General features: G+C 38.1%; 1 pseudogene; it reads right to left on the minus strand.

Moving 5' to 3' along the window:
* Positions 1-22,158: 22,158 nt before the first annotated feature.
* LOC102391614 lies at positions 22,159-31,260 on the minus strand (annotated as a pseudogene).
* Between the last annotated feature and the right edge of the window lie 40,829 nt (positions 31,261-72,089).

Here is a 72,089-nt window from a genome sequence, read left to right on the forward strand (position 1 = left end):
ACAAGCCCTTCCAAAGAATATTCAGGGTTGGTTTCTTTTAGAATTTACTGGTTTGATCTCCTTATAGTCCAAGGGACTCGCAAGAGTCTTACCCAATACCACAGTTCAAAAGCATCAATTCTTCAGCTCTCAGTTTTCATTATGGTCCAGCTCTCACATCCATAAATGACTACTGAAAAAACCATAGCTTTGACAAGATGGAAGGTTGTTGGCAAAGTAATGTCTCTGCTTTTTAATATGCTGTCTAGGTTTGGCATAATTTTTTTCCCAAGGAGCAAGTGTCTTTTAATTTCATGCTGCAGTCATGGAAAACTGGACAGTTACTCGCCAAAAAAAGAAAGAAACAAATTAGAACATATTCTCTCACCATAAAAATTAACTCAAAATGTATTAAAAAATTTACATGTAAGACCTAAAGATGTGAAACTCATAGAAGACAATATAGACAGTATGCTCTTTGGCAGTCTTAGCAATATTCTTTTGAATCTGTCTCCTCAGGCAAGGGAAACAATAATAAAAAGAAACAAATGGAACCTAATCAAACTAAAAAGCTTTTGTCCAGCAAAGAATACCATCGACAAATGAAAAGACCACCTGCTGAATGGGAGAAGATATTTGCCAATGATATATATCATAAGGACTTAATATTCAAAATATATAAGGAGTCATACAACTCTACATCAAAAGAAACTAAACAATCCAGTTAAAATGTGGGTAGAGGACTTGAATGGGCATTTTTCCAAGGAAGGTGTATGATGGCCAATAGACACATGAAATTATGCTCAACATAATCATCAGGGAAATGAAAATGAAAGACACAATAAGATACCATCTCACACCTATTAGAACATCTATTATCAAAAAGACAATAAATAACACGTGTTGGTAAGGGTGTGTATACAAAGGAACCCTAGTACACTGTTGCTGGAAATGCAGATTGGTGCAACCACTATGGAAAACAGTATGGAGTTTCCTCAAATAATTACAAATAAAACTACTATATGATCCAGCAATTAGACTCCTGGGTATTTATCTGAAGAAAATGAAAGCATCAATTAGAAAAGATATAGATACCATTGTGTTTGAAAGTGAAAGTGAAGTCGCTCAGTCGTGTCCGACTCTTTGTGACCCCGTGGACTGTAGCCCACCAGGCTCCTCCGTCCATGGGATTCTCCAGGCAAGAATAGTGGAGTGGGTTGCTATTTCCTTCTCCAACCATAGTGTTTACAGCAGCATATTTACATTAGCCAATATATAGATGCAATCAAAGTCCATCAAAAGATGAATTTATAAAGAAGATACGGTGTGTGTGTGTATACATATAAAACACACACACACACACACACACACACATGCATATAATCAGTTCAGTTCAGTCGCTCGGGAGTGTCTGACTTTTTTTGAAACCCCATGGACTGCAGCATGCCAGGTTTCCCTGTCCATCACCAACTCCCTGAGTTTACTCAAACTCTCATCCATTGAGTCGGTGATGCCATCCAACCATCTCATCCTCTGTCGTCCCCTTCACCTCCCACCTTCAATCTTTTCCAGCATCAGGATCTTTCCCAGTGAGTCAGTTCTTTACATCAGGTGACCAAAGTATTGGAGTTCCAGCTTTAGCATCAGTCCTTCCAATGAATATTCAAGACTGATTTCTTTTAGGATGGACTGGCTGGATCTGCTTGCAGTCCAAGGGACTTTCAAGAGTCTTCTCCAACACCACAGCTCAAAAGCATCAATTCTCTGGTGCTCAGCTTTCTTTATAGTTCAACTCTCACATCCACACATCCAACTACTGGAAAAACCATAGCTTTAGCAATGTCTTTTTTTTTTTTCCCTGATATTTTGTAAAATCTATTGTAATAGATTTATACATATATATCACATATATGTTTTATATATGTATGTGTGCTATATATATAATAATAATACCATAATATTTAAACAATATATTTAATATATATTATTATGTCAATATATTAACAATGCAATTAATAATTGTATCATTATAATGTATATAATAAAATTAATATATATATATAAACATGGCATTATTATTATACTATTATATATAATGAATATACATATATAAAACATATATACAAAATATATGTATAAAACTATTGCAATATTTCTCAACCATTAAAAAGAATGAAATAGTGCCATTGGTGGCAACATGAATGTCCACGGAGGGACACTTGGTGAAACAAGTCACCCTATGTTTACATTTGTATTTGGAATCTAAAAAACAAACAAAAACTGAACCAATATAACAAAACAGAACCAAACTCACAGGTACAGAGAAAAAACTAGTGGTTACCAGAGAGAAGAAGGGTGGAGAGAGTGGTGAAGTAGGTGAAAGGGATTTAGAAATACAAGTTACCAGTTATAAATCAATGCTACAAGGATGCAATGTGCAGCAGAGGGGATGTAGCCAACAAAATAACTTCTATGGTATTCAATCTTTACCAATTTCGAATTACTGTTATACACCTGGAAGTGTAAGTAAGTCGTGCGTGTGTGGTAAGTTGCTCCAGTCATGTATGACTCTTTGTAAACCCATGCACCATAGCTCTCAGGCTTCTCTGTCCATGGGACTCTCCAGACAAAAATACAGGAGTGGACTGCTATTTCCTTTTCCAGGAGAATCTTCCCAACCCAGAAATTGAAACAGCATCTTTTATGTCTCCTGCATTGGCAGGCAGGTTCTTTACCACTACCACCACAACTAAGATAAAAACATATGGTACAACTGAACAAAAGGTGGTGAGGGGGTGAGGAGTGGCTCATTTCTGCAAACCTAGCAGTATCAGAGTAATCAGAGGACTTAACTTTAAGTGCATCTACCCATCCCATGTCAATACCCTAACTCTTCCCTATCCAGGCCCTGACTTTAGCAAAGGAGGCTTACTGAGGCTGAACGTTCAGCCTTCTCTGACATTGTTACTCCTATAATGGAGTCCTGTGCCTAGTCCTTTTTTGCCTTTTCATACTGTTCATGGGGTTCTCAAGGCAAGAATACTGAAGTGGTTTGCCATCCCCTTCTCCACTTTTTGTCAGAACTCTGCACTATGACCCATCTGTCTTGGGAGGCCCTACATGGCATGGCTCATAGTTTCACTGACTTAGACAAGGCTGTGGTCCATGTGATCAGTTTGATTAGTTTTCTGTGATTGTAGTTTTCATTCTCTCTCCCTCTGACAGGTAAGGATAAGAGGCTTACAGAAGCTTCCTGGTGGGAGTGACTGACTGGGTCTTGTTCTGATGGGCAGGCCATTCTCAGTAAATCTTTAATCCAATTTTCTGTTGATGGATGGGGCTGTGTTCCCTTCCTGTTGCTTGACCTGAGACCAAACTATGATGGAGGTAATTAAGATAATGGCGACCTCCTTTAAAGGTCTTGTGCACACTGCCGCACTCAGTGCCCCTGACCTTGCAGCAGACCACTGCTGACCCATGCCTCTGCTGGAGACTCCTGGACACTTACAGGCAAGTCTGGGTCAGTCTCTTGTGGGGACAACAGAGGATGAGATGGTTGGATGGCATCACTGACTCAATGGACATGTTTGAGCAATCTCCGGGAGTTGGTGATGGACAGGGAAGCCTGGCATGCTACAGTCCATGAGGTTGCAAAGAGTTGGACATGACTGAGTGACTGAATTGAATTGTGCCTAATCTTTAGCCCTGATTGTCCACCAACCACAGATGGGAATGTCTATAATGAAGCCAAAGAGGCCCTTCTAAACTTCACAATGTACTTTATATTGCTGATTAGTATATCTAAGCTTATCATTTGCACTTTAAATGAATTAAAATACTTAACAACACACATCCATTACCATCATCCTTATATTCTTTTCTCTATACTTCTCAAATGCAAGAGACATTCCCCAGACAGTACATTCCCTCCACACTTTCCAGTCTCTTTTCACTAGCAATGACATCTTAAAAATTGTGAGCCACAATGCATCAATACCTCACCTATCACCAGTGACGGGGTTCCCATTACAAGAGATCCAAGCTCATCTTTAGAATCTACTCTTTAAGATTTGTTCTGGCACCAATGGTATTCTGTCAAATTCCTGAGTGTCTGAGACAGGGACTTTTGGACAATCAATTTATTGAGAGAGTGGTCTTAAGAGAAAGGTAAATGAACAAAGCAGAAAAGAACAAGATAAAAGCTAAGCAACTGTGTGGCTTTAGCTGGAAAGAAACTTCAGTCAGATTCTGCATGGAGTTCTGGAGTACTAATTACCCCACAGAGCTGATTCTACATGGAAGAAAGGAGGGGTTGAAATATATATATATATATGCTGCTTCAGTCAATGATTGTCTTTTGGTTCCCCCTGGGGGCACAGGCATAATTTCCTTAGTAAGGTGACTCTGTTTGGTCAAAGCTACAACAAAGCCAATGCTGTAGACAAGAGGCAATGTTTGCAACCAATATAACAACCGGGGGATGGACACACTATTTCAGTAAAGAGAATTCAGGAGGCATGCCTACAGGTTTCATTACTTAGACAGTCACATTCAATACACGGTAAGCAGGAGAAAGGCAACTGGGGACCAAATGACTTAATACTACTCCTACCATTCCATCTTCTATCAGTGCCTCCCATCAGCTGAAAGCAGTTGGTTGCAGAGGGAGACTGTGCCTGTTGATACCTTCCATAAATGACATCAGCAGGGAGATGCAGTGGAGAAAATTATTCTGGAGGGGAAATGAAAAATGTCTACTACTCAATGTTTCAATCACTAATCACTCAAATATATGCTTTTATCCTAGTAATCAAATATATAAAAACTAAAACAAAATTTAAGTACCTCTATTCAGCCTTCAAATTCAACAGGATAAATCCATGTTTGAGAATTCTTATACATTTTGATGGGAAGGTAAATAAGAAAAAAATTCTGAATGAAAGTTTGGCAATCCATTTCAAATATTTTAAAATTACATGTAACATTTAACTTGGAAATTATACAAACAAATTTACCATATGAAAATGTTATGGAATTTCATAAATATTTATAGGAATTCCATCTAAGAAAAATATCATAGAATTTGACAGAAATTTAAGTCTTAGAGGAGTCATTTCCTACGATTGTTTATAGTAGGAAAATACTTAACAGTAGATATTTAAGAGAAAAAACATGTTTCAAACAGTCAGTATAGAATTGTCAAATTTTATTAATTTTGAACTTTTGGAAGTAACAAGATTTTTAAAAAGCTAATGTTTGGCTTACCTTTACAAATGGGGAAGGTAAATTGGGTTTCAGTGTGCAAACTTAAGTTCAAATATTAGGAGGAAAAAAAGATAAATAACCCTGACAGAAAATAAATCAAAACACAATTTTTGAGGCAACCTGTGCTAAAAATCTGAACTCTTGATCAATTATTTCTCACAACCTGAGACTTAAAAAGAAGCCCCAATCCATACCAAGCTTCATATATAGGAGTATCCTCATCAAGATAAGTGCAAAAAATATTTTCTAATCTCAGAAGCCTGCAAAATGCCTTTAAATCTTTCAAGTTTTCAAGACATCACAAGAGCAGTGACATTTGTATTTTACCCAGGACTATTTTCCCAGCTTTGCTCAGAAAGCAGTTATACTTCTGTTCTGTGTCCCTGACCTCCTTGATTCTGCTATTTGTCTAGTGGAGCCTGCTTGACAACAGTGCTATGGCCTTTAACCAGAACTGTTTTTAACCAGTGATATCCCAGCCAACAATTTGTTGTGAAAACTTGAGATCCACACAGTCTCTATTTATCTAATTTCACATATATTTAATAAATTTCAGCTATTGATTTAATTATTTATTTAGTGACAGACTTGTCACTGTCAAAATATTATGAAAATTTGGAAGAAACAAAAGAGATTATTGGGTGTTCTTTTAATGCAGTGCTGAGTGTGTTCTTTTGATTGACTTTCTATTGACTGGTATATTTTTTAAATCCAAGCAAGCACAGATTAACTTGCAGATTTATGTAGGGTAGAGATGTAAGTGATTTCCCCACAAGAATAGATAGCCACAGAAGCAATGATTTAGTAACCCTTTGTTCATTAATCAGCTTTGTATCTCATCCAGCAATCTTATACTAACATTTGTTTATAAAAAATATCTTTAAATTCTTGACTAAGCCAGTTTTAACATTGTTTCATTAATGTGTTAAATGATATCTTTGATGTGTCCATTTTACATTTTTATGAGAGATATATTATTTCCTTTAGAAAATTATACTTTTGTAGGGCTATCTTAGGTGCCATGTCTCTGGTTCCTTATTGAAGCAGAACAAATTAGAAACTCTTAGTGATAATGAAAAAAACCCTATCATCATGTTGAAGATGATGATGGTAATGGTGGTGTTTGCATGCAAGAAGATAAAAGAGAGAAACCAACATGATAATTGATACAAGTTTAAAGAAAATATGCAGGTTGGAAAAAGTAGTGTATCTGTCTCATTATCATTTTTGATGATCATTATTTTTATACTGTACAAATGAACAGTTTTTTCAGTTACCATTGAACTTTTATAAATTCTCCCTTATGTTTAATATTTTCCTATTGCTGTTTTCCTCAAAAACTTTTTAAAAGATGTGGGAAGGGTAATTACATCTGAATGCTGCTAAGTTGCATCAGTCATGTCTGACTCTGTATGACCCCACAGATGGCATCCCACCAGGCTCTGCCATCCCTAGGATTCTCCAGGCAAGAATTACATCTGCATATGGAGGAGCAAATAATGCAGCGATATAAGGTAGTTCCCACTTGCATGGAGGAAAATGCTATAAAAGGATAATATTCTCTTTAAGTCACCACAATTCATGGTGACAACAAAAGTTTTCACAATGAAATTTCTGGATGGGAAGTTATTAAATTACTAGATATTTTTAAAGCAACAAAGTTCAAGCTCTAACCATTGAAATCAATTTTTTGAAATAAATGCATACATAGCCCTTTATCTAATGTAATATAAGAAAATTATGCACCAAAAACCAATGATGCTTGAATCTCCATCAGAGGTAACAGACTGAATTTAATGCAAAGGATTTTATTATGTCATCAGCCTGTCCTTTCTGTCAAGTGTTTAATACTAAAGAGTTTTCCACAGAATGATTACATCTGTGTTTCAAATTTAGATTTCTGTTTCTGGATAGTTAACTATCACAATTGCTTTTAATTTAATGATCTGCCAATGCCTGGATATTGCATTTGTTCTTCTCCTGGAGGAATAGGGTGCATCTATACTCACTCTTTTTTTTTTTTTTTTTCTCTTTTCATTTTAACAACTGTTTCAGCACAAGACTATATCTGCAAACATTGCCTGAAGATGTGCTCATTTAGACTATTTAAAAATTCTTATTTGGCAAAGGTCTTTTGGTTTTTTCTTCTTGCAACTGTTTCATCTCTTCCTATTGAACAAGTCTTTAAGTAATACCTTTTACATTTAAAGTATTACAAATGGGATATGATTAACCAGGATATTTTGACATAAACATTTAATAATTTTCTTTTGTGTATGTAGTTTAGGCTTCAGAGTTTAACAATTCAGTTTTATGACTAATATCACAAATAATAATATTATGCTTTTAAGAGAATATTGCCCTGTTTTGTGAGGCCTTTCCCCCTTACTTACCATTTCAGACATTTGATGAAGGTAGATATTGACTAACTGACAATTACATCGTGAAAAGAAAAATATCAATGATGAAGGCATGATGTCTTCGAGAAAACAAAGGGTGAATAAGCGACATCTGAGAGACATGAGTAATGATACACTTATCTGGTTATGAGAAAAGATGTTAGGGTAAAAACAAATGATTATTTACTTTTCCTTATTTAAACTTCGCATTTCAGAACAATCATGAGAAAATGTTTGCTATTTGCAGAACATCTGGAATTGGCTACTTCTGTCCTCTGGTCATGTTAAATAATTAAACTTGATAAGGTGGAAAAGAGGGATAAGTTATTGGAATTGTGTGTCTTTTTTAAAAAAAAGCATTTCTGGTAGTCACCCTCCAAATTGAAGTCTTTGATAATGTGCCATCATTTAAGCTTTTATGGAAGTTGAAAATATTCCAATGATTTTGGATAATTCTAATGTAATATCATATGTAAAAATCAAAATTTCAAAGTCAAACTTAAAGATCCCACCCTATTAGATGTTTGGATATCAAGTAAAACATCTCAAATAGTATTTTTTTCCGAAAGTCATTCTTTTGAACCAAAATACATTTTTTACTAATTCTATTATGCCTTTTCCATATCTGTACCAGAATAGAGGACAACAAAACTAGCTGATGGCAAAATAAGCATTAAGAAGATGCTGAAAGAGAACAAAAAATGTAGAGGGACTAATGATAGTAATAATAGTAAAGCACAGACTGAAGGGCAATGAAACCATGCTCCTGTTTCTGAATTTCTCTTCTTGGATGATTTTCTGTCTACAATACTGATTGTTGTAATAACCACCATCCATAATTTACTACAGTTAGTTTTACAAAGACTCTGTTCTTGTTAATAACAAAGGCCTAGCTAAAACAATCTGAGTGCTACTATAATGTTGGACACTAATTTTCATGTCTCCATGGGCTTTCTCTGCTGCTGCTGCTAAGTCGCTTCAGTCATGTCTGACTCTTTGCGACCCCATAGACAGCAGCCCACCAGGCTCCCCTGTCCCTGGGATTCTCAAGGCAAGAACACAGGAGTGGGTTGCCATTTCCTTCTCCAATGCATGAAAGTGAAAAGTGAAAGTGAAGTCGTTCAGTCCTGTCCGATTCTTCGCGACCTCATGGACTGCAGCCCACCAGGCTCCTCCTTCCATGGGATTTTCTAGGCAGGAGTACTGGAGTGGGGTGCCATTGCCTTCTCCATAGGCTTTCTCTACCTGATGCTAAATATTTCATGGTATTCTAAAGATTAAAGGCAAAAGGAGAAGCGGGCAGCAGAGGGTGAGATGGTTAAGTAGCATCACGGACTCAGTGACCAAGAATTTGAGCAAACTCTAGGAGATAGTGGAGGACAGAAGATCCTGGCATGCTGCAAAATCATGGGGTCACAAAGAATCAGACACAACAACTGAAAAGCAATTTGCTGTTCAGGAGCTCAGTCAGATCCGATTCTTTGTGACCTCATGGACTGCAGCATGCCAAGCTTCCCTGTCCTTCACCATCTCCCGGAGTTTGCTCAAACTCATGTCCAAGCTTTGGACCTTAGACTATAGAAAAGGAAACTTCATCTTCTCTTGGGCTGAGGCAATTGGAGGGCTGGACTTTATGCTGGGCAGATGTCTGGGGGGGCGGGGATGGGGCTGGACTTCCATGTGGAGAAAGCTGGGCTGAGATATTCAGATTGTGAGCCTCAAGAGCTGTTGCTCAGTTGCTCTGACTCTTTGCAACCGCATGACTGCAGCATGCCAGACTTCTCTAACTTCCTCCATTTCCCAGAGTTTACACAAACTCATGTCCATTGAGTCGGTGATGCCATCCAACCATCTCATCCTCTGTCATCCCCTTCTCCTCCTGCCTTCAATCTTTCCCAACATCAGGATCTTTTCCAATGATTCAGCTCTTTGCATCAAGTGAGCAATAACCAGTCCTTAAAGACAGTTTGATATTCATTGAAATGGTCCCTATGGATACTCTTTGAGAATGCCAATATGAATATCACAGCAAACTCATTAAAGCATGGCATTTCGTATGATACATCACAGACTTTCATGCTCCTTGATGACTAAATTATTTCATGCAGTTATAATACAAAAATAAAAGACATTCTTAAAAGTGAAAAAAAAAAAATTATTTTGAATGTATGGAATATGGAGTAAGGTGACCTGCTTACTAGACCGAGAAAACTCAATTGTAAAATTAATCAATTATCAAATATCATTATTTTGGGTTCAAGGTGGATAAATATAGACCAATTTATCCACCCACCTCAAACAATTAAAATATTGGACAAGATATGTAAAACATAGCTTTTCAGGCAACAAAGGACAGTGATAACTGACAGAGGGGAAATGAATAAGGTGAATTATATGATAGTCCCGGATTACTTCTTGAGAGACTTTCTAAGCAATAGCATGGGTTGGGGGGGTGGGGGTGGGGTGTGGGAATATGGGCAGAAATCAGGATCTCCCTGTGTTGAGAGCATTTGGAGTTCAGAGAGCCTGAGGCATTTCAAAGTCACAGAATACTGTTTTGAAGAGAAGAGAACTGCACAGAGAACTTCAGAGATCCATGTAGGGTCCCACTGGGGTCCTCACTAATGGAATTATCCAAGATTTTGAGAAGGAAGAGGGAAGAGTTCTCAGAGCTCACATAGCACCAGTGTTTGTACCTCATTACTCCAGATTCTCTGATGCCACCAAAACAGCTCAAAAGAGGCTCTGGAATAATCAAATTAACTCCTGTAACTTAACCATGTCCCAAAGATATTTATAGGACATATAAATGAGCACACAAAAGTTGAAAATCACAGTGTCTTTGTCATCCAGTCACAAATGTCTAGGCACAAAAAGAAGCAGGAAAATATGACACATAATGAGAAAACCCAATCAGTAGAAACAGGCAGAAATGACAGATGACAAAATTAGTAGATGAAGACATTTAAGTAGTTATCATAATTTTAGATATCAAAAAATTAAAAGAAAGATTGAACTTGTTAGAGGCATAGGAGATATAAGAAGATCCTACTAATAATTCTAGAAATGAAAACTACAAAATTGAAGTAAAAAAAATGCCTTGGAAGGTGTTAATAGTATTTTAAACATGTAGATGAAATCTTAATGAACTTGAAGAGACTATGTAAAATAAAACACATAAATAATTTTTAAAAATGCAAATATTAACTCTCCAATTAACGAAACATTATATACATTATTTTCAAGTGCACATGGAACTTTTACCAAGATAGGCCATATTCAGAATCATAAAATGAGTCTTATTCAATTTAAAAGAATTTAAATCATACAAAGCATGCTCAATGGTTGGAAAATCAACCAGATAATATAATTAGAAAATGCCCAAACATTTAGAAACTAAATAACACATATCTAAATAACTCATGAGTCAAAGAGAAATCAAAGGGAAAGTACAGAGCATGTTGAAATGAATGAAAATGAAAACAACACTTCAAATTTTGTGAGATAATGATAAAGTAATGTCTGCAAAGAAATGTATAGCATTAAGGACCTTTAATTAATTAATTAATTTTTTAAAGACGATTTTAAATGACTTGGATTTCACCTAAAGAAGGAGCTTCCCTGTGTGGCACAGATGGTAAAGAATCTGCCTTCAGTGCAGGAGACCCAGGTTTGATTCTGGTCAGGAAGATCCCTGAGAGAAGGGCATGGCAACCCACTTCAGTTTTCATGCCTGGAGAAGTCCATGTACAGAGGAGCCTGGAGGGCTACAGTCCATAGTGTCACAAAAGAGTTGGACACAACTGAACAACTAATACTTTCATCTTAAGAAACCAGAAAATACAGGAAAAATCCAAACTCAAAGTAAGTAGCAGAAAGTAAATTTGAATAGAAATCAATGCAGGCAAAAATAGGGAAGCAATAAAAAGCAAACAAACAAAAATCAATGAAATTTTAAAAGGATTTAAGAGAGCCAATAAAGTTTATAAATCCTAGTTAGACAGATAGGGGAAAAAATTAGAGAAAACATAAGTTACCAAATATTAGGAATGAGAAAGGTGCTATCACTTTAGATTCTATAAATATTAGAAGAATTCTAGGGAAATGTTATAGAAAACTTTATATTAATAAATTTGAACATCTTATATGTTAATGGGTAAATTCCCTGAAAGGTGAAAATAACCTGGAGGACTTTATAGTGAATGATATAAGCCAGATAAAGAGAAATAGTGTATGGTACCAACTAGCTTTACAAATAGCTGAAGAAAGAAGAGAAGCAAAAAGCAAGGGAGAAAGGAAAAGGTATACCCAACTAAGCACAGAGTTTCAGAGAATAGAAAGGAGAGACAACAAGGCTTTCTTCAATGAGCAATGCAAAGAAATAGAGGAAAACAACAGAAGAGGAAAGACTAGAGATATCTTCAAGAAAATTGGAAATGTTAAAGGGAAATTTCATCCAAATATGGACATAATAAAGGACAGTAATGGGAAAGACATAATAGAAGCAGAAGAGATCAAGAAGAGATGGAAAGAATACACAGAGGAACTATACAAAAAGAGATCTTAATGACCTGGATAACCATGATAGTGTGGTCACTCACCCATAGCCTGATATTCTGGAGTGTGAAATCAAGTGGGCCTTAGGAAGCACTTCTGTCAAAAAAGCTAGTGGAGGCAATGGAATTCCAGCAGAGCTATTTAAAATTCTAAAAAATGATGCTTTCAAAGTGCTGCACTCCATATGTCAGCAAATTTGGAAAACCCAACAGTGGCCACAGGACTGGAAAAGATCAATCCTCATCCCAGTTCCCGAGAAGGGCAGTACAAAAGAATGTTCAAACTACTAGGCAATTGCATTCATCTCCAATGCTAGTAAGATTATTCTCAAAATTCTGCATTCTTGGCTTTAGCATTATGTGAACTGAGAACTTCCAGTTTTTCAAGCTGGGTTCAGAAAAAGCAGAGGAACCAGAGATCAAATTGCAAACATTTACTGGATCATACAGAAAGCAAGAAAATTCCAGAAAATCATCTACTTTGTTTCATTGACTATGCTAATGCCTTTGACTGTATGGATCATAACAAACTGGAAAACTCTTAAGGAAATGGGAATATCAGCCTGTCTTACCTATCTCCTGAGAAATCTACATGCAGGTCAAGAAACAATAGCTAGAACCTTGTATGGAACAACTGATTGGTTCAGGATTGGTAAAGGAATACGACAAGGCTGTTTATTGTCACCCTACTTATTTAATTTATGCACAGAGTGCATCATGAGAAATGCCAGGCTGGGCGAGTTATAAGCTGGAATCAATACTGCTGGGAGAAATATCAACAACCTCAGATATGTGGGAGATACCATTCTAATGACATAAAGGGAAGAGGAACTAAAAAAACTATTGATGAGGGTGAAGGAGGAGAGTGGAAAAACCAGCTCTTTATATTAAAAAAAAAAAAAAAGAAAACAAAACTAAGATCATGACATCTGGTATGATGGCAAACAGAAGGGGAAAATGTGGAAGCAGTGACAGATTTCTTTTTCTTGGACTCTATAATCACTGCAGATGGCGACTGCAGCTAAGGAAATAGAAGATGATTGCTTCATGTAAGGAAAGCTTTGACAAAACTAGACAGTGTGTTAAAAAGCACAGACATCACTTTACTGACAAAGCTCCATGTAGTCAAGGCTATAATCTTTCCAGTAGTCACCTACAGTTGTGAGGTGGACCATAAAGAATGCTGAGCACCGAAGAATTGATGCTTTTGAACTGTGGTGCTGAGAAGACTCTTGAGAGTTCCCAGAACAGCAAGGCGATCAAATTAGTCAATCTTAAAGGAAATCAACCTTGAATATTCATTGGAAAAACTGATGCTGAAGCTGAAACTCCAATACTTGAGACACCTGATACAAACAGCCAACTCATTGGAAAAGACCCTGATGCTGGGAAAGATTGACTGAAGAAGGAGAAAGAGGGCAACAGAGGATGAGATGGTTGAAGGGCATCACTGATGCAATGGATATGAACTTGGGCAAACTCCAGGAGATGGTAAGGGACAGGGAAGTCTGGTGTGCTGCAGTCCATGGGGTCTCAAAGAAACATGACTTGGACACTGATAAACCACTTATATGTGGAACCTTTAAAAAAGCAAGGCAGTGGGGATAAAAAAAAAAAAAAAAGTGAAGTTGAATTCAGAAACAGTAGAATGATGGTTGCCAGAGGCTGAAGAATGGGGGAAATGAGTAGATGGTCAAAGAGTATAAGATGAATAAATTCTGATGATGTATTGTGCAGCATGGCCATAAAGTTAATAATACTCTTTTTGAAATTTGCTGAGAGTAAATCTTAAGCATTCTGACTAAAAAACAATAATAAATAAGTTGGACTTTTTTATTATTGGACTTTACAATCACTGCAGATGGTGACTGCAGCTAAGAAAATAGAAGACCACAGCTAAGAAAATAGAAGTAAAAGTTAACTGTGTATAGCAACGGATGTGTTTAATTAACTTGATTGTAGGAATCATTTCACAGTGTATATGTATATAAAATCATTACATTGTATGTTTAAAATATATTACAGTTTTGTCAATTGCACCTTAAGAAAAATGGGGAGAAAAATAGATAGCTTAAATATACATGTTTGAAGGGGAATTTGTACTTACAAACCTTGAGTACATGAGTATTCCAGATCCAGAGGCATCAGTAGTGAATTCTTGATTGTAATGTTTGTTTCAGGGAGATAGACATATGTCAAAACTTCTCATATCATATGCATTAAATTTATACAGATTTTATTTGCTAATTGTACTTCAGTAAAGTTGCAAAAAGAATCAACCATTTCTAAAAACAGAAAATTAAAGATTATACTCAGATTCATGTAATTATTTTTACTTTTGACACTTAAGAGAGTAGCTTTTCCTTTTTAGGTTTCTCAGTCTGGCTTTTCCCTGAGGTTATCCATTCTCACTTTTTGCAATGTACTTAAATCTTCAATACCACCATATTTTCTGTAGTAGCCACTCAATAAAATATTTGTTGAATGAATGGTTTTTTGAATGAATGCATGGTAAACTGAAGTCAAAAAATATTCATTATATATCTTTATTTCAAATATTGCCTTTTTTTCCTTCAGTATTCTCTCACTAAGATTTTAAAATTTTACTCTGTAACACCTTTTCTTATTTGTCAAGTCTGGACATATCTCCAGGGCTTACCCTTAATGCAAAATGTCCTGTTCCACTGGTTTTGGGTTACCAGACAATCTTGCATAGGGTTGTGTCTCAGCTGCTATAGAGAAGCAAATGCCCACTTGGATTTTTCTTGATAAATAATTTATGCCTCATTCTTGTGTAAACCCTAGAGAACTAAATGGATTTTAAATGCAGTTTTTTTTTTTTTTTTTTCTCTTGCTTTCTGGGTTGGCATAGGGAGCATGACTTTTAGAAGTTTCAGTCTGTCTGAAAATGACATGAATAGTGTTTGAGAAAAATGTGAAATATATTTAAGTGACAATGGAATAGCAAGAAATAGTTGTTTTTCCAATTTCAGATATAATGTTTCCATAAAAAGACTGTGGCTGTATAGGGAGACCCAAGATGAACAGGTCATGGTGGAGAGTTCTGACGAAACGTGGTCCACTGGAGAAGGGACTGGCAAACCACTCCAGTATTCTTGCCTTGAGAACCATTAACAGTAAGAAAAGGAAAAAAGATAAGACAGTAGAAGATGAACTCTCCAGGTCAGTAGGTGCTCAATATGCTACTGGAGAAGAGTGGAGAAATAACTCCAGAAAGAATGAAGAGATGTAGCCAAAGCAAAAACAACATGCTGTTGTGGATGTGACGGGTGATGGAAGTAAAGTCCAACAATGTAAAGAACAATATTGCATAGGAAACTGAAATGTTAGGTCCATGAATCAAGGCAAATAGCAAGTGGTCAAACAAGAGATAGCAAGAGTGAACACTGACATTTTAGGAATCAGTAAATTAAATTGAGAACTTCCCTTGTGGCTCAGATGATAAAGCCTCTGCCTACAATGTGGGAGACTTGGATTCAATCCCTGGGTGGGGAAGATCTCCTGGAGAAGGGAATGGCAACCCACTCCAGTATTCTTACCTGGAAAATACCATAGATGGAAGAATCTGGTAGGGTACAGTCCATAGGGCCGCAAAGAGTTGGACTTAGTGAAATTAAAATGGACTGGAATGGGCAAATTTAACTCAGATGACCATTATATCTACTACTGTGGGCAAGAATCCCTTAGAAGAAATGGAGAAGCCCTTGTAGTCAACAAAATTCAGTACTTGGGTGCAATCTCAAAAAATGACAGAATGATTTCTGTTTATTTCCAAGGCAAACCATTCAATTTCACAGTAATCCAAGTCTATGTCCCAACCAGTAATGCTGAAGAAGCTGAAGTTGAATGGTTCCATGAAGACCTATGACCCTGTAGAACTAACACCAAAAAAAAAAAAAAAAATCCTTTTCATTATAGGTGACTGGAATGCAAAAGTAGCAAGTTAAGAAATACCTGGAGTAACAAAAGTTTGGACTTGGAGTACAGAATGAAGCAGGGCAAAGGCTAACAGAGTTTTGCCAAGAGAATGCTCTGGTCATAGCAAACACCCTCTTCCAACAACACAAGAGGTGACTCTACACATGCACATCACCATATGGTCAATACTGAAAACATATTGACTATATTCTTTGCAGCCAAAGATGGAGAAGCTCTATACAGTCAGCAAAAACAAGACCTGGGGCTGACTGTAGCTCAGATCATTAACTCCTTATTGCCAAATTCAGACTTAAATTGAAGAAAGTACGGAAAACCAGGTATGATCTAAAGCAAATCCCTTGCAAATATACAGTGGAAGTGACAAATAGATTCAAGGGATTATATCTGATAGACAGAATACCTGAAGAACTATGGACAGAGGTTTGGGACCTTGTACAAGAGGCAGTCATCAAGACCATCCCCAGGAAAAAGAAATCCAAAAAGGCAAAATGCTTATCTGAGAAGGCCTTACAAATAGCTGAAAAAAGAAGAGAAGATAAAGGCAAAGGAAAAAAGGAAAGATATACCCATTTGAACACAGAGTTCCAAAGAATTGCAAGGAGATATAAGAAAGCCTTCCTCAGTGGTCAATGCAAAGAAATAGAGGAAAGTAATTGAATGGGAAAGCCTAGATTTCTCTTCAAGAAAATTAGAGACAACAGAGGAACAATTCATGCAAAGATGGGCTCAATAAAGGACAGAAATGGCATGGACCTAACAGAAGCAGAAGATATTAAGAAAAGGTGGCAAGAATACATAGAACAGCTATACAGAAAAGATCTTCACAACCTAGATAACCATGATGGTGTGATCACTCATCTAGAGCCAGACATCCTGGAGTCCAAAGTCAGGTAGGCATTAGGAAGCATCACTAAGAACAAAGCTAGTGGAGGTGATGGAATTCCAGCTGAAATTTGTCAAGCCCTAAAAGCTGATGCTATGAAAGTGCTGCACTGAGTATGTCAGCAAATTTGAAAAACTCAGCAGTGGCCACCAGACTGGGAAAGATCAGTTTCATTCCAATCCCAAATAAATGCAATGCCAAAGAATGTTCAAACTACTGCAAAATTGCAGTCATCTTACACACTAGCAAAGTAATGCTTACAATTCTCCAAGAGAGGCTTCAACAGTACATGAACTGTGAACTTCCAGATGTTCAAGCTGGATTTAGAAAAGGCACAGGAACCAGAGATCAAATTGCCAACATCTGCTGGATCACTGATAAAGCAAGGGAGTTCCAGAAAAATATCTACTTTTACTTTAGTGACTATGTCAAAGCCTTTGCCTGTGTGGATCAAAACAAACTGTGGAGAATTCTTCAAGAGAAGGGAATACCAGATCACCTTACCTGACTCCTGAGAAATCTCTATCCAGGTCAGAAAGCAACAGTTAGAACTGGACATGGAACAGACTAGTTTCAAATCGGGAAAGGAGTACTTCAAGGCTGCATATTGTCACCCTGCTTATTTAACTTATGTGCAGAGTACATCATGTGAAATGCCTGGCTGGATGAAGCACAAGATGAAATCAAAATTGCCAGAAGAAATATCGATAACCTCAGATGTGCAAATGACACCACCCTTGTGGCAGAAAGTGAAGAAGAACTAAAGAGCCTCTTAATGAAAGAGGAGTGAAAAAGTTGGCTTAAAACTCAGCATTCAACAAATTAAATCTTGGCAACCAGTCTCATCATTTCATGGCAAATAGATGAGAAAACAATGGAAACAGTGAGAATCTTTATTTTGGGGGGCTCCCAAATCACTGCAGATGGTGACTGCAGCCCTGAAATTAAAAGATATTTGCTCCTTGGGAGAAAAGCTATGACCAACGTAGACAGAATATTAAAAAGCAGAGATGTTACTATGCTGAGAAAGGTCCTTCTAGTCAAAGCTATGTTTTTTTTCCAGTAGTTGTGTATGGATGTGAGAAATGGACCATAAAGGAAGCTGTGTGCCAAAGAACTGATGGCTTTGAACTGAGGTTTGGAGAAGACTAATGAGAATCCCTTGGACTGCAGGGAGATCAAATCAGTCAATCATAAAGGAAATCAGTCCTGAATATTCATTGGAAGGACTGATGCTGAAGCTGAAACTCCAGTATTTTGTCCACCTGATGTGAAGAACTGACTCACTGGAAAAGACCCTGATGCTGGGAAAGATTGAAGGCAGGAGGAGAAGGGGATGACAGAGGATGGGATGGTTGGATGACATCACCGACTCGATAGACATGAGTTTGAGCAAGCTTTGGGAGTTGGTGGTGGACAGGGAAGCCTGGCATGCTGCAGTTCATGGGGTCGGGAAGGGTTGGATATGACTCAGCAAGTGAACTGAACTGAAGATGACAAATTTGTTTTCTATATCTTTCAAACTGTTTTTCTGTTTTATATATACATTTTACTATTTTGATTCCAAATATAAGTGATATCATACACTATTTTGATTATTTTTTATATGATACTAAGTAAGGTATTGTACAATGTAACATTCTAAGTCAACAAGTGTTGATACTCATGAATTGGCCGCTATTGTGTGGGTTTCTGATAAACATCATTTCAGCTATGATTAACATAGCTAAAAACTGTGCAACTCTTACAACTACCAATTAAACTGTAGCTCCAGATGTTCCATACCCAGAACTACAGCTCTACAAGGTGGTTGGTGCATGAAACTGATTACATCCAAGCCGTCAGTTTTGTCATATCTTATGCGTGTTTATACTAGGCTACCACTAGTTCTCACATACTTACAATGTGAGGTTCAATATAATTGTCATCATAGCTCACATAACCCAGGAAAAAAGCAAAATAAATATTTTAAAGGGATCTACCCTACACTGAGACTCACAAGGATTTTCAATAGAATGGGATACAGTTGGAAGGAGCCTTTCAAGTCACCTGATATGTTTCCTGCACATTGCACCTTCCTTCCTGGCCAGTTACTATCATGATTTCAGAAAATTAGCAAACTACTCATCAGAAAAAAGTTTGTCAGCATTCTGTTTTTATCTAAAAGAATATTCACCAGGATTGCCCTGGTGATCCAGGGGCTAAGCCTCCAAGCTCCCAGTGCAGGAGTTCAGTCCCTGCTGGAGGATTGAGATCCCACATACCTCAGCTAGAAGATCCTGTGTGCAGAAAGTAAGACCTGGTACAGCCAAATAAATACCTAAATATGAATATCAAAAAAAAGAACATTCACTTACAGAATTTTAGAGGATATGTACAACAATCTTACATATACCTTCCTTTAAAGTCAGATGAGTGTGGGGTTGTTGACCAGAAATTTATATGACCTAAGAAGAGAACAGTATTCATTGGCAAAGTTTTGATCAATATTTTTGTAAATATCAGTGGATACACATTCTGACACCAATAGGTCCCAGAGTTCAGCCTCAAATTAAAAAAATTAATAAAAAGATCTAGATAAGAAGGTGTGTGCTTGTTGGTGTTAGAAAAGCACAGAGGGTTCTCTGGCTCATACTGTAAATGATGATTTCTCTTGTAAACAGGAGTCTGAGTATGTATGGCATTTGTAAAGATCATTATTTTCCCCCATTCACATTGCACAATCACTATGAATTAATATTTGCTATATAAGAGCTATTTTTATGTTTCATGTTTTAATATTTATCTATTGGAAAAGCAAGAAGAATCCTCATCATGAATTTTGATGGTGTCAGAGTTTTGTTTGTTAACGCCCTGGGCTGTTCTGCTAAAGCCTTGGATCCCCTTCCCTCTCCTACCACATTCTGTGGTGTACCAACTGGCCAATAATTTAGGCTTCCTTCACTCTGGGCCTCATCCATGCTCTGTGGTGGGTGTGAGTGTTGGAGATATTGAGGGTGAGAGAGTAACTGAAGTACAGTAGATATTTATCCTGTGTTTGAAAAGGAAATGTGCTGCCCTTCTGGAGATAAGCAATATAAGGCTAAGAATTGGGGGTTGTTAATAAAGGGACTTAGAGAAAACAGTTTTCTTGTTTTTAGTTTTTTCTTATAACCCCAAGAAGGACATATTAAACAGGTTTAAATATGTCTTATGTTTCTACTTCACAGAGAAATCTGACATCCTGACATAGCCTTTGTGCTGTGGAAATAAAATATTTGAGCTATAAAAAAAGAAAGAGATGACTTCCCCCATACACCATGGTCCCTGTCCCACTGATGCCCATCTGGAGTAAGCAATAACTATCTAGGGGGCAGATTTATAGCAGATTGCGGGACTGACCAGAAGTAAAATGAGAAATGACCCTCAGTGGACCTGAGTCAATAGGAAGGTAAACTTGCTGTCTTGATTTCTGTGTCCAATGAAACCAGAAATACTTCTGCTTCTCCTTCTGCACCCTGGACCAACGTCATTACTGGGACACAGACACAGCCCTGGGTGGAGGCTGTGAGGTATTAGAAAAGCAGGGTGTTTCTAGAAATTAGAGTGTTGTTTCTGGAAAGGAGAAGGTTGAAATTTTCTGTTATTTTCTATCTCTGTTCTTTTAGTAGTTACTTAACTTAAAATGACTCCTGGTGGCTCAGACAGTAAAGAGTCTGCCTGCAATGTGGTTGACCCAGGTTCGGTCCCTGGGTTGGGAAGATCCTCTGGAGAAGGAAATGGCAACCCACTCCAGTAATCTTACCTGGAAAGTCCCGTGGACCGAGGAGCCTGGTAGTCTACAATCCAATCCATGGGGTTGCAAAGAGTCAGACACGGCTGAGCAACTAAACTTTAAATTTAACTTAAAATGATCAATTTCTCCTCCTCCCCAAGGTGGAATTCTTTATTTCACAGGTCCATGCAGATGACTTTGGGGAAGAAGGAGGATCTTGGAATGGATTAATACAATTCTGATGACTCATTTTTTGATGCAAATGAAGTAATTTTTATTCTCCTAAGTTTCCAATAACCAGTCATAAAATAAGAAATTTGCAGACTCATGCTAAGGGCTTTCCACTGTGCCTGCTTTCCTGACAGGCTGTAACCACATGTGTTTCACAGGTCACTTTCAGGAAGAACTCACACCATTTCTGGCCATTTTCTCCATCCTGAGTTTTCCAAAATCACTTTGTATCAGTTCTCTGTTGCCACTGTAAAAGGTACCACAAGCTTACTGGTATAGAAAACACACGTTTATCACCTTACAATTTCTGTAGATTAGGGATCTGATCTGGGCCTTATTGTTGTTGGCACCCATGTTCCTTTCTGAAGGCACTAAAGGATAGGTCCTTTTCTTTGCCCTTTCCAGTGTCTAAAAAGCCCACATTCCTCGGCTTGAGATCCCCTTTCTTGTCTTCAGAGCCTGCAATGGCTAGTTGAGATCCTTTCACATCATGTAACTCCAACAATCTCTTCTGTCTTCCTTTATCATTGTGATTATATGGAACCTACCCAGGTAATCCAGGATAATCTCCCTATTTAAAATTCAGCTGATTATCAAGCTTGATTACATCTCCTTCCAAATTTAATTTCTTTTTGCTGCATAATCTAACATATTCACTGGTTTGGGGCATTACGATATGAATATCACTAAGAGTTCACTATTCTGTCTGCCATATACCCTATCGTCCTTACCTCTTTCCTTGGCTACAAATGTACATATTCAATGCTTGCAGGATAACTTAACCAAGAGTTCTCACCAGTTCCTTGAACGTAACTCATGTTCTTTCTCAAGAAAAACTTTTCTTCATCAAGATTTTCTTTTGTTGATAATTACTCTCTTACTTGGCACTTTCCTGGTGGCTCAGATAGTAAAGAATGTGCCTGCAGTGCAGGAGACCTGGGTTTAATCCCTGAGTCAAGAAGATCCCCTGGAGAAGGGTAATGGCTCAGTTCATTTCAGTCACTCAGTTGTGTCTGACTCTTTGCGACCCCATGGACCACAGCACTCCATGCCTCCCTGTCCATCACCAACTCCCTGAGTTTACTCAAACTCATGTCCATTGAGTCGGTGATGCTATCCAACCATCTCATCCTCTGTTGTCCCCTTCTCCTCCTGCCCTCAATCTTTCCCAGCATCAGGGTCTTTTTCAATGAGTCAGCTCTTCGCATCAGGTGGCCAAAGTATTGGAGTTTCAGCTTCAACATAAATCTTTCCAATGAACACTCAGGACTGATTTCTTTTAGGATGGACTGGTTGGACCTCTGTGCAGTCCAAGGGACTCTCAAGAGTCTTCTCCAACACCACAGTTCAAAAGCATCAATTCTTTGGAACTCAGCTTTCTTTATGGTTCAACTCTCACATCCATACATGACTACTGGGAAAACCATAGCCTTGACAAGATGGACCTTTGTTGGAAGAGTAATGTCTCTGCTTTTTAATATGCTGTCTAGATTGGTCATAACTTTCCTTCCAAGGAGTATGTGTCTTTTAATTGCATGGCTGCAATCACCATCTGTAGTGATTTTGGAGCCCCCAAAATAAAGTCAGCCACTGTTTCCACTGTTTCCCCATCTATTTGCCATGAAGTGATTGGACCGGATGCCATGATCTTAGTTTTCTGAATGTTGAGCTTTAATCCCACTTTTTCACTCTCCTGTTTCACTTTCATCAAGAGGCTCTTGATGATCTCCAGGAAGATCCCCTTGAGAAGGGTGATGGCTAGCCACTCCAATATTCTTGTCTAGAGAATTCCATGGACAGAGGAGCCTGATGGCTACAGTCTATGGGGTCTCAAAGATTCAGACATGGCTGAGCAACTAACACATTCTCTTACTCACTTGGTCTTAAGTTTCAGAATTATGGTAGAGTACTCTTTTTTTTCCCCTCCATTTCCATCAAAATCAAGCATGAAATCAGTTTTGTATAATTCTGTAATGTTTCTGAAGTCTCTGTTTATTTCAAGCCCAATTGTTAGTACTGAGTTTGGATCCTCATTATATCTCAACCAAATTTAATAAACTATTAACACATTTCCCAGTCTTTAACCCTGCTCTTCACATTCCAGTTTAACCTATACCTACTCTGGACTGGGCTCTAGGCAATTCTGGTCATACCACTCTCTAATTCACCTTCTTAGAAGTCTTTAGTGACATCCCTTCCATATGATAGTCACATGTTTCCACAATATGGTCACAGATCACAATCAACATTCTACAACATTTGGATTCTCATTTAATCCTCAAAACAACAGTGTTAGGTGGGACTTTGCAAAACCACTTGAAGCCAAGAGAGATTACTGATCTTGATCAAGGTCATCCAGTATGTAAATAGCATAATTGAGGCTTGACCGTCTTCTCCCAGGTTCATTGCTGTTTGCATAACCATCTTGGTAACTTTATTTCCTGCTACTCCTCTAACATGCAGACCATGATGGGCTTTCAGTCTTCCCCAATCTTTAACAACTTCTTAGTTTTTTGTTTTTGCTTAAGATACCTATTCTTTGTAATTTCATTTGTCCTCAAACCGTCCCTGCTTACAAAAATTAAATCCATCCTTAAGGCCTATTTTAAAAGTTGTGATCTTCATTAAGCCTTTGGCATCATTCATTACTTTGATCTTTCTTGCCAAATTGTTTTGCCAAAACTTATTGAGACTTGTATTAAAGTTATTTGGCCCCTTGACTTAAACCATAATCTGCTTGTTGGCATGCAGTCTAAAGGTTAATACATGTGTTACCAAGCCCAAGCTTGCATTGCTCACTGCATGCAGGCCAATATACAGAGAGAAGAAGCGATGGGGCAACGAATAGAGACTATTCAGAAGGCCAGCAGAAATAGATGATGGATTAGTGTCCCAAAGAACCATCTTACCAGAGTTAGAAACCAAGCTTCTTTTGTACCAAAAGGAAAGGGGATGCAGTTGGTTGTTGCAGAACTCCTGGTGCTGACCAGATCCCAGAGGGAATGTGATAATTCTTTGTTTTTGCAGCTGTCCAGTTAGGTCTGGTCACTGTGTTCCTGCAAACTCTCACCAAGGCAAGTGTTATTTTCTGTTCTCCAGCCTTTTATCTGTAAGTGAATGAAAAGTATTATGGCTTAAAGGTCAAGCCTGGGAGGCAGAGCCTTGAGAAAAGGCTATTATGTATATTTTAAGCTATAGGGAATGTTCTTTTACTGTTTGACTAGACAAAGTTGCAGACCCAGCATGACTAAGCACAGGCAAAGGAGCACTAAGGTTAGAGCTAGTCAAGTTTGTTCTTCTCTGTTAAACATGGACTTTGGAGCCAAACTTCCTGGATTTAAATCCTGACTTTGCTCTTATTGATTGTGTGGCCTTCAGAAAATTAATCAGTATTTCTGTACCTATCAGTAAAATGGGGTCAATTGCTGGTGCTTATTCGATAGACTTGTATGAGGATCGAGTGAATTGATATTCTTAAGGCACTTCGAACTATATGTCTCAAAGTAAGTACTTAATAATTTTAGCTTATGATTCTGGTTATTACCTTCTTAAGTTTTGCATTATATACTTCCTCAACACATAGATGCAGATACAATGTAAATAAAAATTGCATAATTAGATCCTTTATCTTGATTTCTCTACAGCAAGCTATTTTATTCCAATAGTCTCAACACAATCATTGTCTGCCTTTCAGATCAGCTCCCTTTTTATGTTACGGAGGCCTGGCGTGCTGCGATTCATGGGGTCACAAAGAGAAGGACACCACTGAGCGACTGAACTGAACTGAACTACAACTGAGTTTTATGATGCTGATAGAGATACAAAAGCATCTGCCATTTTTTCATATGATACCAAGGTAGAAAGAGTTACCAATACAATAGAAAAATCAATCAAGGTTCAAAATTATCATTAAATAAGAATGCTGATCAGAATCCAATAAGATTTTTTATGACGTAATTAAACTCTTACACTTTTTATTCCATAAAATTTTATTCAATTTCTATCCCAAATTATATATACATTTATTTTTTCTTGGGGATGGCTTTGATAATGGCCTCCTGTACCATGTCACAAACCTCCATCCATAGTTCTTCAGGTACTCTATCAGATCTAATCCTTTGAATCTATTTGTCAATTTTACTGTATAATTGTAAGAGGTTTGATTTAGTTTATACCTGAATGGTCCACTGTTTTTTTTCTACCTTCTTCAATTCAAGTTTGAATTTTGCAACAAGGAATTCATGATCTGCATCACAGTCAGCTCCAAGTCTTGTCTTTGCTGACTGTATAGAATTTCTCCATCTTCAATTGCAAAGAACATAATCAATCTGATTTCAGTATTGGCCATCTGGCTATGCCCATGTGTAGAGTCATTTCTTGTGTTGTTGGAAGAGGGTGTTTGCTATGACCAGTGTGTCTTCTTGGCAAGACTCTTAGCCTTTGTGCTTCTTCATTTTGTACTCCCAGGCCAAACTTGCCTGTTACTGCAGGTATCTATTAACTTCCTACTTCTGCATTCCAGTCCCGTATGATAAAAAGGACATATTTGGGGGTGTCAGTTATAGAAGGTCTTGGAGGTCATCATAGAACTGTTCAGCTTATTCAGCATTAGTGATCAGGGCATAGACTTGGATTACTGTGATACTGAATGGTTTGCCTTGGAAATGAACATAGACCATTCTGTCATTTTTGAGAGTGCAACAAAGAACTGCATTTCAGATTCTTTTGTTGACTATGAGGACTACTCCATTTCCTCTAGGGGATTTTGTCTACAGTAGCAGATACAAGAAAAAGAAATGCAAAAAGGCTAAATGATTGTCTGAAGAGAATAGTTGAGAAAAGAAGAGAAGCAGAAAGTAAAGGAGAAAAGGAAAGATATACACATGTTATTACAAAGTTCCAAGGAATAGCAAGGAGAGGTAAGAAAGCCTTCCTCCATGGTCAATGCAAAGAAATAGAGGAAACAGTAAAATGGGAAAGACTAGAGATCTCTTCAAGAAAATTAGAGATACAAAGGGAACATTTCATGCAAATATGGGCTCAGTAAAGAATAGAAATGGCATGGACCTAACAGAAGCAGAAGATATTAAGAAGAGGTGGCAAGAATACACAGTAAACTATACAAAAAAGATCTTCATGACCCAGATAAGTATGATGGTGTGATCACTCACCTAGAGCCAGACATCCTGGAGTCCAAAGTCAGGTGGGCCTTAGAAAGAATCACTATGAACAAAGGTAGTGGAGATGATGGAATTCCAGCTGAACTCTATCAAGTCCTAAAAGATGATGCTGTGCAATGTGCCAGCAAATTTGGAAAACTCAGCAGTGGCCGCAGGACTAGAAAAAGGTCAGTTTTCATTCCAATCCCAAAGAAAGGCAATGCCAAAGAATGTTCAAACTACTGCACAATTGCACTTATCTCACACAGTAGCAAAGTAATGCTTACAATTCTCCAAGAGAGGCTTCAACAGTACATGAACTGTGAAATTTCAGGTGTTCAAGTTGGATTTAGAAGAGGCACAGGAACCAGAGATTAAATTGTGAACATCTGTGGATCATCAAAAAAGCAAGAGAGTTCCAGAAAAACCTCTACCTCTGATTTATTGACTATGCCAAAGACTTTGCTGGTGTTGATCACCACAAACTGTGGAAAATTCTTCAAGACATGGGAGTGCCAAACCACCTTACCTGCCTCCTGAGAAATCTGTATGCAGGTCAAGAAGCAACAGTTAGGACTGGATATGGGATAATGGACTGGTTCCAAATTAGGAAAGAGTATGTCAAGACTGTATATTGTCACCCTGCTTATTTAACTTCTATGCAGAGTACATCATGAGAAATGCCAGGCAGGATGAAACACAAGCTGTAATGAAGATTGCTCAGAGAAATATAAATAACCTCAGATATGCAGATGACTGGAGAAGGCAATGGCACCCCACTCCAGTACTCTTGCCTGGAAAATCCCATGGATGGAGGAGCCCGGTAGGCTGCAGTCCATGGGGTCGCGAAGAGTCGGACACGACTGAGCGACTTCACTATGCAGATGACACCACTTTTACAGTAGAGAGTGAAGAGGAACTAAAGAGCCCCTTGATGAAAGTGAAAGAGGAGATTGAAAATGTTGGCTTAAAACTCAGGATTCAAGAAATGAAGATCATAGCATCCAGTCCCATCCCTTCATGGCAAAGAGATGGGGAAACAATGGAAACAGTGAGTCTATTTTTGGGGGCTCCAAAATCACTGCAGATGGTGACTGCAGCCCTGAAACACAAAGATGCTTACTCCTTGGAAGGAACGTTATGACCAACCTAGACAGCATATTAAAAAACAGAGACATTACTTTGCCAACAAAGTTCCCTCTGGTCAAAGTTATGGTTTTTCCACTAGTCATGTACGGATGTTAAAGTTTGACCATAAAAAATGCTGAGCACTGAAGAACTGATGCTTTTGAACTGTGGTTTTGGAGAAGACTATTGAAAGTCCCTTGGACTTCTAGGAGGTCAAGCTAGTCTATTCTAAAGAAATCAGTACTGAATATTCATTGGAAGGACTGATGCTGAAGCTGAAACTACCATATTTTGGCCACCTGATATGAAGAACTGACTCATTGGAAAAGACCCTGATGCTGGGAAAGATTGAAGGCAGGAGGAGAAGGGGACAACAGAGGATGAGACGATTGTTGGCATCACCTACTCGATAGATATGAGTTTGAGCAAGCTTCCGGAGTTTGTGATGGACAGGGACGCCTGGCATGTTATAGTCGATGGGTTCATAAAGAGTCAAACATGACTGATCAACTGAACTGACCTTAGTTTTCTCATCTGTGAAACAGAGAAATTTCAAGACTATAGTCAAATGCTCTTTATTAGTATCTGAAGGAGTTTTGGCTCTAGAGGAAGGATGGAAAAATCAGCAATATGTAGAGGATAAGGGTCCTAGCTTTGAATTAGACTTGAATCACATGCTAGTTTTAGCTCTACTGGCTTTGCATAAATTTTTCAATCTAAATCTCTTTCTATATGTATAAGTATCTCATTTTCACTAAGGGGTAAATTAATGATTTTATGTGTGAAATACCAAACATGGTGATTGTCACATAGAAATAACTAGAACTTCTAAATATAATTTAATGTTACCATCAAGGTATAAAAAATGAGAAACAAACACATGTTTGCATTAATGTTTTTAATGTAGAGAAAATGGACTTGACCCTTTCAGTCACAGGACCCATAATATATTTGGTGCCAAGGAAGGAAGTAATGACTTTTCCTGCTAAATGGATGGTGAGGGAGGTGGGTGGGGGGTTCAGGGTGGGGAACACATGTACACCCATGGCTGATTCATGTCAATGTATGGAAAAAAAACACTACAGTACTGTAAAGTAGTTAGCCTCCAATTAAAATAAATAAATTTTAAAAATTGGAAGCTGTGAAGAAAAACAAGATAACTCCATTTGGGCAACATAAATCTGAAAACAGCATATAATGGTTCAGCTTTTCAATGTTTGACACAAAAGCCATTCATTCAGACTGGAAATGTCTGGTTATTTCACCCAGAACTCACTGTTACAATCATGCTATTCCAATTAGTTGTCTTTGGAGAGGAAATCTCACCAGATGATACAATTAGACCCAATTTGTACAAATACCAAACACTTGGAACATATTAAAAATGACATTTCCACTTATTTTATAGCATAAATGTTTGTCTTCTGGCATTTGTCAAAAGTGAGCATTTGAAGGAAGTATTTGAAACAACTTTTCAGGATGGAAGGTTAATGATATAGAAATGATACAGGTTACATAGTATAAGAAAACCATGTTTTAGCAATTACTTTTTGATATTTCAACAGTGACTTGCACCTTACTGCAAAGTCATTTCCAAATACCAATCATTCTACCTGAATGAGGCAGAAAGGAAGAAAGCAAAGTCTACAGTATCTTGACTAATCTTTAAAGGTATGTAGTTACTGCTACCAAACTTAAAATACCCATTCAACAAAGGAGATTTCAGTCAAAAGGTACAGGAAGTATCTACTCAGGGCCAGGTTTTAGGGAAACCATGTTGAACTAGACACATGGCTATAGTGACTTACTGTTTAACTGTAATTTCTCACACTAAGATGTGCTAATTAACAAGAGAAAAGTAATAAAGAACTTAAAGTTACACAGGAGAGAAATATTAAAGGAGTATCAGTGACTAGATTTGGTTTCCTATATGTGCTCCCAGTGCATGCTGATGGTCTTCTACTTCTAACAGCTGCCATGCTCTACTTTAGAGGTTTCTCAAGTCCACCTTGTCTGTCCATGGTCAGGTTGGAGAAATGATCCCTCAGGAAATGTTCTCAGTTAAAGAGGGAGAAAACATGGAAAATGGGTAGCCCGGCTAATTTGCTTTGTGTGTGTGTGTGTGTGTGCACGTACACATTTAGTTTTATTGTAACAAAGCAACTTGTACACTTTTAACATTTAAAACTGAGCATTATCTTTCTTTTCTAGTGAAACAAAAAGAAAATTTTAAAAATAAACAGGAACAAAATTACAGTAGAGAATGTCAACTGCAAATAAGATCCTACAGGCTCTGCTGATTCTCCCATTGAGTAGGAGGGCTCGAGTCATCATTAGGAAATAATTTTATTTTAAAAGTGTCATCTTAAGTGCAAGGATGTCCATTAAACATCACAATTAAACATGCCAAAGGAGAAGCCATGTTGTCAAAATGCCCACATAACCCATTCAAACATCTCAAACTGACCATTTGTTGACCTTCTATAACCCCAGTTTTTAAAGCTTTTTTTTTTCTTTTTCTCTTTTTAAACAAGAGAAATTAGACAGATACATGTTGGTAAATGCTAACTGTCCATATTCACACAGAGACACAATGTTATATCTGAGCCCAATATATGGAGAAAGGAGGAAAAAAGCTAGAATTCCATGCACTACTGCACAGGGCCTAGCACCCTCCAGTTTCCAGCAGAGCTAAGGGAGCTGGAGGGTTTCTTCCCCCTACTCCCCGCAAAGCATGGTGGTATTGATCCCATAAAGTTCTTATTGAGACAGGAAGGGATAAAAATGAATTTGGAAAAGGAAGGGGTAGAGACTCTTTTCCCACTGAATTCTGCTGAAGATATTTCCCCCCAAAATAAGTTGTGAACCATGGTATAAAGGAGAAAAGAGACCTCAAAAAGAGGGCAACTGAGCACAAGAGGAGAAGGAAAAAAAAAAAAAAAAAAAAGACTGCAACTTGCTCCCAGGGACTGGAGGGAATTTTAAAAGGCTGGAATCCATCAGTGTTCCATCAGTCATCTTCTTCACCTTTCCTCATCCTCATCTCCTTCATCATCAATATCTCCCAATCTTCTTCCTCTACATCATCGTCATCATCTTCTTCTCCTTCCCCTTTCTCATCCATGTCAGGGACCAAACAGTACTGTAACGGATTTGGCCAAATATCATCATTGACGACCTCTCCTAACTCACCTGCACCTGCATCAGAATGATCAGTAAACCAGGTGAAGAAGCTTTCTGGTTCCTCATGCTGTCTCTTCCTGCTGGCTTGATTCTGTGTTTGACTTGATCATTTCATCAAATCCTTTCCAAGTTTCCATTTAATTTCAGTGGACTTTGAAGATGGATCTCCACTCTTATTCAGATGAAATTCTTTGGAGAGAAGTTTATTTTATTTTATTTTTTTAAATTTTATTTTATTTTTAAACTTTACATAATTGTATTAGTTTTGCCAAACATCAAAATGAATCTGCCACAGGTATACATGTGTTTATTTTTGAAGTAAGGGTTTTCATCAAAATAAAAATTTATTCTGTAACCTGATTTAATGTCTTCAAATTCTGTCACTTCAACTGTTGTCCAATAATGCAGCACCTTTTCATCCTCCTCTCCAAGCAGTGCAGACACTTGTGGATGGCTAACACATGTTGTTACCCCCAAATCTGGGATTTTGACAGTCAGTTTTGACCTCTTCTGAAAAAAACAGTAGGCAAAGTTTATTATATTTCTGTTCTACTTTCAAAATCTCTTCACTGGCTTGTTCATTAAGTCTGTCTATTTCATTTTGTACTTTATTAATATGTTCGATTGCTTCTTGCTGTTCTTTTTTTTCCTTCAGCAAGTTTGAAGAAGCAGATGCCTCATCTGGCCTGAAGGCAAGAGTCAGCCTCACTGTTTTCAGTTTCTTAGCTTGGAGTGGAAGTGAAAACTGGTGTTTGGGAGCCATGCTGGGGAAAAAAGCCAAGAACCCTCCAAGGGGAAGAGAAAGGTACTGCAAGCTCAGAGAACTCTTAATTTGTTTTTTATGTGGGACTGTTCTGAGATGTACTCTATGTTATATCCCAAAAGTTCCCAGTGTAATTGAGTTCCCACTGCCTATACTGGTAACATGATCACTAAGATACTCTGTTTCACCTTCCTTTCCTTCTGTTTCACCCACTCTTCTATCATTTCTTTTGAGATTATCTCCTACATAAACCTCTTGAAATCATGTTCTTGTCTAGAGTCTGCATTATGGAAGATTAAACTAAGCCTTCCTAGGGAAAAGAATAAGTAGATTATTCCAAGGAGAGTGAAAAGCATGACTAGAAGCCTAGAGGTAAGAGAATGCATAGCATGGTTCAGAAACGTGCGGTACAACTTGATTGTTGAGTACTAAGAAAGAGTAGCTAGAGTTGAAGCCAGAGTGGTAAAATAAGACAGTACCTGAAAATTCTAAATTGTGTGAAGTTTGGGCTTCATATTAAAAGAATCAGGAGATGTCTAGGAGGAGGAGTTGCACTGGAAATTGGGAGGAGGATGGGACTACAAGAGAATTAGAAATTGGAGTTGACAGTGCTTGACAGGGTGTCATGGAGAGCAGAATCCAACATAACATATGGGATTTTAACTCAGATATAGGATAGATGACCATATTATACAAATCCGGAGGGGCACAGCTTTAAGTTGAATTTTATATTAACTGTCCTCCCTTGCTTACTGCAAAATGAATAATGGCCTCTGGAGTTCTTCATTGGCCATGCTATGTAAGTTTGAACTAAAGAATATACAATCAGCTTAGGGAGGCGAATATGAGTTAATTTTTATATGTGCTGAATATAAGATTCCTGTGGAGATTTTAGTAGCTGAATTGATCTGGTACTCAGGAGACAGGCTTCAGCTGAAGACCAAGATTCATAAATAATCAGCAAATGTATTGGGGGCATACAGATAGCGAGATCAGAGAGACTTAAAGGAGAATCCTGGAGAACCTGACATTTAAGATTTTTTAAAACACTGAAATTTTCAAAAGAAAATGCAAAAGATAGTAAGAAGGAATATCCAGAAGAAAACCCAGAGTGTGACTTCACTGAAAGAAAAAGACTGGAATGCTATCAGATCATATCATTTGCTCAGTCGTGTCCAACTCTTTGTGACCCCATGAATCGCAGTACTCCAGGCCTCCCGGTCCATCATGATCTCCCAGAGTTCACAATGACTCATATCCATTGAGTCAATGATGTCATCCAGCCATCTCATCCTGTGTCGTCCCCTTCTCCTCCTGCCCCCAATCCCTCCCAGCATCAGAGTCTTTTCCAATGAGTCAACTCTTCACATGAGGTGGCCAAAGTACTGGAGTTTGAACTTTAGCATCATTCCTTCCAAAGAAATCCCAGGGCTGATCTCCTTCACAATGGACTGGTTGGATCTCCTTGCAGTCCAAGGGACTCTCAAGAGTCTTCTCCAACACCACAGTTTTAAAGCATCAGTTCTTCGGTGCTCAGCCTTCTTCACAGTCCAACTTTCACATCCATACATGACCACAGGAAAAACCATAGCCTTGACTAGACGAACCTTTGTTGGCAAAGTAATGTCTCTGTTTTTGAATATGCTATCTAGGTTGGTCATAGCTTTCCTTCCAAGGAGTAAGCGTCTTTTAATTTTATGGCTGCAGTCACCATCTGCAGTGATTTTGGAGCCCAGAAAAATAAAGTCTGACACTGTTTCCCCATCTATTTCCCATGAAGTGATGGGACCAGATGCCATAATCTTCGTTTTCTGAATGTTGAGCTTTAAGCCAACTTTTTCACTCTCCACTTTCACTTTCATCAAGAGGCTTTTGAGTTCCTCTTCACCTTCTGGCATAAGGGTGGTGTCATCTGCATATCTGAGGTTATTGATATTTCTCCCGGCAATCTTGACTCCAGCTTGTGCTTCCTCCAGTCCAGCGTTTCTCATGATGTACTCTGCATATAAGTTAAATAAACAGGGTGACAATATACACCCTTGACGAACTCCTTTTCCTATTTGGAACCAGTCTGTTGTTCCACGTCCAGTTCTAACTATTGCTTCCTGACCCTCATACAAATGCTATAGGAGGTACAAATGATCAGCAATTTCAAATACTGCCCAAAGTCAGGAAAGATACAGACAGAAATACCTGTTCAATCAAGTAAATGGCTCATCAAGAACATTTTACCAAACATTTGACATGGCTGCTTGATTGCTGAGTCCTGAGTGCTGAGACAGAGATAAGAAAGTAAGTGCAACTTGTATTCAGTCTTCTCAGGGAGTTTGGCTTAACTAATAACACTTACAATTATTATATCCAAGACTTATTAAGCACTTTATCTTCCACACATTTACAAATGCTATACATATATATATATATATATATATTTTGTTTTTTTTCAGTCTATCTTATAAGGTATTACAGAGGAGGAAATCACAGTCAGATTAAATGAGTTGCTAAAAACATTACATTAATTGTAAGTAACTAATAAGTGGCAGATCTGGGATACACACAGAGATAATCTGTCTCTAGAGTCTCTCTATGAGCAAGAGGAAAGAAATAATATAGTATCACTGACTCAATGGACATAAATTGAGCAAACTCTGGAAGATAGCAGAGGACAGAGAAGCTTGGCATCCTACAGTCCATGAGGTCTCAAAGAGTTGGACACAACTTAAGACTGAACAAAAACAGCAAAGAGGGACCTGGGATTAAAAGGGACTTCTGGGAAGAGAGACTTGAATATATTTAGATTCTAACAAAAAGAAGCCACTAGAGGCAGAATCTTTGAAGAGACAGAGACAGTGAGAATGCATTTCACAAACTTGGGCAGAAGGGACACATTTCATTGTTGCAGGAGAGATGGGCAGGATGAGTGCTATTATTGGTCTGTTTGATGGTAGGAATTGAAAAACTTATCAGTTGATGACTGCCATTCAGAGAAGGACATTGATTAAGAATGAGATAATGAGTGAAAGAGTCAGTTATAAGAAGAAAGTAAATATATTTGACATAGTTTCTGTAGTAAATGGGAAAGGAACAAAACATAAGAAACACTGGTGTGTTGTGGCAAATTGAAGTCTCTTGGGAAGCTGTGAATCATAAATTTCAGCATCACTAATCTGAGTAAGGTGCTATTTTTGTTCAACGCTTAGCAGCCTACAACAGAGAAGATGAATAGATGGAAGCCAAGTGTCATGTTTTGTTTTGGTACAGTAGGGTGCAAGGAGTCAAGTAAATGTGATTGCTGAGGGTTTTGGCGAGAATATTGTTGAAATGGAATCTGATGCACAGCAAAAGAAATTAAGTCAGAAGGAAGTGATAGGGAGACAGTTGATATAAATATGTACACGGAAGTCAAATGACTGAAGATCTTGGAGCAACTGAGTAAAAGAATAGAAGTCTGTTTTGAAGACATAGTTGTCTGAATTTATCATTGAAAAGGTAAAATATATTTCAAGTGATGACAAAATCCAGAGGGTAACTATAAAAAAGAATCATAGACCTGAAGAAGAATAAAAAGCCTTTGAAGAGAAACATATCAAAGAACTGAGGATGTTTTATGTCACTAGATGGACTTTGATATTTTTTAAGATATTGATAACACAGGAGGTAAACCAGAAGTCTATAAACTAGGAGTTACATCTTTCAATAAGTGAACATTTAAGACCAGGAAAACATTTATTGACTATTATAAGGATGTGTTGCTGCTGCTGCTGCTGCTAAGTCACTTCAGTCATGTCCGACTCGGTGCGACCCCATAGACGGCAGCTCACCAGGCTCCCCTGTCCCTGGGATTCTCCAGGCAAGAACACGGAGTGGGTTGCCATTTCCTTCTCCAACGCATGAAAGTGAAAAGAGAAAGTGAAGTCGCTCAGTCGTGTCCGACTCTTCACGATCCCATAGACTGCAGCCTACCAGGCTCCTCTGTCCATGGGATTTTCCAGGCAAGAGTACTGGAGTGGGGTGCCATTGCCTTCTCCAAGGAGGTGTTATGTATAACAAAATGGCTGAAACATAAACGTAACAGGGGATTTTACACTTTACAAAGATCCTAAGATAAATAAGGTGAAAGAGTAGCTTCAGAACTTCTCTAATCCATGATTAAGTTCCTAGTTTCAGATAAGTTCTTCCACTATAAAAAAAAAAAAAAGAAATCTGAGAAAACTGTATGAAGCAACTGGTTTCAGACACTGAGCAATAGACAGTATACATCTGTGATTCCAGACACAAGAAAAATCCATGCGATTAGGCCTGCAACTGCATTGATTTTCTGCTTGGAGGAGCTTCTGACTCAGTGCAGGGAAGTGGAGCCTATATTAAGCAGAACATTTTGCTGAGCTAAGAAGACAGAGATGAGAATTTGGAGTTATTGAGAAGATATCTAACTTTCGGGCAGACCAGGAAGGAGGAAGCTGCACAGAGAAGGGGATCCAGAAATCTTCATAGGAATTGTCTTGATTATTCCATGAAATGTTAAGCAATTAATGTTCAGGATGATTCTCTATCTATAGATTTTTCAAATAATAGATAAGGGGGAGCTATGAGATGAACTAAGATTCTAAGTTGAACTGAGAATCCAACTAGGACATTGGAGTTCTAAGAAACCCAAAAAATAAAACCAAAACAATGGAGTTGATGTACTAATAAAGTAATTCTCTAACAAATCAAAACAAGGTAACAATATATATATATATAAAATCAATAATATAGTGTATGCAATGTGCATTATATGATACAATATTACTAGACAAGTGAAGAAGCAAGGAGATATGATTCAAAACCAGGATAAAAATTTATGGAAACATACAGCAAGGTGACAGAGATCTTGCAATTATGACAAAGATTTTAGATAGATCATACATATGTTCTTAAATTTTATAGAAATATATAAACATAGTACATAGATAGGAGGATATCAGTAAAGAATTGGAAACCTTTGACCTGAAAAACATGAAAGCTAAAATGAAACGTTTAGTGGGTGAGTTTAGCAACAGGTAGAAAACCCAAGAAGTAAAGAGTATTAAGCTTCAAGAACTTGAAGACAGAATAATATTAATAGAAACTATCCAAACTGAAGCATAGAAAGAGAAAAGGCTGAAAAATCTTTAGTGAACTATGAGATGATATCAGGTAATATAATATAATATATACACAATATAATTGGGATTACAGGATAAAAGAGAGAGGTTGGAAGAGAAAACTATTTGAGGAAATAATGGCAAAAAATTTTCCAATTATTATGAAAAATGTCAACTCTCAAAACTGTGAAGCACAGCAACATCAGTCAGAATAAACACAAAGAAAACCAAACTTATGGAAATCATTGTTCTTTTGCTGAAAACTGTGTTGCTGATCTTGTTCGTGATGCCAGTTGTCTTGCTGTTCACATTGTTCGCTGAACCTGAGGTAGACAGGGTGAAAGCGGGGAAGCTGGAGGAAAACTCAAGGAATTATTGGAACTGAGGCTCGTTCTCTCCCAGCTGGCATAGCAGCCATAGCAGCAGGCATGCTATATTCACTCCTCTCACGACCGACCCAACGGACACAGCCTTGACACCGCTTTCTAGGTGGAACTCACGTATGCATGCAGCACAAAATAGCCGGTGACCTAGCTACTACCTCGTGACGTGCAAGTGCGATGCTATAAATGATCTCAGCTGTTACACAGTCATTACCTACAAAACCTGGGGCGAGAGAGTCTGATCATGCCATCTTAGCTAATTTTCTCTCTCCCCACAAGAACCAAAAACAAAGATTTGAAAGTAACAGAGCAAAAAAGATTATTAGGATTCCTGGGGGAGTGGTTTCTCATCAAAATATAAGCCATAAGATAATGGGCCATGGTTTTTTTTTAACATTGAAAGAAAAACAAAAAACAAAAAACAAAAAACAAAAAAACCTCAGACTAGAATTTTAAACACAGGATTGTTTTTGTTTAAGAATAGAAGTCAAATAGAGGCATTTTCAGATGAAAGTTATGAGATTTCATCACCAGCACACTTGTTCTGTGTGTGTGTGTATGTGTGTGTTAGTTTCTCAGTTATGTCCAAATCTTTGTAACCCCATGAACTGTAGCCTGTCAGGCTCCTCTGTCCATGAAATTCTCCAGGCAAGAATACTGGAGTGGGTTACCATTCCCTTCTCTGGGGATCTTGCAAACCCAGGGATCAAACCTGGGTCTCCAGAATTGCAGGCAGATTCTTTACCATTTGAGCCACTTGGGAAGCCCACCTGTACCATAAGAAATGGTAAAGGGTGTCCTTGATATGGGTGAAACATGATTTGCACAAAGGAATGAAAAAAGATAGAACTGGTAAATATGTAATTGATTATAAAAGACTTTTTTTTTTTACTTTTTAAATTACTTAAATAAGGGATACTTATTTAAAGTGAAAATAATAATGTACAGTCTGATTTAAAACACATGTGTAAATTGAATGCATTTCAAAGTAGCACAAAAGATGATGTGGGAGTATTAAATTTAACAATCAATATATTGCTGCAGAATTCAAAAATTGTAAGTGAAATGCCATTAGTTTGTAGTAGACAGTATAATTTAAAGTAACATATTGTCATCTTCAGAGCAAACAGGAATAAAAACATAAGCCAGGGAGATAAAATGGAACCTGAATAAAGGTATACATTCAAAGAGAAGGCAGGAAAAGAGGAAGCATGGAACAAAGAATAGAAATAGCTCAAACATAAAACAGTTGGCAAAACAGTAGTCTTATAGTCAACCACAAACTATATTCATTGTAATTAGATAAAGCTGCCTAATTAAAACACAGAGATTATCAGATTGTATAACAAAGCAAGATCCAACTAATTACATGCTGTTTACAAAAGATGGTCATTACAGACAATATCACAGATAGTTTAAAAAGATAGGAAAATATCATAAAAATGCTAATCATAAACATAGTGTCTATTGATATTGAGAAAATATACTTCAAACATGAAGTATTGTCAGAAGTAAACATAAGCATTTCATAATGCTGAAACTTTATGCTGTCAATTCACCAGGAAGACAAAATAATTCTAAATGTGTATATATCTAAAAATACATCTTCACTATATATGAAGTAAAAACTAACATGAGTAAAGGGAGAAACATTTATAAATATATAGTTGGAAACATTAGCACTCCCAATAAATGATCAAACAGATGATCATTAAAAAAATCTGATAAGGATATTCAAACATTTTCAGCCAGCTTAATCTATTTGACATTTATAGAATACAATGATAACCAACAGCTGCAGAATCCCAGCATACATGGTACATGAAGCAAAATAAGACCATATGTTGAACTGGAAAGGGCAGCTTTGGCTTGAGAGGTTTCAGTCTAAGTGACAAGCTTTAGGGAGCGCCAAGTTTCACATACAACAGTGTGAATGTGCTAATATTTTGGGAATACATTGTTTTGTTGTGCCTTTTTGCTGTAATATGAGGTTTCCAGATACCACCAGATGTATTAATATGAAGCAGAATAGTATGGGATTGGATCTTGGAAGGAGAAACTCAAAATAATACCATAACAGAGGGTATCAGATCAGATCAGATCAGTGGCTCAGTCGTGTCCAACTCTTTGCAACCCCATGAATCACAGCACACCAGGCCTCCCTGTCCATCACCAACTCCAGGAGTTCACTCAGACTCACGTCCATCGAGTCAGTGATGCCATCCAGCCATCTCATCCTCTGTCGTCCCCTTCTCCTCCTGCCCCCAATCCCTCCCAGCATCAGAGTCTTTTCCAATGAATCAACTCTTTGCATGAGGTGGCCAAAGTACTGGAGTTTCAGCTTTAGCATCATTCCTTTCAAAGAAATCCCAGGGCTGATCTCCTTCAGAATGGACTGGTTGGATCTCCAAATGAGAATAAAGTATCAGAGGAGATGCTGCGTTAAGTACTGACCAAGGATATCTGGGATGCAGAGTATGATAAAATATACGCCATAGCAGGCACTTGAAGCAGGCTGACTAATTCATGCATTGTGGCCTTAAAACCCAGACTCTAGCACTTTCACCTCGCCAGAAGCCTGGAAAAGTGCAGAAAGAGGTCCTCTCTTCTACCTCTCCCTCTGCTTTCAGACGCCTGTGCAAAGTCCAGGCAGTGAATCATGGTGCATGCTGGTGGGCCACCCCTTTTGCGGGAGGGCAGCGCAGTGGGGCAGTGTGCCTGCCTCCGGGCAGTCTACTCTCCAGACCCTGGGGGGCAGCACCGCAGGGTCTCCCTTGCAGTAACAGCTTGAGAGCAGAGTATGAACTGTGACAGCGGTGTCCTGGAGGACAGGCATTTAAAAAGTTTCTTCCCTCTTTGATGTAGTATTAGTTGAAACAAGTGCCACCAAAACTGTAAACAAAGGAGGCGTTATGCTTCCAGAAAAATCAAAAGGGAAAGTATTGCAAGACCTCAGCACTTTGTGAATGTAGAACTTCCAAACATGCAAGCTGGGTTTAGAAAAGGCAAACCAACCAGACCTCAAATTGGCTGCTTATGCTGGATCATGGAGAAAGCAAGGGAGTTCCAGAAAAACATTTACTTCTGCTTCATTGACTACACTAAAGCCTTGACTGTGTGGATCACAACAAACTGTGGAAAATTCTTAAAGAGACAGATGTACCAGAACACCTTAACCTATCTTCTGAAAAACCTGTATGCAGGTCAGGAATCAACAGTTAGAACCAGACAAGGAACAATGGACTGATTTTAGATTGAGAAGGGAGTATAACAAAGCTGTATATTGTCATCCTGTTTCTTTAACTTTCATGTAGAGTACATTATGTGAAATGTCAGGCTGGATAAATCAAAAGCTGGAATCAACATTGCCAGGAGAAATATTAACAACCTCAGATATGCAGGTGATACCACTCATGGCAGAAAATGAAGAGGAACTAAAGAGTCTCTTGATGAGGGTCAGAGAAGAGAGTAAAAATCTGGCTTGAAACTCAACATTCAAAAAACTAAGATCATGGCACCTGGTCCCATCACTCATGGCAAATAGAAGGGGGAAAAGTGGAAACAGTGACAAATTTTCTTTTCTTGGGCTCCAAAATAATTGCCAACAGTGATGGCAGCCATGAAATTAAAAGATGCTTAATTGATGCTTTTGAGTTGTGGTGCTGGAGAAGACTCTTGAGAGTCCCTTGGACTGTAAGGAGATCAACCCAGTCAACCCAAAAGAAAATCAACCCTAAATATTCATTAGACGCACTGCTTCTGAAGCTCCAATACTTTGGCCACTTGATGCAGAGGGCTGACTCATTGGAAAAGACTCTGACCCAAAGTGTGAAAGCAAAAAGAGAAGGGTTGAGTCAATCAGAGATCATCACGGATTCAGTGGGCATGAATGTGAGCAAACTTTGGGAGATGGCGGAGGATAGAGGAGCCTGGCGTGCTGCAGCCCATGTTGCAGAGTCAGACATGACTTAGCTTCTGAACAACAAATGATATCCAAATGACATTCAGTGTCTCTAAAATTTAGTTTCACTGTAGTCATATACACATTTCAAAGTAAAAATATAAGAATGAAAAAAAAAAAAAAGTCCAGACTCAGAAGTATCAGGTGACCACCGCCCCTCTAGTGCCACCAGCTGACCTCATCTTGGTGCCGAAGCTTCTGCAGCATTCTCTGATTTTCATCAGCCCTATGGCAACCCCTAGGTTTACTCAGAACTCAAACTTTCTTTCTGACACCCGAATCTTTGTTCTGATGCCTGCTTGTTTTAAAAGTTATTGTACACATCAAGCTTTTGTGAATATATTGCATATAATGTTGCTTGTTTTCAACACTATGTCAATCTTAACCCAGTCCTGGGAGATTAGCCCACATTTCTCACTAGGGTGAGGATGAATGGTTTCCAAAAAAATAAATCTATGTAGTTACTGGAAGTGTTGACTTCTTGGATCAGAATATTTTTTTTTACTTCCTACACATCAGGGCTGAGGAGTAGTGTATATCATTCAGTAATATAAAATATATATATATATAAATACCTCCCAATTCAAGATGGTATCTTGAGCATACAAGCTTAATCTGTTTTCCTATTATCCTTAGGAAGAAAATGCCAAAATTGAAATGTCAGAAAAAAAATAGCTGGGAAAGAATAATTTCATACCAGTGCTGAAACACAGGGAAGGGAAAATAAGAAAGGAAAATTTGAAACAAACCTGAAAAATAGAGGGCAGTTTTGATCTGACTAAAGTAATACTAATAATAATGATAATAATATATTTTTAACATTAATAGATGCTAACACTAATGTAGCAGATACTATATATCAAGAAACATTCTAAATCCCCATTATACAATAATATGAAATTAGTAACAACTTCATGAAGTAAGAAAAATTTCCTCATTTTAAAGCTGAAACAAAGGCACTGAGGAGTTATACTACTTTAGAAACAGCAATAATAGAGATCAAGGAGCAGGTTATAGTTCAGTGATGTTTGACTTTTTCTTTTCCTTTTCACTGACATTTAATCTGTCAGGAAGTCCTGTTTGTTGTATTCAAATAATATATCTAAGTGTGCTCTATTTCTTGCCCTCTGCCATGCCTCTCTTCTTGACTTACATTGCTTGAATAAGCCAATGGAAAGGCATCCTACCTTATCGGCCTGCTTCATTCTTATTCCCCTAAAACTTAACCCCCATAAAGCAACAAAGATATATTTTTAAAAACAGAATTCAGGTTATAATGTACTCCCTCTCCTTTTAAAAATCCCTTAATAGCTTCTCGCAGGTAGAATAAAATTAGCTCATTATCATAGCTTGATGGATTTGATCTCTGTAGACCTTTGCCATCTTACCTAATGCCATTTTTCTTCTTTTCCTTTGAGCTTTTATTTCATAAGCCTTCTATGCTTTCAAGAACATGTCAAGTGTTTGTGATTTTGTAGGGACTTATATCTGCTGTACCCTAGTTATGAAAAGGCTCTCTCCTCAACTAGTCCCATAGTTGATTCCATCCTATTTTCAGATCTCAATCCAAAAGTTACCTCCTCTTCTGACAACCCTATCTAGAGTATGCTCTCCTGATGTCTTTATCACAATCTCTGATTGTTCACATAATTAATAAAAATCTGTTAGTATTTTGTTTACTTGATTCTAATCTGTTTCCTCTACAATAATGTAATCTCTCCAGGGACAAGGACTTGATCTCATTTTCTCTTTCCAGCCTTTTGCACAATATTGTGTGTTTAGCAAATATACAATAAATATTTATTAAATGGAAAAATACATTGGGAGAGGGGAGAAATACTCTCCTCAGAAACATTCTGGAGAAATTAACATATTAAAAAGGGCCATCTCTCATACTGTGGTGGGGAGCTTTGTAATTAGAAGTAGTAATGGTAAAGTGACATTCATTAGCAGGTAATATAAGATGTTTTGTAAAGTAATTTCATTACTAGGAGGAGGGAAAAATTTTCTCTTATTATAAAAAAAGGCCAAGGAAATTAGTACATGGGAAAAAGGATCAAAATAACTTTAATTAGAGGGGTAGAAATTTTTGTTGTAGAGCAGATGTGAATTTTTGAAGGACATTTGTCTTCCTGTTGGCAAGACACCTGCTTTTAGAAACTCTCAGAGAGACTGGCCACAGAGCTGTGTGAAGCTTCTCCCCCAAGGTCCCTAGTAATGAGCTCCCTCTTTTGCTGCACACTCTAATGTGTGTGCTTACATGTGTGAGGGGATAGTTGTGTGAGTCACAAACAGGAAGAGTACATTCACTGTTTTCCATTACAATGAACAAACGCCCTCCTCCATGTAGAATACCTTGTTCTCCAAGAACTAGGGGAGAGAAAGTCATTGGTATTCATGACATTCAGTGGACCCTTTGATCTGTAAAGTCTTTAAGAATCAACAAGAGATTAGATGAGGAGTAAAAAACAAAACACACAGAAAGTAAAGAGAAAAGAGTTGAAAAAACTGAGGTAGGAATGAACAGCAAATAGGAGCGTGTCCCATGAGATGCCCTCACAGGTCAGAGGGATTCCGAGAGCTGCGCCACCTGGGGCTTCTACCCTGGTCTTAGGCACTGAGTCTTGTGCTGCCTTGGGCACGGAGCAGGCAGACCAGTCACAGGACCTGGTTCCTTCTTGTTCCAGCTCTCACACATCCCTTGTACTTTGAAATATGTATCAAGATCTCCAGAGACGAGCTAATTAAACTATTACAGACATCCAGACAGCATTCAGTCTGGAGAGAGGCAGCCCAGAAAGAGCCAGAATAGTTAAGGATTTGCTCCTGAGCCTTTAAAGAACCTCGTCAAAGACAACTGACCTCAGACAATGCTCAGCTTTAAAAGCAAGGGGATGGACCCCTCCTGCCCATGTATTTTCTTCTTCCTCGAGCTATTAGTGATACACATAAGGCAGTGACAATATACAATATACAGCCTTGATGTACTCCTTTTCCTATTTGGAACCAGTCTGTTGTTCCATGTCCAGTTCTAACTGTTGCTTCCTGACCTGCATATAGGTTTCTCAAGAGGCAGGTCAAGTGGTTTGGTATTCCCATCTCTTTCAGAATTTTCCACAGTTTATTGTGATCCACACAGTCAAAGGCTTTGGCATAGTCAATAAAGCAGAAATAGATGTTTTTTCTGGAACTCTCTTCCTTTTTCAATGATCCAGGAGATGCTGGCAATTTGATTTCTGGTTCCTCTGCCTTTTCTAAAACCAGTTTGAACATCTGGAAGTTCACGGTTCACATATTGCTGAAGCCTGGCTTGGAGAATTTTGAGCATTACTTTACTAGCATGTGAGATGAGTGCCATTGTGCAGTAGTTTGAGCATTCTTTGGCATTGCCTTTCTTTGGGATTGGAATGAAAACTGACCTTTTCCAGTCTCATGGCCACTGCTGCATTTTCCAAATTTCCTGGCATATTGAGTGTAGCACTTTCACAGCATCATCTTTCAGGATTTGAAATAGGTCAACTGGAATTCCATCACTTCCACTAACTTTGTTCGTAGTGATGCTTTCTAATGCCCACTTGACTTCACATTCCAGGATGTCTGCCTCTAGGTGAGTAATCACACCATCATGATTATCTTGGTCATGAAGATATGTTTTGTACAGTTCTTCTACGTATTCCTGCCACCTCTTCTTAATATCTTCTGCTTCTGTTAGGTCCATACCATTTCCGTCTTTTATTGAGCCCATCTTTGCATGAAATAATCCCTTGGTATCTCTAATTTTCTTGAAGAGATCTCTAGTCTTTCTCATTCTGTTGTTTTCCTCTATTTTTTTGCATTGATTGCTGAGGAAGGCTTTCTTATCTCTTCTTGCTATTCTTTGGAACTCTGCATTCAGATGTTTATATCTTTCCTTTTCTCCTTTGCTTTTCACTTCTCTTCTTTTCACAGCTATTTGTAAGGCCTCCTCAGAGAGCCATTTTGCTTTTTTGCATTTCTTTGTACATCATGAGAAATGCTGGGCTGGAAGAAGCACAAGCTGGAATCAAGATTTCTGGGAGAAATATCAATAACCTCAGATATACAGATGATACCACCCTTATGGCAGAAAGTGAAAAGGAACTAAAAAGCCTCTTGGTGAAAGTGGAGAGTGAAAAAGTTGACTTAAAGCTCAGCATTCAGAAAACAAAGATCATGGCATCTGGTCCCATCACTTCATGGGAAATAGATGGGGAAACAATGGAAACAGTGTCAGACTTTGTTTTTCTGGGCTCCAAAATCACTGCAGATGGTGACTGCATCCATGAAATTAAAAGATGCTTATTCCTTGGAAGGAAAGTTATGACCAACCTAGATAGCATATTGAAAAGCAGAGACTTTACTTTGCCAAGAAAGGTCCGTCTAGTCAAGGCTATGGTTTTTCCAGTAGTCATGTATGGATGTGAGAGTTGGACTGTGAAGAAAGCTGAGCACCGAAAAATTGATGCTTTTGAATTGTGGTGTTGGAAAAGACTCTTGAGAGTCCCTTGGACTTCAAGGAGATCCAACCGGTCCATTCTGAAGGAGATCAGCCCTGGGATTTCTTTGGAAGGAATGATGCTAAAGCTGAAACTCCAGTACTTTGACCGCCTCATGCGAAGAGTTGACTCATTGGAAAAGACTCTGATGCTGGGAGGGATTGGGGGCAGGAGGAGAAGGGGACGACAGAGGATGTGATGGCTGGATGGCATCACTGACTCAGTGGACGTGAGTCTGTGTGAAGTCCGGGAGATGGTGATAGACAGGGAGGCCTGGCGTGCTGCGATTCATGGGGTCGCAAAGAGTCGGACATGACTGAGTGACTGAACTGAACTGAACTGAGGCATTGAGGAGAAACATACATTCAGATTTCAAGGACCACCAGCTACATAGCCAGTGAACCATGCCCCACACCTTCCTGGGTACATAGAATACAAATTGTGCCCCAAGACTAAGGCAATGAGAGTTTCCTAAATAAATAAAAAAAAACTCTCTGGAAGAGTCTGTAGCATGATGCTTAAAGACTAAACAAAAAACAAGCAAATACCAAAATACACATTAGAATTTGACAAAGTTAACTCTGCTGAGTAAATACCTTAGAGTAATTTTACCCCCAAATTTGTTGTTTAGTTGCTGAGTCATGTTCAACTTATTTGCAACCCCTTGGATTGTAGCCCACCAATGGGATTTCCCAGGTAAGGGTTTCCATTCCAAGGGTTACCTTTCCATTACTGGGTTTCCATTCCAAGGGTTACCTTTCCCAGGTAAGGTAACCATTTCCCAGGAATGGGTTGCCATTTCCTTCTCCAGGGGATCTTCCTGACCCAGGAATTGAACCTGCATCTTCTGCATTGGCAAGTGGATTCTTTGCCACTGAGCCACCAGGGAAGCCCTAGTCGCCTTTGTGCGTGCGTGCTCTGTTGCTTCTGTTATGTCTGACTCTTTGTGACCCTATGGGCTTTAGCCTGTCATGTTCCTCTGTCCGTGGGATTCTCCAGCAAGAATACTGGAGTGGGTTGCCATGACCTCCTCCAGGGGATCTTCCTAACCCAGGGATGAAACCTGCATCTCCTATATCCCCTGCATTGCAGTAAGATTCTGTACTGCTGAGCCCAAGTCACCTTTAGGACTGGATAATTTCCGTCCAGTTTTTAGACCTTGCTTCCTTTGACAACTTGGTATGGCATTTCCTACAATTCTGCCTGAGCCATGGCTCAATCCACAGATTGAAATATAGCTTTTCTAAAGGTGTAATTGACACTTGAGATTACAAATTATTCATTGTGAAACTTCACAGCATCTTATTTGAACCATGATGTAGAATTGTTCTGTTCAGGAAAAACAGATCTTTGAACATATACCAAAAAGTAATGCTTGAGAAAAAAAAATAGCTTTTAAACTTGTATCCATAGTAGAAAGCTCCAAAACTGACAAGGCCTCAGCAGCAAAGTATCTGCCTGCCAATACAGGAGACATGGGTTCTATCCCTGGGTTGAGATGATCCCCTGGAGAAGAAAACGGTAGTTCACTCCAGTATTCTTGCCCGTGAAATCTCATGGACAGAGGAGCCTGACAGGCTACAGTTTATGGGGTTGCAAAGAGTCAGACCCAAATTGGCACCTAAACAGCAACAACCCCAAAAATTGACAATAAAATTGAACTCCGTGTTGCCTATTTACTCTCCACCAATGCTGCTTAGAAGAACTGCCTGCCTGAAAATGTCTGGGTCATTTACAAACAGTTCACAACACTTCAATTTAAGGAGGCCTGCTGTGGAAACCAATGTTATAACTGTTAAGGCAACACAGACTTATAATAATGAATCTGACACTTCATTTACAAATATGATGAAAGAAATTCAGGACCATGATACAACTTAGAGAAAACAACTTGAATGAACAAAAGAAGAGAAAAGAAATATTAAAGAATATTTCTAGCATCACCTTTAAAAGTGTGTGTGTGTTAGTCACTTAGTCATGTCTGACTCTTTGTGACCCCATAAACGATAGCCCTGCCAGCTGCCTCTGTCCATGGGTTTCACCAGGCAAGAATACTGCAGTGGGTTGCCGTTCCCTTCTCCAGGGGATCTTCCTGACCCAGAGATCAAATCCAGCTCTCCCACATTGATGGCAGATTCTTTACCATCTGAGCCACCAGGGAAGCCCTAAAAGTAAATATCTTAATTACAAATCATCTTTACTATTTTTAGTAGTAACAATGATGATTAACTTAGAAATGAACAACGGATTCAAGCCAGGCCAGGGGAAAAACCCTCTTGACACTTTTCCTGGAACTGTTGGGAAAAAAATGTCATGTATGCATTAACAAGTTGTAAGGTTATGCCAGAATCTGAAAAAAATAAAGATAAAAGAACTAGCCTGTGAGTGAGGAAAAATCAGGAGAAAGTGAAGTCTAGCAATGGGGAGAGAGAGCGGGAGGATCTCGATGTCATGGTTTGAACAGATGAGTATAATGCTTCTAAGCAACAGGCCCACATTCCTGGGAATTTTCCCACTTTTATCACAGGTGACAATGGCGCTTGAAAACTAGTTGTAATCAGTTTTCTGCAATTAAAAAAAAAAAATAGACTTTAGTGTCCAGACATCCCTTACTGCAGAGGCTGTTCCCAATCATCCTTGATAATCAAACTTCCTTACTCCCACGTCTCTCCATGCCCCTTAATCTGTGATGTTTCTTGGTAGAAGAAATCTCCACTGGATGTATTCTGATTGTTATTGACTGTGTTCACTCACTAGAATGTGAGCCCCATAAGGGAGCTAATCACATCTGCTCCGTCCCCGCTGTGTCCCTCATGCCTACAGCAGTGCTTTTAGTTCATGCAGGAAGTATGAAGAATACCTATTGAAAGGACTATCTATTTGATTTACAGAACTGTCTTATTCTGTATGAATTAGTACAGATTTTACAGGACAAAAAGCAGATTTTAGAAAAGTCTCATAATGTGTGCAAGGTTACACATTAGCTCATTGTACTTTTAAAATTAGAATCTAGATTTGCATGTGCCAAGTGTAACATATTTCCATTATTTGATACCCATGCAATATGGACAAAATAGACTTCTGAGTGGAGACAAAATTATGAATTAAAGAAATGAGTTTCTTGAGTGAGAAGATTTCTAATGTTCAAGTCTTCATGCAATTTTGCTTTAGATTCAATTACATTTTAGCTGAAGATAAAAATTATTTCTGAATGAGTGATGACCCAGCTCATCCCTTTCTATGTTGCTCCACAACCTGCAGTATTGCCCTTATATCTATAGTCCTTACTAAGCCTCCCAAATCAAAAAGAAATAGATTAATTTAAATTGCTTTTATTGGTGATGAATGAGTACAGAATAAGGTTATATGGCTTTTAAATCAGCACTAAAAGTTGAAAATGAAATGTGAAATTAAAAATAGGAGGAGACAGAAAATAACCTGTATTACAAGGTTAAGCCTGACTGCTTGTGCTATTTTTGAGGCAGTGGCTGCATGCCTCATTGTTAGGCAACCCATAAACTGGTGCTTGCCCCTCCAAATTGCATTTTGAAATAAACAAAAATAGAATTTATATTTTGAAAATATAGGATTATTTTCTCACTTTTTCCCGAACTCTGGCAGAATTTCAAATTTTACCTTAACATACTTCCTTCCACCTCAAATATTAACTACCATCACTTTTTAATTCTCAAAAAAAGAGTATTCATATTTTAATCTTACCATCTAAATTCTGTGTGCTTGTTATTTTCATGAGCAATGATATCTATTAAGCATATAATGCAGCATATATAATTTTAAAAAGATTTGAAAACCATTAATCTGGTCGCATTTCCTCAACTTAAACATGAGGACAAGTGTGTGTGTTCTCAGTTGCTTGGTCACGTGACTATTTTCGACTCCATGGAGCCCACCAGGCTCCTCTGTCCATGGAATTTTCAAAACAAGAATACTGGAGTGGGAAATGGCAATTTCCTACTCCAAGGCATCTTCCCGAACCAGGGGTCTAACCTATGTCTCTTGCATCTCCTGCATTGGCAGGCAGGTTCTTTAGCACTGAGCCACCTGGAAAGCCCCAGCTGGGACCAGGACAGTGAGCACCAGGAACTGTGGCCTGTCCCCAGTCACACATCTGGTTAGCGCAGGAGGCTCTCCACCTGTGCTCCCCAGCCTCAGGCACAGTTGCATTCTCACCCAGTCACACGATATTCCTAGTCTCTCACTTCTGGAGGTTGAAAGAAAATACTTGCATCATGACCACTGGGTAAGGTTCAGAGAAATGAATACCCATTCATGTTCTCAAGAATATCTCTTACTGTTGAGTTGAAAAGTACTCCCTTGAACTGAGAAAGAAAGTAGTAAGCAGGCACAATCTGAGAACCAAAGGTCTTCATAGAGTCACCTTGTCTTTTAAAATTAAGTGAAAGTGATTTGAATCTGAATATCCTCTATGGTAGAAACTTGACATTATTCCAAATAAATCGAGGGACAAATGGAAGACTTCTTACTTCAAAAACTTACATTCTGATTATTTCACTTGTGCTTCTACTACATTTTTGTTTTTTCTCAAGACTCTCCTTTCAATGGATCACTGTTCTCTGGCTCAGCACACATCTCACCTGAACCCACTCTAGCAATAAAGTGCCCTGGGCTCCTTCAGGGTGTGACGCATCTCTCTCCCTCTGTCCTCCTCCTCTGTTTTTCACCAATCAGCTGTTCCAAGCCTCCCAAATCATTTGCAAAAATTAATCCAACATAAATCATCAATCCATTTCCTTGAACATTATGCTATCAACCTTATATTAATATATTATTTTCCTAGCAGATAGTTTTTCCACAGTCAATTTAACAGTTATTTTATCCCTTCTCCACATTAATACATTTTTCAAGGTTCCATTTCTTCTGTCTGATTTTTGCCACCATCTTTCTATTTTGACCCTTCTGCACTTGAAAGTGTTCTTCTACCATGAGATGTTTATTTTGCAATTTGGATTCAGGGTTTTACTTTCAAAGGATAAAACTCGATGAGTAGAGTTCCAGACAATAGCACAGAGAGATAAGAAAGCCTTCCTCAGTGATCAATGCAAAGAAATAGAGGGAAATAATAGAATGGGAAAGACTAGAGATCTCTTCAAGAAAATCGAAGATACCAAGGGAACATTTCATGAAAAGATAGGCACAATAAAAAACAGAAATGGTATGGACCCAACAGAAATAGAAGATATTAAGAAGAGGTGGCAAGAATACACAGAAGAACTATACAAAAACATCTTCATGACCCAGATAACCACAATGGTGTGATCATTCAACTAGAGCCAGACATCCTGGAATGAGAAGTCAGGTGGGCCTTAGGAAGTATTGCTACAAACAAAGCCAGTGGAGGTGATGGAATTCCAGTTGAGCTATTTCAAATCCTGAAAGATGATGCTGTGAAAGTGCTGCACTTAATATGTCAGTAAATTTAAACACTCAGCAGTGGTCACAGGACTGGAAAAGGTCAGTTTTCATTCCAATCCCAAAGAAAGGCAATGCCAAAGAATGCTCAAACTACTGCACAATTGCACTCATCCCACACACTAGTGAAGTAATGTCAAAATTCTCCAAGCCAGGCTTCAATAATATATGAACCATGAAATTCCAGATGTTCAAGCTGGTTTTAACAAAGGCAGAGGTACCAGAGATCAAATTGCCAACATCCCTTGGATCATTGAAAAAGCAAGAAAGTTCCAGAAAAGCATCTACCTCTGCTTTATCAGCTATGCCAAAGGTTTTGACTGTGTGGATCACAACAAACTGTGGAAAATTCTAAAGGAGATGGGAATACCAAACCACCTGATCTGCCTCCTGAGAAATTTGCATGCAGGTCAAGAAGCAACAGTTAGAACTGGACATGGAACAGGAAAGCGAAAAGAGTATGTCAAGGTTGTATATTTTCACACTGTTTATTTAACTTGTATGCAGAGTATATCATGGAAAATGCCCGGCAGGATGAAGCACAAGCTGGAATCAAGATTGCTGGGAGAAATATCAATAACCTCAGATATGCAGATCGCACCACCCTTATGGCAGAAAGTGAAAAAGAACTAAAGAGCCTCTTAATGAAAGTGAAAGAGGAAAGTGAAAAAGTTAGCTTAAAACTCAACATTCAGAAAACTAAGATTGCAGCATCAGGTCCCATCACTTTATGGAAAATAGATGGGGAAACAATGGAAACAGTGACAGACTATTTTCTTGGGCTCCAGAATCACTGCAGATGGTGACTGCAGCCATGAAATTAAAAGACACTTGCTCCTTGGAAGGAAAGCTATGACCAACCTAGACCGCATATTAAAAAGCAGAGATATTATCTTGCCATCAAAGCTACAGTTTTTCCAATAGTCATGTACAGATGTAAGAATTGGACCATAAAGAAAGCTGAGCACCAGAGAATTGATGCTTTTGAACTGTGTTTTTAGAGAAGACTCTTGAGAGTTGCTTGGACTACAAGGATATCCAACCAGTCCATCTTAAAGGAAATCAGTCCTGAATATCCATTGGAAGGACTGATACTGATGCCGAAACTCCCATACTTTGGCCACCTGATGAGAAAAACTGACTCATTTGAAAAGACCCTGATTCTGGGAAAGATTGAAGGCAGGAGGAGAAGGGGATGATAGAGGATGAGATGGCTGGATGGCATCATCGACTCGATGCACACGAGTTTGAGCAAGCTTCTGGAGTTGGTGATGGATAGGGAAGCCTGGCAATGCTGCAGTCCCTGGGGTCTCAAAGAATTGGACACGACTGAGTGACAGCACTGAACTGAGAGGTAGATGGGGTGGTAGTAGGGGCTATTTACTATTTCCTTTAATGATTTGAGCTCTTCTATGATCCAGCACTCATAATAGATATATAAAACTTTATATGTATAGCTTCACAATACAGGACTCCTAAACGGCAGCTTCCCTGTCTCAGTGGTCTGTCTGCTTTATGAGGAAGGGCTCCCGTACAAGTTCAATCATGTCCACGGTCACATTAATAAAAACATGAAATAATTTTTTTCTCAGAATTGAATCTTCTCTGAAAAGTAAATCTGCCTTTAAAATTGTAAAGAAACCAGACAATTAAAATTTTTAATCTTGATTTTCAGGATTTATCCCATTTTGTTTAACATAATCTCTTTTAACTGTTTCCTTTGGCATGCTAAATCCTGCTTTTAATGCAGCTAAGTCCTGTGACATTATGCAGCCCTTTTAAACCAATTATTTCCACAGTTTCCTCATCTGTAAAATTAAATAGCTGAATGAAATTACCTCTATGGGGTTTTTCCAGCTTTAGAAAGTTTATAATTTATCCTTTTTTTTTTTCTCTTTTTTGGATGGGACTTACACTGTTAATAATGATAATCTTAAGATTTTATTCTTGAAAGTCCATTGGATATATTTCACATGCTTGCCACTTTATTACTTATAAATCTACAGACATCATTAAAACCTGCAGTAACTGTAAAGCATAAAACAATACTGTAAAGTTTCAAATGAAAATTTGTTTCTGAAACTTTGATTAACTTACAAGAGCTTACACAACAAGTTAGTAAGTTGTAAATCTGAAACTCAAAGTCTGATCTGCTGATACATCCAGTACCCCTTCTAAAACCTCATGCTTCATTCTCCAACCTAAGGAGACTACCATAAAACATGCACTATAAAACACCTCTGACACAACCCAGTGAGGAGAGAGATGAGCAAACAAGTCACACTGCAAGGTATTGGGGTGGGTATTATTTCAGGTATACCTGGTAGATACTATGGGGTAGAGAGGAGAGAGGCTATTTTTGGAACCAACAAAGACTTCAGGGACACCATGAGGTTTGAATAAGAAATCAAAATAGAGAAGGGCATGCTTGGCCCAGAGAGCCACAGACACCAGGGGAATAAGGGCTACATCCTGGGAAGTCGTGTGCTTTATTATGTCTACATGTGGCACAGTTGTTTGGTATAAATCGGGAGGCACCTTTTGGAATTTCATGATAAGTGTCCACTGATGTCATGCTAAGAATTTAAACTTCACTGAATGCATTCTGAAAACGTTCAGCATAAAGGTGACAGTGATAAGTTTACACTTCAGAAAGATCATCTTCCATGGTGAAGGTTCACTCCATGGTGGAGTGAATGAAGGCTCGTACTGGGTCAAACACTCTCACACGGGTATACTAGTTAGACAATCATCATAGCAACTTAGAACCATATAACATGCCACACAAAGATCGGCATGCAAATATCTATACAAGCTTTATTTATAGTCTCAAAACACTTAGAAACAACCAAAATGTCTCTGAATAGGTGAATGAATAGACAGACCTTAGTACACCCATGTGGGCTTCCCTGGTGGTGCAGGGAACCTACCTTCAAAGAAGGAGACCACCTGCAATGCAAGACATGTGGGTTCGATCCCTGGGTTGGGAAGATCCCCTGGAGAAGGAAATGGCAACCCACTCTGATATTCTTGCCTGGGAAATCTGTGAACAGAGGAGCCTGGTGGGCTACAGTCCATGGGGCTGCAAGTTGGACACGACTTAGCGACTAAACCACCGTCACCAGTACATCCATGCAATGGAAAATTATTCAGAAATGAAATGAGTTATTAAGCTAAAAAAAAAAAGGAAGAAATGTTAAATGTATATTGATAAGTGAAAGAAGGCAGAATGAAAAGGCTACATACTATATAATTACAACTATATGATATTTGGGAAAAGAGAAAGCTATAGTAACAATAGGATCAGTAGTTGCTAGGTTACATGGGCTGAATATAGAGGAATAGTAATATAAGGAAGAACTGGACTTTGGTAGACAGAGAAAGGGGATTATTCATATAAGGGGAAGATTTATTCATATCATCAATTATAACTATACAAAAAATAAATGAAAGTCATAGACAGATGAGTATGGAAGTGAGGCGAGACACAGTGGAAATTTATTTCTTAGTTATACTTTTCCTATCTAAGGTGATTTATCCTAATTGGATATAAAAGCTGTTGCAATTTCTGTTAAGAATCCATGATATAGTATTTTCTAAATTACAATATAATGTCTTATCCTATTATTTTATGAGGAAATGGTCATATGTACAGAGAAAACATTTCCCTTGAAAAAATGTCCATAGTACAGTTGCTTTGGAATAATTTGAATTTCATGTTACTAATTCAGAGGTATGGGTCCTATTATAGACTTTTGATACTACTTTCTGGTGTTGGGCTTAAGAATATATGTTTAAGACTTTAGGAAAAATGTTTCCTGTGCACATTATATTCACTATTCACTTAAAGTGTCTTAGGAGCTGCACATATACCTGTGAACAAGATGACAAAAACTTTCTGAATATTATAGGAGTAAGATGAATAATAATTGCACAGATAGATATATAAGACAATTTTAGACAATGGAAGCACCAGTGATAGTGTGTAGGGAGGTTGCTTTCGGCAAGGTGATTTGGGGAAAACCTCTCTTAAGAGGAGCCATTTAGTTGAGCCATCAAAGATTCAAAGTATTGATAGACAGCCATGCATAGGTATAGAAAGGGTTTGCATAAGCAAGGATTCTGAGCAGAGGGCACCGCAAGAATGAAGGCCCCCAGATAGGAAAACCCTTTTGTAGTGCAGGTACCAAGGGAAGTCATGGTACCTGGAGCATGACAGCTGAGAGAATGTCAAAGAGGTAGACCGATCTGGTTACTTATGGCTGCATAACAAAGCAGCCCAAAGCAAGTGGTGTAAAACAATAAGAATTTTGTTATGCTCACAAGTTGGCAGGTCAAGGTTTTGGCCAGGCGATAGCAGAGATGTCTTACCTCTGCTCCACTATGTCTGGGCCTTCACTTTAGAAACATCTGGATGCTTCTTTACTCTCATGTCTGGAAACTGGACTGAAAAGAATTGAGCCCTGGTGGGATTGTTGACCAAAGTATAGGCATATCCCCTCTCCATGTGTCTTGGGCATCCCTTGGTAAGGAGGCTGTTTTCTAAGGAGGGTCCCAAAAGGAAACATCCAGAAAGTAAGCATTTCGAATGATCTGAGCAGAAGTGGTATGGACTTTGATGGCCCAGCCTTTGAGGTCAGGTAGCATCATTTCAGTATTCTATTGTTTGAAGAAATCATTCAGGTTCAAGGGAAGAGGATATAGACCCTGCCTCTCAAAGGAAGAAGCATCAAATAATTTGGAGGCATCTTGAAACGCTTATACAATATCGCCAAGAGCCAGATAATAAAGGACATTTTAGGCCACTATGAGAACTTGGATTTAATCACTAATAATTGCTTTATATAGTTAATCAATTGATCAAAGATGAAGTAATTAACCTAATTAATCAAAATTATAAATATGATCAAATCCATAAATATAACTTTGCAAACAGGCATCAGTTAAATGAGAGGAAGCTTACATTATTTCTTAATGTTCTCAAACAGCATTCCATAATAGATTTTTTTATCACAGAATTTTAAAGGATAGAAAAGACCTTAATATCATCTAGTAAAGCACTCTCATTTACAGGATGAGAAAACTGTGATGAAGTGACTGACTTGCTAAAAGTTACATAGACAATCATTGGATTATCTAGAATGACACATTTTAGTAGGGAATGGGGGAACAACACTTTGTTATTAATATGCTGTAGTACTGTAATAATGCAATTTCCCCCTGCCATTTTCCATTTACAAAGAATTTTCATGTGTCTTATTTGATTGTGTTCTCATTATTTCATACAATGGTAGAGACTGGTATTAATGTCTCCATTATATAGATCAGGTCATAGAGCCTGTATAAAAAAGGTTGGATCGGACATGCAGGCTACCTGCTCTTCAGTTCAGGATTTTTACTCAAATGGAAAGACAGGTGATATTTTTATCCAAATAAAAGAAAGTAGATAAAAAGTTTCTATCTACTCAGTGCCTAACAGGCTGATGTTAAAGCAATTTTCAAGGATTAAAATATTTCAAAGCATTCATATGCTTGATATTTTATACACTAAGCATGGAGAAAATTAGCTGCTTTTTCCCTTTCAATCAGATTTTCTGGCATAGTATTAACACATTTATGCCAATATGCAACAAAAAGTTAGAAACATTGATATCCACATGGGGGGGGAAGTTCATACTTCTTTGCAGAGTGCTATTATTTTACCTTTAGACTTGCTTTAGACACTAGGTATCTGCTTTTGTGAATTGAATACACAGGAACTGCTGTGCCCTAGATTCTCAACAGATGTTATAAATGAATGAACCAAAGATTTTTCAAAGAAGAAAATGGTATAATCATTAAGAATATTTGCTGAAAGTGTCTTAATGGCTATTGATTCCTTATCTGTCACATTTGGCTAACTCCCATGTTTTACCAATTTTTATTCTCTACTCTTTTAAGCCATATAATTTACTAAACTGATTAACTTGGGCTCCTTAGCTGAAAATCAAAATATTCAGAGAAAAGTAACTTATTTTGAGGTAAATTAAAATGTAATAGGTATCTCATTTTGCATATTTTTATAATAAATGATGAAAAATCATATCTAGTATTTTGTGGAAGCATACTTTAAATTGACCTGCATTTAAAAGACTCAACAAAAACTACTGATAAAGCATAAAATAAAGAGTTCTAATCTTCAAGGGATTTGCTTCTAATTATGGAAAAAATATAAACTTTAAAGAAGTAGTTAGATAAGATCCTAGTGAGTTTAAGATTAAGAGAAACAGTATGTGCTGCCGTGAATAGGTATTGTCTCAAGTAAGGAAATTCAGTAGCAGATAACCCTTTTGAAAACAGTTTGTATACAAATGATTTGGCCTTGAGCCACATTCATTTTCATTCAGAGTAACAAATGTCCATATACTCAAAGCTATGGTGTCTCCAGTAGTCATGTACAAATATGAGAGTTGGACCATAAAGAAGGCTGAGTGTTAAAGAATTGATGCTTTTGAACTGTGTTGTTGGACAAGACTCTTGAGAGTCCCTTGGAGAGCAAAGAGATCAAACCAGTCAATCATAAAGGAAACCAACTCTGAATATTCATCGGAAGGACTGATGCTGAAGCTGAAGCTCCAATACTTTGGCAACCTGATGCGAAGAGCTAACTCATTGCAAAAGACCCTGATGCTGGGAAAGATTCACTATCTGGGAGGTAGTGAAAGACAATGAAACCTGGTGAGCTACAGTCCATGGGGTTGCAAAGAGTTGGACATAACTTAGTGACTGAACAGCAAGAAGAATAAGAAAAACCTGAACATAAAGTAGAACTTATGCTAAACATTGAAGGATGAGCAAATCTCACTTGCAGAGAGAATTTAAAGGGAATTTTATGTAAATCTCTGTCTAAAGTTTTAATACTAGGGAGTAGTGGAAAACAAGGTTGAGTGGTACAGACAGGGGAAAAATACTTTGAATCAATTTTAATCATTTAAACTTCATCGTAAATTAGTGGACAGTCTAAAAGTTTTATCGAGAAAACTGTCCTGACTGCAAAGTTATTTCCTCTTTTAATAATGTGCAATTGAGAATACTTTGCAGATCTACCTATCAAGTGAAAAAGTCTGATTCTTTATCCTTTGGATCTGGGCTTGTCCATGGGGCTTGTTTGACAAGGTGGAGTGTCAGTAAATTTCATATAGGTGGAGGCTTGAATAGTTCTTACAAATGTGGCCTCACTCTCTCTTGATTTTGCTGCCATATGAACAAACCTAAGCTAGCCTATTAGAAGATCAGAGACCAGTCATTGTAGATGCTCCAGCAAGCCTAGTTGAAGATGCTGACACGTGAATACAGCTGCTACAGAGTGTCTAGTCCCATAAAGTTGACTGCTGACAGTAGCTGAGACAAGCTGCCCAAGAACAGAAGAGCCACCTGGTTGACCCACAGAATTGTGAGCAAATAAATGGTTGCTCTTTCAAGTCTCTAAATCTTAAGGTGGCATGTTGCATAGCAAGAGCTTACTGACACAAAAATAATCATGGAAATGGTAAATATGTTAAACTTTACCTTGACACTGCCAATGTACATAGTTTAAAGAACTGTCAGCAGGATTTTTGTCCAGATGCCCTCCATCCCTAAGACTGGTAAATCACCAATCCTCTGTACTCTTATTGCACTTATTATTCTATGTTGTACTTTTTTTCCTTTGGCCTTCCCCAATTATAAACTTACCATATAACTGACACCACTCTTATGGCAGAAAGTGAAGAAGAACTAAAGAGCCTCTTGATGAAAGTGAAAGTGGAGAGTGAAAAAGTTGGCTTAAAGTTCAACATTCAGAAAACTAAGATCATGGCGTCTGGTCCTGTCATTTCACTGGAACTAGATGGGGGAAAAGTGGAAACAGTGGCAGACTTTATTTTCGGGGCTCCAAAATCACTGCAGATGGCGATTGCAGCCATGAAATTAAAAGACACTTACTCTTTGGAAGAAAAGTTATGACCAACCTAGACAGCATATTAAAAAGCAGAGACATTACTTTGCCAATAAAGGTCCATCTAGTCAAGGCTATGGTTTTACCAGTGGTCATGTATGGATGTGAGAGTTGGACTGTGAAGAAAGCTGAGTGCCAAAGAATTGATGCTTTTGAACTGTGGTGTTGGAGAAGACTCTTGAGAGTCCCTTGGACTAAAAGGAGATCCAACCAGTCAATCCTAAAGGAGATCAATCCTGGGTGTTCATTGGAAGGACTGATGTTGAAGCTGAAACTCCAGTACTTTGGCCATCTGATGCAAAGAACTGACTCATTTGAAAAGACCCTGATGCCGGGAAAGATTGAGGGCAGGAGGAGAAGGGAATGACAGAGGATGAGATGGTTGGATGGTATCACCGACTCAATGGACTTGAGTTTGGGTAAACTCTGGGAGTTGGTGATGGACAGGGAGGCCTGGTGTGCTGCGATTCATGGGGTCGCAAAGAGTCAGACACGACTGAGTGACTGAACTGAACTGAACTGAACTGAACTATAAACTCTGATGGGCCAAGATAATTTTTACCTTGATTTCTGCTATATCACATTATTTTTCACAATACCTGCCAATAGCGAGTATTCAATAAATGTTTACTAGATGAAACAACCTAGATAACTGCCATAATCTAAGACAGCCAAAGACATATATGTTTTCTGCAGGTATCTTAACATTAACTCTGCTTTTCAATATGCTATCTAGGTTGGTCATAACTTTCCTACCAAGGAGTAAGCGTCTTTTAATTTCATGGCTGCAGTCACCATCTGCAGTGATTTTGGAGCCCAGAAAAATAAAGTCTGACACTGTTTCCACTGTTTCCCCTTCTATTTCCCATGAAGTGACAGGACCAGATGCCATGATCTTCGTTTTCTGAATGTTGAGCTTTAAGCCAACTTTTTCACTCTCGACTTTCACTTTCATCAAGAGGCTTTTTAGTTCCTCTTCACTTTCTGCCATAAGGGTGGTGTCATCTGCATATCTGAGGTTATTGATATTTCTCCTGGCAATCTTGATTCCAGTTTGTGTTTCTTTCAGCCCAGTGTTTCTCATGATGTACTCTGCATATAAGTTAAATAAGCAGGGTGACAATATACAGCCTTGACGTACTCCTTTTCCTATTTGGAACCAGTCTGTTGTTCCATATCCAGTTCTAACTGTTGCTTCCTGACCTGCATACAAATTTCTCAAGAGGCAGATCGGGTGGTCTGGTATTCCCATCTCTTTCAGAATTTTCCAGTTGATTGTGATCCACACAGTCAAAGGCTTTGGCATAGTCAATAAAGCAGAAATAGATGTTTTTCTGGAACTCTCTTGCTTTTTCCATGATCCAGCGGATGTTGGCAATTTGATCTCTGGTTCCTCTGCCTTTTCTAAAACCAGCTTGAACATCAGGAAGTTCACGGTTCACATATTGCTGAAGCCTGGCTTGGAGAATTTTAAGCATTACTTTCCTAGCGTGTGAGATGAGTGCAATTGTGTGGTAGTTTGAGCATTCTTTGGCATTACTTTTCTTTGGGATTGGAATGAAAACTGACCTTTTCCAGTCTTGTGGCCACTACTGAGTTTTCCAATTTGCTGGCATATTGAGTGTAGCACTTTCACAGCATCATCTTTCAGGATATGGAATAGCTCCACTGGAATTCCATCACCTCCACTAGCTTTGTTCATAGTCATGCTTTCTAAGGCCCACTTGACTTCACATTTCAGGATGTCTGGCTCTAGGTCAGTGATCACACCATCGTGATTATCTGGGTCATGAAGATCTTTTTTGTACAGTTCTTCTGTGTATTCTTGCCACCTCTTCTTAATGTCTTCTGCTTCTGTTAGGTCCATACCATTTCTGTCCTTTATCAAGCCCATCTTTGCATGAAATGTTCCTTTGGTATCTCTGATTTTCTTGAAGAGATCTCTAGTCTTTCCCATTTTGTTGTTTTCCTCTATTTCTTTGCATTGATCGCTGAAGAAGGCTTTCTTATCTCTTCTTGCTATTCTTTGGAACTCTGCATTCAGCTGTTTATATCTTTCCTTTTCTCCTTTGCTTTTCACTTCTCTTCTTTTCACAGCTATTTGTAAGGCCTCCCCAGACAGCCATTTTGCTTTTTTGCATTTCTTTTCCATGGGGATGGTCTTGATCCCTGTCTCCTGTACAATGTCATGAACCTCATTCCATAGCTCCTCAGGCACTCTATCAGATTTAGGCCCTTAAAGCAGAGACATTACTTTGCCAACAAAGGTTCGTCTAGTCAAGGCTATGGTTTTTCCTGTGGTCATGTATGGATGTGAGAGTTGTACTGTGAAGAAGGCTGAGCGCCAAAGAATTGATGCTTTAGAACTGTGGTGTTGGAGAAGACTCTTAAGAGTCCCTTGGACTGCAAGGAGATCCAACCAGTCCATTTCAGCCCTGGGATTTCTTTGGAAGGAATGATGCTAAAGCTGAAACTCCAGTACTTTGGCCACCTCATGGGAAGAGTTAACTCATTGGAAAAGACTCTGATGCTGGGAGGGATTGGGGGCAAGAGGAGAAGGGGACGACAGAGGATGGCTGGATGGCATCACTGACTCGATGGACATGAGTCTGAGTGAACTCTGGGAGTTGGTGATGGATAGGGAGGCCTGGCGTGCTGGGATTCATGGGGTCGGAAAGAGTCGGACATGACTGAGTGACTGATCTGATCTGATCTGATAACATTAACTCAGAATCCTAACTGTATAGATGATGTCCTAGGACCATCAAGTAGGACCTCCCACTGCCATGTGATAATCTGACTCCTGCCATTGTCTTTTCAGCTACAGTCTTGACTTCTCAGCTGAGATGAATCCAGTGCTGTGTTTTGTTTAAATCATCTTTTAGGCTTGATCTGGTTCAGGTTTGACCCACATGGACACTAATAGTTGTCAATGACTCATAGACAAAAACTGGATATTAATTTTTGTGCAATACAAAAATTGCACTAAAATGAATATTAGTGTCCTTAACTATTTCCTGAATTTATATCTTTGCTCCATAACCAGTTTTCATTATTTCTAAAATACTGTGTAAATTACATGCTGAACTTAATTTTTTATCAGTTATAATTAACATCTTTTCAATGCAAACTAAAAAATGTTTTATTCCATTCAGTAGCAGCATAATACCAAAGAGAAATCTACTCAGTTTAATTTTGCTAAAATCTGACTTCTACTCCTTTGCTTTTTTCAGTGATGGATTCATTTTTGACTTTCATTTATGTAACCTCCTTAAGGAAAAGTCAGTAGATACACTTAACACTGTGTTTCTTCTTGGATAACATGAAGAAAATGCTATGTCAGACCCACATTTTTTCTTTTAGGTTAAAGAAAAATCTTTAGTCAGTCAATGATAATAAACACGAAATTGGAAAACATATTTCTTCAGGCTTCATATTGTAGCCTGCAATGTCATTTGCTCTCTGTGGTTTCAGTTCTCATATTATCATACTTTGAACTGGTTTCATATGTGTTCAAAATGTTATTGCCTTGCTTTGGTTCCTACTAGATGAGGATGAACAGTTTTCCAAAAACAACTCTACATCATCATCTTTTCTGCTCAGGGGCAGACCATTCCCTGAAGACAGCATGGATGCCGCCTTCTCATTTATATGCACAGCTTTTATAGGGAAGCAGCAATATAGGACCTTATCCAAATGCTGTACTGCTTTCTTTTTTTATAGCTATAGTATATTTGATTTATAGCTACTTCAGCAAACTGTCACACTCATTATCATTTTAAGTTAAGGCACTTACATCCTTTTGATTTTTCACATGTCTTGTATTATTGCAACTTTTAAGAGACTCTAGTTATATATCATTGACAAAATCAGGACTGCATTAAATTTTTCAGTCCATAATTATTCCAAACTGGATATAAAAGATGTTATATCTTAGTGCTGCCAATTATACCAGACTATACTGATAAAATTCTAAGAATTAATTTAAACAAGAGTCAGGCAACTATTATTCTTACAAATATAATGCCAAATGCACATTGTCTAAATTATTTCATGTAATAATGCTAGGAGTAAAACTTTATCTGGAATGCCTGCCTACAAAAACATTGATCTTAGATTTAGAGAAATATCTATATTCACAAGAGAAATGGCTTCATTAATTAGATGGCATGCTTGTTTGCATTTCATTAGCTGAAAGGGTCAAAGTTAAGCAACTTGAAAACCCAGAGATGAATTAATTCACATACCAAACAATCTATGAGTAAATCTTAGAAAATATTGATTGACTATTTTAAATTATCTCAGCTTGCCTACTCAATTTATAAGCAAAATCACAAATCCACTGATTAGATGGATTCCTTCAGAGAGCTAAGTCTTTTATCATGTGTTCAGACAAAAGAATATCCATACTTCAATAAATTCCAGGAATCTATTGTACAGCATAATGACTCTCCTTAACAATACTATACTGTGTACTTGAAAGTTGCTGTGATAGTAGAAATTTTTCTCACGATGACAATAAGAACAACAAATTGGTAATAATATGAAGTAAAGGATGTTTCGACTAACATTATTCTGGTAGATATTTCACACCATATACATGAATCAAATTATCACATTGTATACCTTAAACTTCCATAATGTTATATGTCAATTGTATCTCAAAAAAGCTAGGAAAAAGCTCATCTCATACATCCAGTCTGTGTGCTTCCGAATTTAGAATATATCTAGCAGTTAAATTGGTAAATACATCAATTTAATATTTTAATTTCATTAAATAAAAATTCTATTGATATATAATTGACATACAATGCATTAGTTTCATGTAAAATATAATGAGTACATACAATATTTACTTATATTACAAAACAATTAACACAATAAGTCTAGAGTTAACATCTACCACCCCACATAGTTATAACTATCTTTCCTTTGATGAAAATTTTTAAGGTTTACTCTCAACATTAACTTAATTTGACCACATTTTATCACATTCTCACTGTGTTGTTACATTTTACAGTGAGTATTAGGTGGAGAGTTGATGGAAGGTGCTTTTATTTTGGAACCTGACTACAAAATTGTTTTGTGGGGTAGAAATATTCAAGTATACATGTTAGTGGGTTCTTTCATTATAATAAAGGAGCACTGTGTGATATCCACAGTGGGTTTGCATTTGAAATACTGATATGATTGGGGTTTAGTCTGTAAGTCCTGTCCAACACTTTTGTGACTTCATAGACTATAGTGCCCCAGGCTCCTCTGTCCATGAGACTTCCTAGGCAATAATGCTGAAATCGGTTGCCATTTCCTTCTCTGGAGGGTCTTTCTGACCCAGGGATCAAGCCCATGTCTTTTGCATGAGCAGGAGATTCTTTACCACTGAGCCACCAGGGAAGCCCACACTGCAATGGAGATCTACATAAAGACATGCACATATTAGGAGGATGTGTGCCAGAGAAAACAGCAGTGTGAGGAGAACCTGGTGATTTGGGACCCAGAGGACTCTTAGCCAGCAGAATTCAGAAGAAAATTTTGCCAATAGGAACTGTTTCCAAAGTTACAATGTCCATTTGATCTAAACTTGAGTTAGGTCATATCATGGTTCAGTGAAATCGTGCCTTCTCCAGCCTAGTGCTGTCTACCTCAGATTTTACTTAAAAGTTGTGCACACCTAAATGGCTGTGGAAATGGGGAGGCAAGCTTAACGGAAGATGGTCTGGGACCACCTGTCAACTCAAGAGAGGCAGGAAAAAGGAGCACCTGGAAATGTTTCTTTTAAAAATTGCTTTTCTTAAGTCTGAAAAAAAAAAAAATCAAACTTTCAGAAATGTTGTGTATATATAAGGAAGATTTTATTTCTGAAACAATTTGTGCATAAGTTGCATATGACTTAATTGCACTAATATTTAGTGCATATTTTCTATAAACAGAGGTATTCTCTCACATTACCCAATACAAACATCAAAGGCAGGACATTAACACTGATGAACTGTCACTAAATACTCCTTAGATCTCATTCAAGTTTTGCTAATTTTCACAATGTCTTTTTTAACACAAAGATCTAGTTAAGCGTCACATTTTTGCATTTTGTTTCTATGTTCCTTTAATCTCCGTCAATCTGGGACAGTTTTTCGTTCTTGATTTTTTTCTTTTAATCTCGAAAACTTTTGAAGAATAGAAGCTCTTTTATATAATATGCTTCAGTTTGGCTTGTCTGATGTTGTTTCACAATTATATTTAGATTACACACCTCTGGCAGGAATAGTGCTATAGTAGTGCTGAGTTTCGTTTTGTTTTGATCCTAGTATGTGTCACACAATTTAAGTGCATTCTCTTATTGGTGATATTGACTTTGATTATTAATCTAAGATAGAGTCAACCCATCTTATCTACTATAAAGCTATTCATTTTCCATTTGAAATTATAAGCATTTTTGTGAAATGCATTGTAAATATGTAGACATCTTTTTTCTCACCAAAATTTTAATATGTAAATATGTTTATATCTGTATGGAGTCATGGATTCCTATTCTATTCAATGGGTTATACTTGTTATTTACTTTGATACCAAAATGTTTTAGATTTGTTAGTAGGAGGTCCTTCATCCTGGTTCCTGTGTCTTTAGGCATCTCATGCCCACAACAATATTTGAGAACCTAATTTTCTGTCACAATAGATGTTTTAGGATCATACCCTGTTTTATATATACTAGACATAGAATCAGTTATTTCTACAAAAGCTTTTCTTTCTTTTAGGTAGATCATAATATTAAAAAAAAAATCTGGAACCAGCTGTGATTATTGAAATTCAGATACTACCACATGTGGGCTCTGTGAGTGTACAGAGTTAGGGTGTCTATGTATATACATATATACTTACTTAGAGCCAGAAATCCTGGAATGTGAAGGCAAATGTGCCTTAGGAAACATTACTACAAAAAAAGATACTGGAGGTGATAGAATTCCAGCTGAACTATTTAAAATCCTAAAAGATGATGCTGTTAAAGTGCTGTCCTCAATATGTCAGGAAATTTGAAAAATTCACCAGTGGGGCCACAGGATTGGAAAAAGTTAGTTTTTTCATTCAAATACCCAAGAAGGGGAATGCCAAAAAATGCTTAAACTACTGTACAATTGTGCTCATTTCACATGCTAGCAAAGTAATGCTCAGAATCCTTCAAGTTAGGCTCCAACTGTACATAAATTGAGAATTTCCACATGTACAAGCTAGATTTAGAAATGGCAGAGGAACCAGAGATCAAATTGCCAACATGCATTGGATCATAGAAAAGGCAAGGAGATCACAGAAAAACATCTGTGTCATTGACTATGCTAAAGCCTTTGACTGGGTCGATCACAATAAACTGTGGAAAATTCTTAAAGAGAAGGGAATACCAGACCACCTTATCTGTCTCCTGAGAAACCTGTATGCAGGTCAAGGAGCAATAGTTAAAACTGGACATGGAACAACTGACTGGTTCAAAATTTGGCAAGGAGTATGTCAAGGTTGTATATTGTCACCTTGCTTATTTAATTTATATACAGAGTACATTAAGCAAATGCCAGGTTGGATGACTCACAAGCTGGAATCAAGAGTGCTGGAAGAAATATCAACAACCTCAGATATCCAGATGACACCACCCTAATGGCAGAAAGTGAAGAGGAACTAAAGAACCCTTTGATGAAAGTGAAAGAGTAGTGTGAAAAAGCTGGCTTAAAAATCAACATTCAAAAAACTAAGATCATGGCATCCAGTCCCATCATTTCATGGCAAATAGATGGGGAAACAATGGAAACAGTGACAGACTTTATTTTCTTGGGCTCCAAAATCACTGTTAATGGTGACTGCAGCCATGGAATTAAAACATGCTTGCTTCTTGGAAGAAGCACTGTAACAAATCTAGACAGTGTATTAAAAAGTAGAGACATTACTTTGCTGACAAAGATCCATATAGTCAAAGCTAGAGTTTTTCCAGTAGTCTAGTACAAATGTGAGAGTTGGACCATAAAGAAGGCTGAGTGGCAAAGAATTGATCCTTTTGAACTGTAGTGCTGGATAATACTCTTTTGAGAATCCCTTGGACAGCAAAAAGATCAAATCAGTCAATCCTAAAGGAAATCAACCTGAACTATTCATTGGAAGGACTGATGCTGAGGCTGAAGCTTCAATATTTTGGCCACCTGATGCCAAGAGCCAATTCACTGGGAAATACCCTGATACTGGAAGATTGAGTGCATGAGGAGAATGCAGCGACAGAGGATAAGATGGTTTGATGGCATCTCCAGCTTGGTGTACATGAAGTTAAGCAAACTCTGGGAGGTGGTGAAGGACAGGGAATCCTGGTGTTCTGTAGTCCATAGGATAACAAAGAATCAGACGCGACTTAGTGACTGAACAATGACATAAATTTTGTATCAATTATCTATCTATCTATCCATCTATCTATCTATGTCCTATCTACACACACACTGATATTTCCAGTTTAAGTTCGATACCATATGCCTATGGTACATTCTAGTTTTCCCATTTTCTATATTTGTAACTTCCTTCAACAGTGAAAAAGTTGACTCCTATTGTCTCTAATTTATGTACTAATTTTCACACTATACCAATACACAATCAATCTCCTATTGTTAATCTCAAGTCCCTACCCTGATCATTATGTGAAAAACCCCTTTCCATCTCAACTTCCCATGTGTTCTTATCTAATGACTTTAAGACAACTATTCAAGTAGAAAAAGGAAAGGAAAGAAGATAAAACCTAACAGAAAAAAGGACATTGAATAATGAGGTCAAAGTTAACTGAATGGTAAATCATCATGAGAGGGGATCAGGTAAGCAGAAGCTTTTTGTCAATTTCTCACAAGATTTGAGGTAGGAAGAAATCCAGGAACAGTAGTTAAGACGTGAATTAAAATTAGATCCAGAAAACTTTCTATAAGGAAACATTCTCCTATGTAATGGAACAATTAGATGTTACCCCTGAGATATCTCTATATTCAAATATGAATGAGACAAAGGTTATTTTAAACAGGTTTCATTTATTTATTCATGTACTCACATGATTCATATATTCATTGAAGTATTTGAGTGGTTATAATTTTTCAGACATATAAGACATGATGAATACAAAGATAATGATTGGTTTTCTGGGCTTTCTTCCTCTTCTAATTATTTTCCCTTCAGCCTATTCCCATCTCAACAATTTAATGTTGATATATCTCTCTGGTGAAAAAGAACAAGGTCTAGTAAACTGCACATATCTTAGTGAGCATTATATTATTTACCTATCCCAGGTGGGTTTGAATTTTATAATATGACAGTAGGAGGAGGATGTAGAGATATTGTGAAATATCAGCCATGGTAACAGCACTGTTACTGTTGAAAATGTTTACCAATTAGTATGGCAGAGAACCAATAAAAAAAGGTGGCAGTTATCAACAAGTAGTACATCCATGTGGATATACTGGCCAAATATGAATTTGCAGTAATTGAGAAAGGAAAGCAAACATTTATAATACAGTCTAGATGGGAGACCAAAGTCTGGATCTGTGAGTGCATGAGTACAGAGCACATGCTTTGATTTGGAAAAAGCCAGAGTTTATGACAAGAGTCCTAAGGTGTAGCAGGTAGATGGATTAAGGAGGTATAGTGGTAGAAGGGTTTACCTAGTTGAGGAGGTAAGATCTTCGGCCCAGACAATAAAGTGTCCACCTGTGTAGTGACAGACTAAAATACAGATACTGAAGTTTGGAGTCCAAGAGAAGATTTCTTACTTTTTCAAGCTCTTTTGATTTATACTTTATATACAAAAGTTTCACTCATTTAATGTGTACATTTTTGTGAGTTTGGATGTGTGCATACACCCATAATTCCATCACCATAATCAAGGTAATAAACCTACCCATATCCATAACCTCCAAAATATTCTTGTGTCCCCTCCTCTTTCAGTTTGTTTGTTTGGTGATTAAAACACTTTACATGAGATCTACTCTCTTAACAGTTTTTTTCAGGTGCACAAGACTGTTTATTAATTACAGGTACCATGTTGTATAGCAGATCTCTAGAGCTTATTTATCTTGTATGACTGTAACTTTATACTATTAAGCAACATAGATGAACTTGGGTACATTATGCTAAGTGAAATAAGTCAGTCACAGATGGACACATATTATTATATATACCTCATTTATAAGAATATATAAAATAGTCAAACTCATAGAACTGTTTCTATGAGTGATGGTTGTCAGGAGATGAAAAAAGGGAGATTGAGCAATGCATAATTATTGTGGAAAGTGAGAATGTTTTCTACGTGTAATTTCCAAATATGTTGTTTACTAAATTGTGTGTGTGTGTGTTGGTCGCTCAGTCATGTCCAACTCTTTGTGGCCCCATGGACTGTAGTCCACCAGGATCCTCTGTCCCATTAGTTAAATCTCTTCCTAAAGCTCCTATTTAGTTTTTCTTTCAGGGAAAATAGTGTCCATTGCCCTGAATTCTATGACTCTCACATGTTTTGTGTGTTTTCAGTGCTGAGATGCAGGGTAACTTTCCAGGGAGTTCCCAGGATCCAGTGGCAGAAGTTTATCTATCTTATGTTTTAAAAATGTTGAATTCATTTACTCATTCAGCAGAGAGTATATTATGTACCAGACTAACGGTATATGCATAGACTTCAGGGAAGATAATGATCAGATTGATTTAAATCTTAGATTCTCTCTTTCTCCAACTCTAATTAGTCTTCCACACCTGAAAAGAGGCTGCTGAGATCAGCAGGCAGATGACTGAAAGAGGAGTGCCTTTGGGAGAGCCTGTGTGGGGAGTGGTACCGGTTTGCCAAAGTGACTCAGATGGTAATGAATCTGCCTACAACGCGGGAGACTTGGTTCGATCCCTGGGTCAAGAAGAATCCCTGGAGAAGGGAATAGCTACCCACTCCAGTATTCTTGCCTGGAGAATTCCATGGACAGAGGAGCCTGGTGGGCTACAGTCCATGGGGTCACAAAGAGTCAGACATGACTGAGCGACTAACAATCTTCATCTTCATCATCCTACATACTTATTTAGGTCTTCCCTGATGGCTCAGTGGTAAAGAATCTGCCTGCCAATGCAGGAGACACAGGAGTTATGAGTTTGATCCCTGGGTCAGAAAGATCCCCTGGAAAAGCAAATGGCAACTCACTCCACTGTTCTTGCCAGGGAAATACCACAGACAGAGGAGCCTGGAGAACTAGAGTTCACAGAGTCACACGGAGTGGGGCATGATTGAGTGATTGAGCATGCATCTTGATTTTACCACTGAAAGTTCCAAGTCCCAGGAAATTGCTTAGTAGTCCCAGGCAAACCAGACAGTTGCCCGCTGCAGTAGCGGGCACTGGGCAGACTTTCCCCAATGTGGGTCAGGTTGGAGCCTGGAAGGTGGTGTAAAGAGTCTCCTGGATGAGATCCTGCATACATCATAGGAAAGAGCCTAGCCTGCAGAGATGAGTGTACTTCCATAGGCAAGGTTGATGTAGTTCACTTTATAAAGATTAAAAACCTTTACATGACCAAAATGTTATACACGAAGTTAATAGGCAAATATTAATCTGGAGGAAGCTTTATTTCCAATTAGGTGCCAAAGGGTTATATGCTCAGCTGTGGTAATACAATATTTACCATGTAGCTTCCAGACCAGTCAGGGAGAATCAAATAGTCATGTAATATTAATACCTGATGCCAAGACTCTGAGAAATTGTATGAATGAACTATTTTTGGAGCTATGTGACTAGATAGCTAAGTCTTGAGGTTAGGCAGGGCTTCTCTGAAGAGGTAACATATGAGTTGATTTAAGGATATCTCAGAAGGATTCTGGTGAAAATTTCTGGAATAGGGTGGGGAAAAACAAGAAGAAAAGAAGTCCAATGTGATGCAAAACCATAATATGAGGTCCACAGAACCCAACTCTTTTAATAATAAAATATATAACAGAATATGATTTGGTGATTTTATGAATGTATAAATATTTTTAATCATCAAAAATGTATTTAAAAGCATGCAGTTTATTATAGATCAATTATACCTGAGTGAAGTTGTATAAAACATCATTCCGACTAGATCATAGGTTACCAGAGAGAATGGCTTACATAAAGCTTTGGGTTTAAACCCAAAACACTGAGAAGCCACCGACACCTTTAGGAGAGGGAAGATCTAACTACATTTATGAACATACAGTACATATGCTGTGTTTTCACCCATGCTGACTCTCTGCCAGAAGCTATTCCAAGCACTCAAGTCCTTTTGTTCCACACAAGCTTACAAAGTTCTATTATCCTCATTTTCATTTAGAGAAACTGAGACAAAGCAAGATTATAAAACTTACTAAAGGTCTTCTGAATGCAGAGCCCATATGTCAACCATTATGTCCTTACTTTCTCAATTCTGTATTAGCTGCTGAGGCCAGATACAATTGCTTTGTGCAAAGCCTACAACACTTAACACGGTGCTTTTACAACGTGATCTCATTTAGTGTTTCTGATGACATATGTAAGGCTTGGATTTTTTGTACTCCTTTTACAACTGTACCAATTAAGGGGCAGGCGTTTTTAGCAGTTTTCCTGCAGGGCACATGAATCGAATCTCAGTCTTGTGGTTTTATAAGCATACTGCTGCCTTTCCAACCCATGCTTGCTAATGTCAAAGAAAACTTGCACGGAGTGGAGCAAATAGGCAAGGAAGATTTTATTTAAGACCAGATAGAAATAGGAGAGAGACTAAACTCAGCTCCACTGAAACAAAAGGCAGGAGAGGTTTTTAAGCACTGTGATAATCTAGTGGAAGAGAGAATTAGGGGGAAGATGGTCAATATAATTAGGCCATCTGGGTTTGCTTAATACAAGTTGGTCTCCTTCTACCCCACAGAGACTAGGAGATAAGGGCACTTTCTTGATGATTCAAAAGGATGACTTTCAGCTCCTTGGAAAAGACATTGTTGGTTTGTAAAACTGGAAAGTGATTGGGATGAGACCTGCATTTCAAGGGGGGCTGCTGCTGCTGCTGCTACTGCTAAGTCACTTTAGTTGTGTCCAACTCTGTGCAATCCCATGGACTGCAGCTTACCAGGCTCCTCCGTCCATGGGATTTTCCAGGCAAGAGTACTGGAGTGGGTTGCCAATGCCTTCTCTGTCAAGGGGGGAAGGTGGCAGAAATTCTCTAAGAAGAGGGAGCTCAGAGGCTTGTAGTTAGAAAGAAGCCCATCTAATGTTTAGTCAGACTGAAGACAGCATTACATCCATCTTGTTCACTAGCTCTATGGCGTACACTGTGGTTAGGGATATTCACATTTGATGATGCCAAATAACAGTCAGGGGAATTTAAGAGACATCATCAACATAAGTACATACTTTGGGAATCTCTTCCTTTTCTTTCTCGATCCAACTTG

This window comes from Bubalus bubalis, chromosome 3 (assembly GCF_019923935.1).
Source record: "Bubalus bubalis isolate 160015118507 breed Murrah chromosome 3, NDDB_SH_1, whole genome shotgun sequence".
Classification (NCBI taxonomy): Eukaryota; Metazoa; Chordata; class Mammalia; order Artiodactyla; family Bovidae; genus Bubalus; species Bubalus bubalis.